The sequence below is a fragment of the Diabrotica undecimpunctata genome, chromosome 6, assembly GCF_040954645.1.
Source record: "Diabrotica undecimpunctata isolate CICGRU chromosome 6, icDiaUnde3, whole genome shotgun sequence".
Classification (NCBI taxonomy): Eukaryota; Metazoa; Arthropoda; class Insecta; order Coleoptera; family Chrysomelidae; genus Diabrotica; species Diabrotica undecimpunctata.
Window position 1 is genome coordinate 83,140,622 of NC_092808.1, and position 67,267 is coordinate 83,207,888.

The 67,267-nt window shown below is 33.7% G+C and overlaps 1 protein-coding gene and 1 long non-coding RNA gene across 2 annotated transcripts; one reads left to right on the forward strand and one right to left on the reverse strand.

Moving 5' to 3' along the window:
• Positions 1-2,542: 2,542 nt before the first annotated feature.
• On the forward strand, positions 2,543-41,339 carry LOC140442706 (facilitated trehalose transporter Tret1-like). Its single transcript, XM_072533689.1, has 2 exons — positions 2,543-2,679; positions 39,898-41,339. Exons 1-2 carry the CDS (start codon positions 2,613-2,615, stop codon positions 41,262-41,264), a joined length of 1,434 nt encoding a protein of 477 aa, XP_072389790.1. The 5' UTR covers positions 2,543-2,612; the 3' UTR covers positions 41,265-41,339.
• On the reverse strand, positions 29,478-33,426 carry LOC140442705 (uncharacterized). Its single transcript, XR_011951121.1, has 3 exons — positions 33,230-33,426; positions 32,723-32,982; positions 29,478-30,235 (listed from the first exon to the last, which is right to left on the reverse strand). It is a non-coding gene; the product is annotated as an uncharacterized lncRNA (long non-coding RNA).
• Positions 41,340-67,267: the final 25,928 nt, after the last annotated feature.

A 67,267-nucleotide genomic window follows, 5' to 3' on the forward strand; every position in this document is an offset into this window, starting at 1 on the left:
TCTCACTTGCACCATGTGCAAATTAATGGAAAAGATGATAAACAGACGTCTTTTATGGTTTATTGACAAACACCAAATTTTACCTAAAGAACAATCTGGTTTTCGCCGACATCGTTCCACAAGCGATAACCTCGTCTTCCTTCATACTCACATCGCCGAAGCTATTAATAACAGTCAAGAAGTGATTGCCTGCAGTTTTGATATTGAAGCTGCCTTCGATAAAATACCTAGACAGATTATTCTCGATAAACTATAATTATACGGTCTTAATGGTAATATTTTTAAATCCATCATGCACTTTCTTAGCTCTAGATCCTTCAGAGTCTCTGTAAATGGTTGCCTATCATCACCCCACATCCAACAAGACGGAGTCCCTCAGGGCTCTGTATTAAGCCCCACATTGTTTATTTTATCATTAACCATATATGCCACAGTCTTCCCTCCCCAGTCAAATTTACTACATATGCTGATGATCTTGTAATTTATTGCCATGGTGTTGCGACTACTACTACTTGCAAACTTCTCCAAATATCAGTGGACTTATTACAAAATAGATTGACTGCCATCGGCCTGTCCCTCTCATCTACAAAATCACAACTCAATAAATTCACCAGAAAAACACTCTCTACTGCCCCTAAAATCTTAGTGAATAACTACCCTCTCCCAGTCGTCGATCACCGCAAAATTCTAGGACTAATATTCGACTCCCGACTTTCTTGGAAACTACATATTCAGGAAACTAGAGCAGAGTACCTAAAACGTTTAAATATTATCAAAACACTTTCCCACTACCAATGGAGCGCTAGCGAATGTACACTATTAAAAGTATATAGGTCTCTTATTCGCTCTAAACTCGATTACGGCAACTTTATATATATGTCAGTATCCAAAACATCCTTACAAACCCTTAATTCAGTGCATAATACTGCTATCTGCCTCTGTTTAGGAGCTTTTCGTAGCAGTCCAGCTGAGTGCTTCTACCGCGAAGCCAACGAACCCCCTCTTTGGCTTAGGCGCCAATATCTCCTCCTTTCTGATGCTGCCTCTACTTCAGCTAACCTTTCTAATCCAGTACACACACTGCTGACATTACCCAACTATACTAGTACTCACCCTCCTGCTCCACGCATACACACTATCGCCCTCCTACTTCCAACTTTAATACCACATATAAATTTATCCCTAACTAACCCTCTCCCAATCCCGCAGAATTCTCCTTGGACCAAAACTTTACCGAAATTTAATGTATCACTTACAAAGTTTAGTAAGGCAGAAACCAACGAGGATTTGATTAGGAAATCCTTACTAGAAATTCTTAATTTTAAGAAATTCGATCGGGTACTCTACACTGACGCATCAAAGAGCGAAAAGGGGGTTGGTTGTGCGGTTACCACTACGGAAACAGTCGTTAGTTCGTGTCAAATACCTGCCACATGCTGCGTTCACACTGGTGAACTGTATGCTATTTACCAAGCCTTCAAACTCTGTACAGCACCCAATCAACATATTGCCATCTGTACAGACTCCCTTACCTCTATCCAGTCCATCAATAATCTATTTATTAATCACCCTCTTGTAGAAAAAATCCATGACATTTACCAAAATCTTATTATCCACGACATCCATATCACTATCATATGGATTCCCTCCCACATCGGGATTATGGGTAGAGATAGTGCAAACACTCCTGACCATGGAGCTGCGCGAAGGCGGGGTCAAAATTCACGTAAAGGCATAAAGGTTCTATTGTAAACCAAATTTCGTCTACTGCGCCGTGGTCAGGAGTGCTTGCACTATCTCTAACGACAACGCCGATCGCTTTGCCAAAGAAGCTGCTGTCTCCAATTGTACACCACTTAATATACAAATTACCCGTGACCTAAAAATTAGTATAAAGAAACTCATACGAAATTACTGGCAGAATCATTGGAAACAATCCACTACATTTTTACACCAAATAGATACACCAGACGATTGAGCGGTTCGTTATCCCTGGTATAACTAGAAATGAGATTTTTGTTGCTAGAAGATTGCGTATCGGTCACCTAATGAATTCTACACCTAAGCCAATCTGTCACTATTGCCAATCTCCACTAAGCGTTCTACACATCCTTGTGGACTGCCCTCATTACAATAAACGACGCCAAGAACTGGGCATAAAGGGCGACATCACAGATATATTATCGAACCAGAGCCAAGTCATCACAGCTATCCAGTTCCTGAAGCTAGAAAACTTACTAAATAATATATAACTATAGTATATTATAATATGTAATTGTACTTTATATATAATTGTATCCACGGTGCCTCGTGCTAATGGCCGAAGCTGTCACAAGCACGTTAAATTAAATAAAAAAAAATTACGAGTATTTCTCAGTAGCAGAGTAGTATTTCATGTTTTTTGTTTAACATAGGGTGTCCACATTTCTATACTTTTATTAGACATAATTTATTCTGTCCTGGGCTATAACTAAGGTATGGCTTTTAGCGTTTAAGAAAGATAATGTTAACAAAGATAAAATTATTAAGACAGTGACTACTAATCAATATTCTAATGTTATCTTAGTATAAGGGTATCAACTAATATTGTATACTAGAATATAAGAGCAATCATGGAAAGTAATGGACTTCTACATTTGATAAAAGATACTTATCCGCAAATAATAGCTGCAGTTTCAGGTAAGATGGTGTAACATGTCTTTAGGAATACTATTATTTAATTACTTATCGCTTTCAACATTTAAGTACAATGGTGGTTAAATAAATACTGCGCGATATTTTCTTAATTTAAGTAAATAAAAAAATATGTTTTATGTGTTTATTCCTTGTTGTAAATATAATATTAATAATTTTATAACTAGTGAAACCTATTGTTTTACTAAGCATTATATTTATTATAACACCAATGAAAATAAGAGCCGAAGCACATAATTAAGTAATACAGAAATCTGTTTACTTCAGGATGTATTATGATAAGTTTCTATTGTTATTTTTATTATTATCAAAGTTTCAATTTGTTAGTTTATCCAATGGTTTGTAGAATAAAAACTTCAGATACAAAGGGAGCCAACTTTATAACGTTCAGATATCATATTTGTTTTTAACAACAAACTTCTTTTTTTTTAAGTAAAATTAAGTTAATTTTTTTTTGCGAAAAAGAAGAATTCAGAAATCAACATATCTAAATAATTTGCGAGCAACCATCTATCCGTACATTTATAGGCAAAATTTTTACTATCTGTCCATAAAATTGTTTATATATTTTCTTTTTAGAACAAAGTTAGAAATCAGAGGAATTATTAATATTCTTTGATTTTTATTTATATCTTTCTAGAGCTACTCTATTTAACCTAGGACGACAATATATCTTTGTTTAGATTGAGCTTTAGTCATCAAAAATCAGTTAGATTAGGTTAAAAAAAAATAGCCTACTTAAAGCATAAAAAATCTAGAATATTGACAATCAAACACAATTTGAAAAGGTACCAACAAGGAAAAGATAAACATTGAACACTTCTTCCCTAGAAGCCCATTAAGATATTTATTTTTAACAAAAAAACTAGATTACTGTTAGGAAAGTAATATATTAGGCTAAATCAACAAATACGACAATAAGTTTTAATTAAAGACGCATCACTTTTAAACAATTTTAGTTTTTTTTACTCTCATAACAATTCAGATGCATAAAAAGAAACGTAAAAATTACTTCAAACGATTTTTGAAGATACTGTCCTGAATCTATTTTCTTATGGCATATTAATGCAATTACTACTTTCATTTGAAATAAACCGCAATATTGGTTTAAAATAAGTTTATTTTCGACGTTTCGATTTCCACTTCGGAAATCGTTCTCAAAATACAAACAATAATATATTAAACAAATTTTGTTTTTTGTTACTTCAACAAAAAATTCTTCCAATAATTTAATTTTATCTGACTTATTTATATTGACAATTCAGACATATATTAATCTTTTAAAGTAGACGACTTTAAAAAAATGATATTGCCAATATTGTTAAGTGGCGTTCCTGGGCCTTTATTGTAAGATAGTTCATTCGATTACATAAAATTAATTTTAGCTTGGGAATACTTGTCAGATAAAATCACAGCATGTTATTCGTCTTTAAAAAGACAACCATATACAATGGTAACTGTAAAATTCCCTCATTAGTGATTCCATAGTTAATTATGAGGAAAAAACCAGGAAAAAACCTCATAATACTATCCCGACATGGTAAATATTTGGTCTTATATTTAGTTTACTCTTGATAAACACCAAACCTTGATTTTTTTATGTACGTTATTTAAAAACATAACTGAGGTATTTTCTTTTTATTGAGTTTTTCTTAAAATGAGGGTAATCAGTTCCTACTGCACTCTGCCAAGGAATTTGTGACACAATTAGTCTCACTTAGCATAATAAGAGCCGCTTCTTTGATTTTTTCTCTATTTACCATTTTTTGTTTCTTTCGGGATTATAGTTGAATATTTCTATTGAACCCTACATGAGTGCTTACTTATTTAAGATTGATCAAATTCTATATTTTTAACATGATTAATTTTCACTTATTCTAACATTTAATGGCCTAAATGTTTCACATAAATAAAAATGATCGAATTCACAAGCTATTTTATAAATACAATTCTTGTTTATTGTTAGGTTTAGTTTTAGATAAAATCTATCTAAATGTCCTTGTTGTTTTGAATGTTGTTGAAATGTTGAATTTATTCCTATTGTTTTAAGTTTTTCCGATAATCTTTTTAATTCTGTTATTGATATTGTTATTGTTCTCGTAATATTCCTTGTTAGTGTTGTAGGATCCCGTTCTAAGTTATTTTATACCATTCGGTCTATTCTTAAAAATTCCTTAATTATAAACAGGGAATAATCAGTTTTTTAATAAAAATAAAGTTAACAAATGTTTCTCCTCTAAGAACGAATTTTCGTAATCACATAATTTTGGCTGCATCGTATAAGGATTTAATGATCCCCTTTTTAATATTGATGTTGGAGTTTGATTTGTATTTAAGATATCTGTTGGTGTGTGTTGATTTTGTTATATACCTTAGTCTCATATCCAGTATCATTCTTTATACCTTCTTTAGTGTGTTATTACATTCTTTTTCCATGGTAAATGTTATTGTCTCTTCGTTATCCTTTATATCATTTAGAAATGTGTTCAACAACTCCGATCCATGAGACCATATTAAGAATACATCATCTACATATCTCCTCCCTGCTGTGGGTTGTAAATTTTGTTTAGAAATAATATTTTTTTTTTTTTTTAAATCTTTCATAAGTATATTAGCTAATAATGGAGATAAACTAGAGCCCATTGTTAGACCAAAATTTTGTTTATAGAATTCATTATTTAGTTGAAAATAGGTATAATCAGTACATACTGTCAATAACTAGATTATAGCTGATACATTTTTAGTCGTTACAGTTGCCAATACATCATCACTCTCTAATTTTGTTTTAATTAGTGTTAAAGTCTTATCTAATGGCACATTTGTAAATAAACTATTTAGGCTAACTTACTAAATATTATTGGAGTTAAATTCAATATTCGATAATTTATTTAAAACATGTTGTGTATTTTTTATAAATGTGTCATTTTTATTTACAAATGGTTGTATAATGTAGTGTACGGTCGTGAAATTATTCGAATTATTTTTAGTTTACATGTATAGGAAAAATTATATTAGAAACAAAGAAAAATGCATTTAAAATAAATTTAATATTCATAAGTAATCCAGATATTCCAGAATAAAGTGCTGAGGAACATCGTAGATGCGCCTTGGTACGTTAGGAACAACGACCTTCACCGGGACCTCAAGATGGAAGACGTCAATCAGATAATCAAGAAATTTGCTGGGAGCCATGAACAACGACTCCGTCATCATGTAAACGTCTAGGCTATCCAGCTCCTCGACAACACGAACCTAGAAAGAAGGCTCAAAAGAACAAAGCCTTTTGAACTGGTATAATGAGTGAGTGAAAACCAGAGTAAAGTGTTGTGCGAGTATGCATGCTAAATTTAATGCTAGTTATTAGAAATAATAGGAAAGATACTAGTGAGTAGACACCTAATTTTAAGATTTCATTAGTAATTTAAGTTAGAAACAAATTGATAATTGGTCTTACTGACCAGATTTTAATGTAAGTACACTTCTGTGTACTTAAATTAAGTCTTTATTAAAAAAATATTCATTTAGAACAAAACAGTATACATACTTTAGATAACCTCAATAGAAATAATGACATATTAGCGACAGTTGTCAATCTATCAAATCTAGACATAGGTAATTAGCTCAGTGAAGAAAATAACTTAATATTTACCAACTCACGTAAAAGAAGAATATAGAGTATTATTCAAAATTGTATTGGAAAAGACCAATAAAATTACACAACATAAACAAAGAGGAACTAAAAGGCTGTAAGAACTTAAAAAATGACAACTCCTGAGTTCCAGCAGACAAGGGGAATGCTACTGTGATAATTGATAAAATTCAATATGAGAACCAAATTAAAGATCTAATAACAAATGGACCATATACAAAATTAACAAAGTATCCAACGAAGCCCTTGGAAAACAGATTCTATAGAACGTTATTTAAGTTTAAAGATTATTTAACAAATTATCAAAGAAGATTATTAATATCCTATTACAGCAAGAAACCTCATTTTTATGGAGTACAGCGAGTTCATAAAGCGAATACACCAATTAGCCCTATTTGTAATACCATGATTTTTTCTGAACTGTCAAAATTTTTATTAAATATGATTTAATCACTTGCAAATAAAAAGGACAGATTTAGAAAAAATACACAAAATTTTTAAAATAAATGATCGAATGTTGAATTTAATTCAAATAATATTTTAGTAAGTTTGAACATAGTTAGTTTATTTACAAACGTGCCATTAGATCAGACTTTAAAAATAATTAAAATAAAATTAGAGAATGATGATAAATTCTCAACTAGAACAAGACTAAATGTATTAGCTATAATGGAGTTATTGACAGTATGTACTGATACCTATTTTAAAATAAATAATAAATTATATAAGCAAAGTTTTTGTCTAGCAATGGAATCTAGTTTATCTCCATTATTAGCTAATATATTTTGGAAGGTTTTGAAATAAATATTATTTCTAAGCAAAAATTGAGAACCTACAGTATGGTGGAGCTATGTAGATGATGTATTCTTAATACGGCCCGATGGATCAGAGTTGATGGACACATTTCTGAATGTTATAAACGATAAAGAAGAGACAATAACATTTAGCACGAAAAACGAATACAATAGCATACTGCTTGTCCTGGATGTTTTAATCTCAAAGAAGGATATTGGATATTGAACTGAGTTGTATAGAAAACCAACACACAACAGATATTTAAATTACAAATTAAACTACAATATCAACATTAAAAAAAAATCATTAAATCCTTATATGATAAACCAAAATTACGTGTTCTAACGAAAATTCCTTATTAGAGGAGAAACATTTATTAACATTTCTTTTATTAAAAAATGATTCCCTTGTCATTAATAAATAAGAAAAGGATTTTTTAAAAATAGACAAAATGGAACAAAATAACTTAAAACGGAATTTCACAACATTCAAAAGGAATAATAAGGAGAAAATAACAATACCATACATAAAAGGATTATCGGAAAAACTTAAAACAAATAGATTCAACATTTGAATAACATTCAAAAACAACAAATACATTGAGATTTATTTTATCTAAAACTAAACCTAACAATGAAAAAGAAAGAACTGTATTTTCAAAATATCTTGTGAAAGCAATCGTTTTTATTTAGGTGAAACATCTTCTTCTTTATGTATCCTGTCCTTTCAGAACGTTGGTTACCATCATAGCTATCTGAATTTTATTCATTGCCACCCTAAATAGCATGCTTGTATCAACACCATACCAATCTCGCAAGTTCTTCAACCATGAGGTTCTTCTACGACCTGTACTGCGTTTGCCTGCTATTTTTCCTTGCATGATATTTTGTAGCCACCTATATTTGGTACCTCTCATTACATGTCCGAAATACTCCAGCTTTCTCTGCTTGATGCTTTTTATGATCTCAGTAGTCTTGCTAAGACGTTCTAGTATTGTGGAGTTTTGAATCTTCTCCACTAAAGAAACTTTTAAAATTCTTCTATAGCACCACATTTCGAAAGCCTCAAGGCGATTTAGATCGATTTTATTCACAGTTTAGGACTCGACAAAAGAAAGTAAGACCGAGAACACGTAGCAGCGAAGTAGGCGGATTCTCAGTGCCAATTTTAGGTCTCTGTTACATAACACCTTGGACATCCTTCTAAAAGCCGCTCTAGCCTGCTCTATCCTAGATCTAATTTCGCCGTGACTTTCTGCGTTACAATGTAATTGCTGTCCAAGGTGAAACATCAAGACCATTAAATGTTAGAATAAATGAACATCAATCATATCTAAAATAGAGAATTTGATAGATCGTATATATTTAAACATGGATGGAAAAATGAACACAGAGTTCAATGGAAAGATTTAATTATAGTCCTAAAAGAAACAGATGGCAAAAATAGGAAAAATTAAAGAAGCAGATAGAGAAAAGCAAAGAGAAAATTAATAAAAAGAAAATAGTACTATTAGTTAGTCAATAACATATTGAGGATACATTATTTATGTTTTTAAATAACATACATATAAAATCCGAGTTTGGTGTTTATTGAGAATAAACTAAACAGAAGATCAAACATTTACCCTGTCGGGATAGTATCATGAGGTTCTTTTCTGGTTTTCTCTCACGATTTTCTATGAAATCACTAACAGAGAAATTTTTCTATCATCATTGCATGTGGTTGTCTTTTTAAAGACAAATTATATGCTACGATTTTTTCTGACGGATATTCTTAAGTTAAAGTTTAGTTCATATAATCGACTAAACTATCTTACAATAAAGTCGTCCCTGGAACGCAACTGAATAATATTAGCAATATCATTTTAAAGTCGTCTACTTTAAATATATAATATATGTCTAAATTGTCAATATGAATAAGTCAGATAAATTATTAGAACGATTTCCAAAGTGGAAATCAAAACATCAAAAATAAAATTATTTGAAACCTATATTGTGGCTTCTTCCCAACGAATATAGTATTTGATTTTTGAAGAACATCAAACAAACGTCAAGTTTACTATTATTTCTATCAACTTTGGAGTAGCGAACAGGAAGTCCATGGGGCTATTATTATGAGATTTTGTGATACAATATTTAACAATGTAGTTGGCTGGCTTATGGGTAATACAAGACGTGTTAATGCTGAAATCCTCCTTGTTACTGTTACTTGCTGTTTTTGTTGGTGGTTAGTATTTGCAGCCTTAATAGGTATATTAATGGATCAGTAGACTTCTATTGCTTAAGATCCTTTGTATTTAAAGACAAGGTCATTTACTCCCTACGTGCATGACGGTGAGATATGGTTTAATATTTGGAGCCGTTAAGTGAAAATTAAAACTTTTTAGTTTGTCAATTTTTGTTACGTCGTGTTGTTTAAATATTGGTGTTCTATCTAATGTCACGCTTAAGTATTTTGGTGTTTTCTAATTTATGATGAGTTCCGTTTCAGATAATCTGTTATCAAAATGAAAGCAGCTAATCTCTGTATTGTTTTTGTAGGGTTTTAAGTTCTGTTTATATTACATTTTATAGTGATGGCCTAATCTTCGGCATATCCAAACTTTGTGTTTCCTCAAGATCTGAAATATACACGTTTAACAGTAATATGAAAATCACTGATATTTGTGGTAAGCCGTTCTTAAAATTCCTCAGAAGGCTGATATCAGTGCATATATTTGCCAAAAAGACACAATCACTGAACATGTCATCTATCAGGTGTACTAATAATTCTCCACATTGTAAGTCGCTGAGTGGTCAATAAATATCGGTGAGATTTCTAATTTTTATAAATATTGACCTCTTTGTAGGTAGTTAGTAACATCATCTGGTCAATACACTTTATTACTGGCTAAAAACTTACCTTTTCTTGAGATCACCCTTAATAATTTTGCGCTAAGCTACTGTTAGAGTTTGTAAGTTGCAGATAACAAGGCAATTTAAACGCCTTTCCTCGACAGAATTACTGGCCTTTAGAATGGCTATTACCTTAAAGCTTATTGGGCTTTATAATGACTATTACCTTAAAATTTCGAGTTTTTTACTAAGGAATCTGGTCTTAGCACAGTCTTTGGTCGTTATGTGACTAGATCGGTTCCTAATTTTTTTCAGTAATGACATGTGTAATTTTCATGCATGCCTTTTAGATGTTTGGAAATTTGGGTTGTCCACAGTTTTTGCCCACATTTGACTTCTAATAGAATACAAGCTGAAAAGTAGTTCATCTCCTATTTATGTAATTCCCGAATAAAAAAAAAGTTCTGATATAACTCTTCGCTAGTTTGAAAGCAGCAAGAAATTAATTTTTTGCAATACTTACTCTATATATGCCTTTTGGTCATACTTATTACTGCTTTAACAAATTAGTTTACCTCAATGTATATATATTTATATTATTAATCGTATGGCAATTACAACACGTTTAGAACAAAATTATATATATATATATATATATATATATATATATATATATATATATATACAGGGTGAGTCATGAGGAACTTTACATACTTCTACCATATGTAGAGGGTACCATATATATATCATGTGGCCACTAAAAAATGTCAACTCCTCTTCTTTATTAATTAACAGGGTGATTTATGTAATTGACCATTTATATCATTTTACTGTAGTGTTTATGCGGCTCATTTGATTTTTTTAATTTTTGCATGATACAGTACATTACTATCAAGCATTCGACTGGTATTAGCTAAACTAAAAAATTCCAGGACTGGCTTTGGAAAAATTAATTTAGGGATTCGTATTAAATATTACACCCTGTATAAATTTTTTTAAAATGCAATAAGTGATTCTCAAACTACATAAATAGCCAATGAAAACGACATATGCGACAATGTTTTCGCACTTTTATTAAATTTTTAGTGAACGATCAAATCTTACCAAAAATAGAACAACCATAATGAAGTATCAAATTATAAGGTATTAATTTAAACAAATGTTATAAATTTCAAACATTTTAATTAAAATGTGTTTCTACAACATAATCTAATACGTAGAAAATTAACATCTTTACTGTCACTTTGTATTATCTCTACGATAGAATCAATTGTTTTTCAATTTTAAATTTTTACTCATAGATCGTATTGGGGCATTAGTTTCGATAAATAATAAATTAAATTGATTAAAAAGTCAAACCTCTTGTATGTGTTAGTTTTTGTTGATTGTAAATGATTAAAATTTTATGTCAAATAATAATACATTGCATCAACTGTACTAAATAAAAATAAATCTAAAAAAGTTTAAAATGAAGGTTGGCGTTGACCGTTTGACGCTTCATGATATTTTATACCCATTGTCATTATTGTCATTATCAATTGTTATTTATGTGTACAAGAATACATATTTCTTCTGTCATATCTACGTTAAGTACATTGTGTTAGTTTTGGTAGAGCTTTTTTTACTTTCGTTCAAAATGCCACATCAGTTTTCGACCACAGAATATGCAGACATAATATTTGTTTATGGATTCTGTAATGGGAATGGTAGGGCTGCTAGTAGAGAATATATAAATGGCACTTTTCCTAGTGGAACAACAGAGCGACATGTAGATGAAGCGCAGGAAGATGACATTATGGACGCCGTTACTATGAACCCTACAATAAGCACTAGACAAGTAAGTCGAGAACTCAATGTTACTCAATCAAAAGTAAGTAGAGTCTTACAAAAAAATAATCTATACCCATATCACATTCAAATGGTTCAGCGACTACATGCTGGAGATGAGATCGATAGGTTGGAATTTTGTAGATGGATTAACAATAATCGACCAACGCTATACAGGACACTATTTACCGATGAAGCCCAATTTACCAGAGACGGGATAAATAATTCACGAAATTCACATGTGTGGGCAGAAGAAAATCCCCATGCTATTCGAGAACGTCGTTCTCAGTTAAGGTTTTCGGTTAACGTGTGGATTGGTGTCATAAATAACCAATTAGTATGTCCTCACTTTTTTGATGGTCCTTTAACAGGGCAGGTCTATTTGAACTTTCTACAAAATATTTTGCCGAATTTGCTTGCCAACGCGAACGTTGCTATCCGAGGGATGTATTTTCAGCATGATGGGGCATTCCCACACTTTTTACTGGCAGTGAGACAACATCTCAATAATGTTTATGGCAACAGGTGGATAGGACGTGCAGGTCCTATTTCGTGGCCTTCAAGATCCCCTGATTTCAATCCCGTTGATTACCATATTTGGGGACGATTGAAGCAACTAGTTTACGCAGTGAATATTAATAACCGATAACAATTAATTGATAGAATTATACATTGTTGTAATACTATTAGAAACGATCCCCAGAGTATCCGTAATTCAATACGTCAATTAACAATTCGGCAACAAAAATGTGTACAGGCTGCAGGGTTCCATTTCGAAAATCTATTTTGAATTATTCTTATTTTGTTACCATTATTGTATCTTTTCCAGTTCTAATTTATGGGTTTATCATAACTATGTACATATTTTTAGTTTTTTTTTTAAATTGTTCTTCGTTATTGTTAGTAGTTACTGTTTTTTGTTGTGCAGTGACTCAGTTTATCATTTCAATTAAAATGTTTGAAATTTATAACATTTGTTTAAATTAATTACCTTATAATTTGATACTTCATTATGGTTGTTCTATTTTTGGTAAGATTTGATCGTTCACTAAAAATTTAATAAAAGTGCGACAACATTGTCGCATATGTCGTTTTCATTGGCTATTTATGTAGTTTGAAAATCACTTATTGCATTTTAAAAAAAATATATACAGGGTGTAATATTTAATACGAATCCCTAAATTAATTTTTCCAAAGCCAGTCCTGGAATTTTTTAGTTTAGCTAATACCAGTCGAATGCTTGATAGTAGTGTACTGTATCATGCAAAAATTAAAAAAATCAAAAGAGCCGTATAAACACTACAGTAAAATGAAATAAATGGTCAATTACACAAATCACCCTGTTAATTAATAAAGAAGAGGAGTTGACATTTTTTAGTGGCCACATGATATGCTCCCTGAGGGACTCTACATATGGTAGAAGTATGTAAAGTTCCTCATGACTCACCCTGTATATATATATATATATATATATATATATATATATATATATATATATATATATATATATATATAGTATATATGGGAGTTTGATCGTGAGCTTCATCAGATGTTCATAGATTTCAAACAAGCATTTGATAGAGTATGCAGGGCCAGACTGTGGACAGCGATAGAGGAACTTGGCTTTCCAAAAATACTAGTCAGGTTGATACGGATGTGTATGGAACGGTTACGATGTAAGGTGAGAGTTGGACAACAATACTCGGAGACATTTGAAATAAACAATGGACTAAAACAAGGAGATGCACTTTCATCACAACTCTTCAACTTAGCTCTGGAACACATAATCAGAAGTGCAAAAATCGAAAAACCGAATGCAGTATTTCATCGAGAAGGACCAAACTTACTACTGACATTTGCAGACGATATCGATCTAATAGGAAACACACGATTAAGGATGAAGGAGACTTCTCGTGAGGTTCGAGAAGGAAGCAGAGAAGATGGGGCTCCAAATCAACGAAAACAAGACGAAATATATGTATATGAGCCGCAATAACCAAAGCAGAGACAGAATCGGTCAGAACATCACCATCGATAACTTTAACTTTGATCGCGTTAGAGAATTCAAGTATCTTGGAACAACAATAACTGAAGACAAAAACGATCACAAGAAATAAACAACAGGATCCTGGCCGGCAATAGATGTCTTTTTGCCCTCCAAAACCTTATAAAATCGAAACAACTAACAAGACGTAGAAGATACAGGTCTATAAAACAATCATACGACCCGTTGTGATATATGGAAGCGAAACGTGGACGATAACAAAGGCAAACGAAGAGAGACTATGTGTTTGGGAAAGAAAAATCTTAAGGAAGATCTTTGGCCCTGTGATGTATGAAGCATCAGGACAATATAGGATAAGAACGAACAAAGAGCTCGAAGAACTTTACCCAGACGCCAACGTCATAAAAGAAATAAAGTTCAGAAGACTGCAATGGGCAGGACACCTCAGAAGACATTCTGACGAACGAACAGTAAGACTGGTGTGGGAGGAAGTCCCAACTGGAAGGAGACCACGTATATCTTCGTTATATCTAAAGTTAGTAGGTATCGGCATAGCTCGCAACAAAGGTAAAAATATAATAAAATATGTGTATAAGATTGACGGCAACCGTATATACGTATTTATGACTATTGGTTGTTTTCAGTACGGTGCAGCCAAGTTAGAAAAGGAGCATGATAACTTGGGAAAGGATCACTACAGGAGCAATGCGAAGAAATTAATGGCAGAAATGTAAGAAGACTGAGGATTTCAGAGCAACAACTAATAGATCCACGAAGGAAGCTAAGCTATAAGAATTTTGTTTGTCATGCGCCTGAATAATTCAATTGAATTGCATTCAAATCATTTACGGAGATTGCGTGGCCACGAGATTTTACGTCTTCCTACGCTTCCTCTGCCTTTGATTTTGCCCCGCATTATATTCCTTAATAGTTTATATTTTTCGCCTCTTACGATGTGTCCTAAGTATTCTAACTTCCTGATTTTTATGGAATTTAATACTTGTTTTCCTAGGTGTTAGTGAACTTTTGGTGCGTTTGTTTTAAAATTCATCCATAATATTTTCCGAATACGCCGGTAGCACCACATTTCGAATGTTTCCAGGTTTTTCTCATTCTGGTAAAAGTTAACAATGCAATTTTAATGCGGCATCTTATTTCTTTTGTTTTATTGGTATCTTATGCGATCCATTCTCCAAGGTATTTGTATGAAGATATTTGTTCTTTTGTGATGTCTAATACTAGCTTAGCTTTGATGGTTTGTGCTTTTGTAAATACCATGAACTTGGTTTTCTTTAAATTTATTTTTAAGTCCATAATCGTTGCAACATATATTAAGTTGTTAAGCAAGGTGTTGAAGTTCTTCTAGTATTCCAGCCAGGAGGATGGTCAGCATATCTGTTATTAAGTGGCTCACCGTTTATAAGGCCCTCATTGACTTCGGTCCACGCTAATTCTGAGATGGCTTCACACTATAAATTAAACGACGATGGTGATAAAATACACCCTTAGCGCACACCACGGCGAATTTGGACATAGTCAGTTCATTTTCAACTTTCAACTCTAGCTGTTTGATTCCAATAGAGGTTACATATAATTCTAATGTTTTCAGTGTCTATGTTTTTATTTAACAAAATTTCTCTCAAAATCAATGAAACATGTATATTTTTTTGATTCATATCTAGGCATCTCTGCGAAAGAAGACTGACTACAATTAGTACATCACGTGTTCCCAGACCTTCTCTAAATCAAACTTATGCCTTTATCTAATTTCTTATATATTCTATTTTAAATTACTTTTAAATGCCAATATACCCCTTAAAACCGTGATGTCAGATTTTAAAACAAATACAGATTTATCCCAGGTGGGTAGCATGCGTCCAAAATCTCATACTGATTTATCAGTCTGTCCCAGGAGAGATTCACAGAAATGGAAACTGAAATGAATAAAATTAAATGGGATGTCATAGGTATCAGCGACGTTAGACAGAGAGGTGAAACTTTAAAAACACTGAAATCAGGGCATATATTCTATCAGACTGGCCCTGAAACTACATCAGTTGGAGGCATCGGTTTCTTTGTCCATAAAAAACCACGCGAACAAGATAATAAACATCCAAAGTATATCATCTAGAGTAGCATATCTTATTCTAAAGTTGAACAGTAGATATCAACTTAAAATTATCCAAGTATACGCTCCAACAACAGACCATACAGACGAAGAAATCGAAATGTTTTATGACGATATATCTACTGCGCTTAATGATTCTCGTACTCAATTTACAATTTTATGTGGCGATTTCAACGCAAAAATGGGTGTAAAAGAAGCAGATATAGAAACAGCCTTGGGAAAATTCGGTTCCCCAGGAAGAAATGACAGAGGAGAAACGTTACTAGGATTCCTACTCCAGAATAATTTATTCAACATGAACAGTTTCTTTTACAAAAAAAATGCACAAAAGATGGACCTAGAAAAGTCCAAACGGTAGAACAAGGAACGAAATCGACTACATCATAAGTGACAATAAACAAATAATTAAAGATGTAACAGTACTCAACAAGTTCACCATAAGCAGTGACCACAGAATGATACGACCGAAAGTCCAAATCAACACAAAAAGAGAAAGAAATATAATAAAAATAAATCTCATGGTATCTGGACACCCCCATTAGATATCATCCAATATCAGGCACATAGTAATAATAAGCTACTACTGCATGAAACCTCCGAGAACGATCTTAACGACTTAAATAATTGCAGCATAAACGCCTTACAAGAAAGGCACCGAGTGCACTGTCCTAAAAGAAAATCAGATAGTAAAATAAGTCCATATAGTGAAATGCTGCTAGATCAAAGAAGACAAATGAGAACCGGTGAAAATGCAGACAGCCACACTATAAGAGAAATGAATAAAAAAAACTGTTTCGAAGTCAATCACGAGAGATTTAAGAAAATTTAAAACCGATAATATTAAACTTACTATACAGGAAAATGACAGCTTAAAAGTTCCACATAGAAAGCTAACGAATGAAAAATGCGAAATTCATAAATAAAGAAACAAGCAGAATGAAATAATATCACGTAGAGACGAGTTAATACAGGTCGTCGAAGAGTTCTACGAGGAATTATATGGAAGTAGACGAGAAGATCAAACAGGAATACAAACAGCCATTTCAAAGATCATGAATCAAGGTTCCGAACTAATGCCAGAAATAAATGTAGATGAGATTCGACAAGCGTTAAGAAAAATGAAAAATAACAAAGTCCCAGGAGAGGATAGAATTGTAATAGAAGCTATCGTAAATTGAGGAGATATGCTATTAAATCAATTAAGGAAACTGTGTAATCTATGTTTGCAGCAAAAAGAGGTGCCCAAAGAATGGAACAATGCTATAACCATCCTTTTACATAAAAAAGTAGATAGAACGGACCTGAAGAATTATAGACCTATTAGCCTGTTGAACCACATTTACAAGCTCTTCACTAGGTTAGTGACATCAAGATTGGATAGAAAATTAGATTTCTACCAACCGAGAGAGCAGGCAGGATTTCGATTAAATTATGAGGTATCAATGATCACCTCCATACAGTAAAGACGCTCATTGAAAAATCTATAGAATACAACAAAACTCTTGTCCCCACTTTCATATATTTTCATAAAGCGTTCGATATGATCGAAATAGACAGCATTATAGAAGCAATGAATGACAGCAGGATAGGTATAGTGAACTTATTTACAATATTTACAAAAATGCTACTATGACTGTTAATATACACGATAAAACCCGACCAATAAAAATAAAACGTGGGATAAGGCAAGGAGATATATTGTCACCGAAATTACTCATAACGGCATCAGAGTATGCCTTTAAGATGGTCAATTGGGACCACAGAGGAGTAACAAGAGACGGCGAAAAACATAAGCATCTCCGTTTCGCAGATGACATTGTCCTTATCACAGATGATTTAGGAGAAGCCATAGATATGTTAAATGAATTGGACTTTGCATGTTCGAAGGTAGGCCTCAGAATGAACTTGTCCAAAACTAAGTTTATGACAAATATGGTCCCTTTACTATTCAATACAAAGTGGTAGTACTGGTCGAGAAATATACGTATTTGGGTAATGAAATAAGAATCAGCAGGGATAACCAAACATGCGAAATTCAAAGACGAATTACTTTATCGTGGGCAGCCTTTGGAAAACTGCGAGACACAAAGACAACAAAGACAAGACAAAGACACAAAGAAAAGTATTTGACCAATGCATATTACCGGTCATGACCTATGGGGCGTAAACTATGACTCTAACCAAGAATAAGGCTTCGAAATTGAGAGTGGCACAGGGACGAATGGAACGATCTATGCTGGGAGTGACGTTGCGGGACCGAATAAGAAACGAAGATCTGCGAAGAAGGACGAGTATTGTTGATGTTGTGGAACGCATAGCGGAACTTAAATGGAATTGGGCAGGCCATATAGCGAGAATGCATGACTCACTCACGATGAACGAGTAAAATTACACATTGGAGGCCAAGATCAGACAAACGTAGTAGAGGAATACCACCTACACGCTTGGCTGACGACATCAGGTGTATCACGAAAAATTGGCAACAAAGAGCACAAAATCGCAAAGAATGGAGGAGTTTAAGGGAGGCCTATGTCCAGCAGTGGAAGTGATAAATGAAGGTCGGATGATGTTGATGATGAATTACTTTTAAAAACAGTTTCAAGACATGACTCATTAGGGCTTTTGTGTGATGTTCATTGCACTCCTTCACATTGGCTTTTTTGGGAAGCAGTATAGATGTCGATTAGAGCCGTTGTTTAGTTAATATACCTGTTCTATATATAAAGTATGAAATAAATCCAAAAGAAGTCAATAGATTCAGTATCTACAATTTTGAGTGGATTTTTGAATGGAAACTTCATCAGACCCAGGAGATTTACCACTTTTAGCTTGCTTCATTGCATATTCGATTTCTTCTCGTATGTCAGGCCCAGTATCATCTTTAAATTCTTTTGGTGCTTCTGTTTCCAACATAACAATGTCCTAACCTATTAATATTATTTTAGCATACACTTTAAATTTCACGTGTGCTAAACATATCATCGCTGTATAGTTCTCTGATTTAGTCCTATTCCCATAAGATTATTTTCCCAACCTTTTGCTATTTTATTTTCCAGACTTTTACCCTTACGTGTGATTAATGTTGTTTTTTTTTTATTTTCATCTTGTATGTCGTATATTTCTATTTCTTTTTATTTTCTCAAGTTCTGCAATTTTTGAAGAACACATATAATTATTGAAGACAGTAATACGAAAGTAACATAGAATCCAAGCCAAACTAATAATTATACAGTTAAATCTACTATTTTCAACACATCAATTTTTTATGATTCGATATACTTACATCATATAAATAAAACTTAAGTTATATTTAGATAGTTAAACATGTTTCTGTTAGATCAATCACATTAAGAAACAATGATATATCTCCTAAAACATTTTCTTTATCACAAAAGTTATGACATATACGGATAAGAGACAAAAATACATGTTCGAAACCATTTATTTAAATTGACCTTGCCCCTGACATTACCAGCCTGTTATTAAACTTTACAAACCATAATTCCCACTGTATCAAACAAAATCAATCCATGAAACTATGTAACAATGGCGTCTAAAATTAAAAGTAAATTACAAATTAGTTACAGTCTTACCTTGAACACTTTTTCCTTTTATGATATAAAAAACGGGAATATTTTGACTGATTGTATTTTTGATTTAACTTTTATTATCTTTTAAAAAGCAATTATATTTATAGAAAATGTAAAAATGTAAAAATTTAGTAACTAGAAATTTAGCCTGAATGCAATTATTAAAATCATAGGTAACAACAAACTAAACCACTTGTTATGTTGTATTAATCAAATTGAAACAAAACCAGCCGTTTAAAAAACTTATTTATTTACATTACAAGAGGTAGTATAGTAGTATTAATAAGTTATGACATATAAAAATATTTTAAAGTTTATAATACAATAATATTTTTCTAAAAAATTGAAGAACTGTCTAACTGGCTGTGATCGCTGAGAATGTCGCCTAGCTGTGGTTTGAATTTTTATTTTTTTTTATTTAGAATTTTCGCATCAACCATTAAAGGTTATTAGCGGGTTTTACAGATTTTACAGTTGTTGTTTACAAATTGCGTATTAAATTACAAATAATAAATTCCCAATATACAAAATGATACATATAATATAACTTAAATTTTGTGTAGTAAATGTATGTCCTTAAGGAATTTGATTGTATTTGATATATTACAGTTAAAAATATCTTTAAGTTTCTTTGCTTCTTCTGGTACGTTGTTGCTGGCTCTTTCGTAAGACTAAAGAGGACATTCAATCAATATATGTTGAACAGTTATTGGACATTCACAATAGCAACATTCAGGTGGTAGTTCTTTTGTTATGAGATGCTGGTGAGTTAAAGCTGTATGTCCAATTCTTAGTCGGTTTATAATCACCTGTTGCCTTCTGTTTTCTGGAAATTGTAGTTTAGTGCCAATCCTAGTTTTAACGTTTTTAAGGTTAGCCTTATTAGAATTCCACATTTGTTGCCAATTTTTTACACAGTGCTGTTTAATAATAAGCTGGATATCACTGAATGGAATTGTAGTCATTATTTCAGTTTGCTCGTCATTAGCAGATTTCTTTGCTAATTCGTCTACTTTTGCATTTTCTGCGATACTTCTATGTGATGGTACCCAGAAAAATTTACCGTTCACGTGTCTGTTTTGTAGGTGATAAAGTGCTAATTGTATTTGTTGCAGGATAGCATGTACTGGATATATTTGCCTTAAGCTCTGAAGAACAGATAAAGAATCAGTAATGACAAGAAAGTTTGAGCTTGCATGACTCTTACACATGTCTAATGCTTTTAAAATGGCGATTGCTTCTCCCGTGAAAATGCTGCAGAATTGAGGGATGCGAACTGCATATTCAGACTTTCCTAGAATAAAGGCCGCTGCATGTCCGTTTTCAGTTCTTGACGCATCAGTAAAAATCTTGTTATAACCAATTTATTCTGATATCCGTTCTTGATATAATTTGTTAATGATTATGGGATTTGTGGTACTCTTTGGATAGGCCGTGAGGGATATGTCAATAGTGGGAAAATTAATAGTCCAGGGAGGTATAGTTCGTTGTGTAGGATAAGAATGTGTAAGCTGCTCCATGTCAAAACCATATCTCGTTAAACGTTCTTTAAGGGGTGGATATTTAATTTGTTGATGGCAATAAGTAGATGGATATATTTTGTAAAGAAGTGGATAGTTTGTGTTATTAGGGTTTGAAGACAGTCTCGCGGCATAATGTAAAGAAATGTGTTGTCTTCGTATTGATAGGGGGGAATCATCTAGGATAACCTGAAAACTTGAAACAGTACTAGTTCGGTAAGCACCCAGAATAAGTCTTAAACAAGTGTTTTATATAATGTCTAGTTTTGTAAGAATATAATTACTCGCAATTGAATAGCATATTGCACCATAATCCAGTTTACTTCGGATTAATGATTGGTATATATGCAGCAGTTTAAGGTCTCAACTCCCCAAGATCGGTTTGATAGCATTTTAAGGAGATTTGTTTTAGATTGGCAGGATACGACTAGCTTTTTAATATGTTCTGCCCATGTTAGCTGACAGTCCAGTCTCAGGCCAAGAAAGCCAATGCTTTCTACTTGTATTAGGTTGATACCATTTAGAGTAAGTGTTGTTTTGCAATCAGTTTTTCTTTTATTGAATACGATGAAACAAGATTTATCACTTGAGAACGTAAAACCAGTTTTTTGGGACCAGTCTTCTAGTTTATGCAGAAATGATTGCAAAACTTTTGAGGCTAGTGTAATATTGCAGCTACTAGTATATACTACTAAGTCATCTGCATACATATCTGCTTTCAAAGGTAGCTTTATCTCTTGAGCCATATTATTAATTGCTATTAAAAATAGAGTGGGGCTTAAGGTTGAGCCCTGCGGAATACCCTTTTTAAGACATTCTGTTTTTGAAGTAATTCCATTCACACCTACTTGGAATACTCTATTATTCATGAAATGTTTTACAAAAGCAAGAAAATTTCCCTTGATACCCCAGTTAGACATGGTTTGTAAAATGTTGTATCTCCGTGCAGTATCAAATGCTTTATTTATATAAAAAAATATGGCAATTACTTTCTGGTTATTTCTAAAAGACTCACATATAATATTGTCAATAGCTACTAAGGCATCATGAGTTGATCTGCCTTTTCTGAAACCGCTTTGGATATGGCTTAATAATACGTTTTTTTCAAGAAACCATATTAATCTGTTATTTAAAATTTTTTCTAGTAGTTTGCATGTATTATTTGTAAGCGAAATTGGACATAAATCAGAACAGTACAGGAATTATGGTAAAAGACGAGGAAAGTATTAACAAAAGATCACGGTCAATTAAACAGGTAGACACAGATAATTCACACAAATCAATTAATAATCAAACAGGAGTAAGTACAATTATTTTTCTCAAAAGGCCGATCATTTTTTACTCTTTATCGGATGCTGGTCCATACTACGTCTTCGTACAGAATACTATAGAACTTCATAGAATTGGAAGCGCAAGGTTGATATTAAATGTTGTCCCAGAAATTAAAAATAAAAATAATATAAATATGGATGTTGTAGGTATAAATAAAATCAAAATTGAATAAAATTCTTACAGTAGCGCTAATTTACTAATAAAATCAGAAAAATTATAACAAAGGGATACGAAGTATACGTACCCACATTTTTTTCCCAAGAAAGGAGTTATTAAACAAGTTGATATTGACTTATCGGAATTGGAATTAAGCCAGATAATTAAACCTAAAGTGGGGTATAATTTCGAAATTATAAATAATAAAAAACTAAAAAGAAAAAATGGGAAAGAGGGAATTCCTACATCGACAGTTATTGTTACATTTAAAGAACACATTACCTCTTTTCAAGTAATAATAGAAAAATTTATTTATGATGTAGAAATATATATTCCACGGATCGTCCAATGTAATAAATGTTTGAGATATGGTTAACTAAGCGACCAATGTAGAGGAAAAATCAGAAGCCCATATTGTGGAGGGGAACACGTCAAGTGTTCGACAACAAGTCAATAATTTTCAACAAAGAGAGGAACCAATATGTATCTTATGCGGCGGAAACCACATAGCAAATTATAGAAAAAATTGCAATTAACTTTTAAAGAAAATCTGTTGAGAAAATGATGATAACTGAAAACATTCCATATACAGAAGCTAAAGAAAAACATGAAAACAGCTACGCATCCGTATCCAAAAATAAACGAGATAGTCCATACTACACAGCAGTCATAAATTAAAAACAGGGTATTGAAAATAATAACAATAGATTAGGATACTTAGAAAAACATAAAAAAATGTTAAAATTCCAAGGTCATCAAATGCAGTGGAATTTGGACAATTCAAAAAAATACCAACATATAGATGCCAGACTGACGGAAAACAAAATGTAAATTACGAAATGATGGATTTTATGTTACACATGATTAAAAATATTTTATAAAAATATTTTCAATTCTCACCAGATCAAAATTTGTTAGAATCACTTAAAATAGATGCAAACAAAAGTCTCATATCGCAATTTTCGTAATTTACTGTATAATACTAGATCTGTAATTCATAATAAGGAAAGCATAGAAAAATTTCTGTGACAGAAATATTTCTTAAGCTATTTTATGCGAAACTTGTTGAAAAACTAATATAATTTTTAATCAGTAATTTTAATATTTTTGGACAAGATAGAGATAATGGATTTGCATGCGCCGCCATAATACTTAAAATCATATGCCTTTAGCAAAACTAAACCTTTTTTTAAGATAAATGACTTAATGTGAGTGTCTATAAAAGTAATATTAGACAAAAATACTCGAATTAATGTATATTTTATATATGCTAAACCAAATTTGAAAATAGATGCAAGGAAATGGACTAAATTTTTAGTCTAAAGTCTGGAAAAACCTTTTATTGTGGCAGGTATATATATTCGTATGAACTTTACACATTGCAGTTTTACGTTAAAAAAAAAATGATAATAACAATAATAAATAAGAAAACACAAACGTAGAACCTATAAAATAAAAAAATTATTAAAGTCAAAGGTTACAGCCTCGAAGCCAATCTTTTGCTTTGGGAGTGAGTTGGTGGATTTCTTGAAGACTGCCAACGAACTTGGTGGCTGGGCATTCAAAGACGATGTGGTTAATTGTTTGTTTAACAGCGCTGGATTTGTCACATCCCTGACTGGCATTTATACCCCACTGGTTCAGAGACTTGTTACAAACTCCATGACCAACTCGTATTCTATTAAGGTTGCACCATTTACAACGAGGAAGAGAAAAGCCGTCTGGTTTATTTGCAATTTTGTAACAGTTCTAGTGGGTGGATGTCTGGATTTCAGTCTTAACTCCTAACAGTGTGTGAAATTGAGATTTTCTAAAGTTTCCCTCCACCTTGTGGTTCTCGCGGAATTCAGGGTTTCTAAGAGTTGTTCACCAACTTCAGGATCTCTAGATTTCTCATACTGATCAAGTAGTTCTTTACATTTGTCGTTCCAGCATGTGGGATGTAGGATTTGGTAACTTCACGTGGGATGTGATTTTTTGCACAGCTAATCATTAGTGATGCAAATCTTTTATAATTTTGGACCTCTGGTTTGATATGTCTAATATCACTTCCAAGTTGGAATTTAAACTCTTCCCACCTTGCCTTCCAGAAATTCCATCTTGGCAAAGGCATTGAATTTATAATAGGGATGGTGGTGCCCAATGTTGTAATTATTGGTCTATGTTGGGATCTAGGAAAGTTATCGAGAACTTCCCTTGTGGCGTTCTTTAAGTCGTTTTTTGAGGTTTTCGCTGGAAGATATAAACATGAGATTGGGATTGTAGTCCTTTTGCCATCTTGCAGAATGGAAGGTAGGTTTCTGTTTTGCATCGTATAAAAGTCTGAGATAGTGAAACTCAGCCCATTCGGCGATTTGTTCTCCCTGTTAGAAATGTAGAAAGTACGTTTTGTAGCCATTTATCATTCGGTGGTTTATATATATTGACTATCGTTATTTCGTCTACTTTCACAGCAAGTATAAAAATCTCTTGTGTCGAGTGAGAGTGACATGTGCTGTAATATTTGATGTCTGCTCTACAATAAGTCGCGATACCATACTGAGCGTGGTTGATTGAAGCTATTAGTGTGTATCCAGGGATTTGGCCACGGTTTTTTAATTGTAGGTCGTCTGCAGTATGTATTTCTTGAACAGTAACCACGTCAATTTTGTTTTTTGTCAGTAGCTTGCTAAGATATTCGCTCTTGCTTCGGCTGATGCCTTCAATATTTATTTGGCATACTCGAATTGTTGGTACGATTGTGAACTGGCTCTGAAAAGAGCCATCATTTGTTTGTTGTGTGCTGTTGTTCATTGCAATGTGTTCGCCAGGAGATCTACGAGAGACAGGTCTGGCGGTTCTATTGTTGCTAGTTCATATAGCATTACCCAGGGTGCACGTGTAGTATTCTTTAACTACAACTTTACACCCCATTGTGGCAGGTGATTTTAATTGTCATCATAGTGTGTGGGCATGCGGAAAAAAAATGTTGCTTGTAATAATTTACTCGAGGCAAAAGAAAATACCAATTTAGTAATTCTTAATACCGGAGAGGTATTACGGTAGGAATGTAGGGTAGGATGTGGGGTAGGAATCAGAGGGAAACTCTGATTTCTGCCCCACATCAAATTTATAAATCAGAAGTAGATTTGACACTTTGCTCTAATGAAATTGCTACATATTATAATTGAAGAGTTGAGGAAGTATCTTAAGGGAAAGTATCTATACCATTTACCTATTATAACCTAACTCGATTATTCTAACTGATATATTTAATAACTTATATGTAATTAAAAATTTACTAAATATACAAAAATACAACTTCAAAAAAGCAGATTGGTTGTTGTTTTCTGATACACTATAATTAAATGCAATAAAAACTGATAACATTTCTTATGATCATAACCAACTTAAAATTTAATAAACCTTGGTGGAATCAAGAGTGTACAAAAGGGTTTCGTTTAAAGATTTCTGGATTAAAAAACTCCGTTAACTGTAATATGGAATTATCTTAAAAGTTTAAAAAATACCTACAAAGAACCTGTTACAAAGAACCTGTTACCAAGATAATTGAAGATAATTAGACTGGATAATTCCTAGATAGAATAGCGCCAGAATGGGCTAAGGAAGATTTAGAACGTGTATAAGCCTTAACAACGAGAGCCAAAAAAATCACCATTAAGACACTTTGTTAAAAAAATTCACCTTAAATGAATTGGAGTTTAACCTAAGTTCCGATAAAAATTCTTCTCCAGGATTAGACAATATTTACTATATAATGTACAACCAAAAACTGTAAACGCGTTGTGCTAAATATTCTTAACTGATTGGACTGTGTCTCATCACACCTCCGTATAGCAGACCCTCTTCACAACGACGGACAAAATTTGCCTTCAGTTTTTCCAGTTATTCAGACTGAATAATTCCTAGATAAAATAGCGCCAGCACGGACTGAGGAAGATTTAGAACGTGTGTGGAGTCTAAACAGCGAGAGCCAAAAAAATCACCATGAAGACACTTTTGAAAAATGTTTCTCGTGGATTGGCCAATATTTACTATACGTATAATATTGTACTACCTGCCAAAAAACTGAAAACAATTTTGCTGAATATCCTTAACTCAATATGGGAAACTCAAGGTTAGCCAAGCAGTTGGAAGAGTCATGCAGTTTTTTCAATCCAGAAACCAAATAAACAACATTATTTACCAAATTCATACAGACGAATATCTGCAGAGTCATGCGCTTTAAAAACTTTCAATTATTAATTGATAAAAAGAAGATTAGAATCCTGGCTAAAAATGAAATATAAGATCCCACAGTATCAACTCGGCTTTAAAAGGAAACACTCCACAATGGAAAATTTGGACATTTAATAACAGATATTAACACTTCTTTTTTGCGTTTTTAATCAGTAGTTGCTCTCTTTGTAGATATAGAAAGCGCTTACGACAATGTAAATCTTTGTATTATAAAATTGTACAATAACAGAACAATCTCATTAATAATAGGGAATAAGATAATAGGTGAAAAAATATTAATGTCGGTATTCCAGAAGGCAGTATTCTAAGCCCCATTCTATATGATATACGCAGCCAAAATAGAAAATATCGTCATCTTCATTCTGGCTTTACAACCCTGTGTGGATCCTAGTGTGCTCAAGAATATCTCTCCAGTCGTCTCTATCCATCGCCGTACGTATTCCACATATTTCTCATGTCTTCATCGATGTTATCAAGGAACCTTGTTTTAGGTCTTCCTCTTCATCTCTGGCCAATGAGTCTATCAAGTAGCGTTTTTTTAGCTGGGTTATTTTGTTCCATGCTCAGTACACGTCCTATCCACCTCAGACGTCCTATCTTAATATTTTTTACGATATCAGGTTCCTGGTATATTTTATAAAGTTCGAAGTTGGATCGTCTCCTCCACACTCCATTGTCATTAATTGCTCCATAGATTCGCCTTAGTACTTTTCTTTCGAAACATCCTAACATATTTTCATTATTTTTTTGAGTCCAGGTCTCTGAACCATATGTTAGAACTGGGTGTATTATTATTTTGTAGAGTTTTATTTTTGTATTTCTCGATATAATTGCGGATTTAAGGAGGAGATTGAGCCCAAAATAGCATCTGTTTGCCGTGCAAATTCTGCGGTTTATCTCTGCAGTAGTATTATTTTCAGTGTTAAGGAGCGCTTCCAGGTATACAAATTCGATCACTGCTTCATTGAATGCTTCATTCAATGATCAATGCCATTTTCCAGTGTTTTTTCCAAAATTTGATGAATTGTAAATTTACCAACTCTGAAATCAGCGTGGTATTTTCCTACTATTCGTTTTGCATATGGTGCCATACGCTGACATAGTACTGTGAAAAATATTTTATACAATGGATTTAGAAGCGTAATTTCTCTGTGGTTAGAGCATAGAGCAAGATATCTCCTTTTTTGTGTATGGTGCAACGTATTCCAATCATTGGGGCGGGATTTCTGTATCCATATTTCTTTAATAAGATGCTGTAATGCCATAATGGTATTATGACCACCTTCTTTAAATAGAAATAAAAATAGAAATAGAAAATAGAGTTCAAAATTCTGACAAGATATTAGAATATGCCGACGATTTCATAATTTACAAAGACTGATGCGAAATTCCCTTTGGTTGCAATATAATAGAGAAGGCGTATAGTAAAATAAAAAACTGCTGGAAATTTATAGGTTTAAATATTTCAAATCATAAAAAAAATTAATTATATTCTCCAGAAAAAATACCTAAAATTCAGTAACAATTGAAGATATCACTTTTCCAGTACTACCATCAATTAAACATCTAGGAATTATTCTAGATCGGAACTTGTTATGAAAGGAAGATATAGAACACATAGTAACAAAAGCAGAAAAAGGCTTAAATGTATTAAGATCAGTAGATCTTAATAATCCCCAGTAGTAACTGGGGAGCAGACTCCAATATTGCTCTCCTCTTATATAAATCATACATTAAATCTATATTAGACTACGGTTCTATATTCTACTCACAAGCTGCGAAACACCATATTCGCAAATTAGACGGTATAGTAACTAAAATAAAAAAAATGCTTTGGAGCCATAATGAGTACACCAAACTCCAATTTAATGGTTTATTTCTGTGAACCACCTCTGACATAAAGAAGAAAATACTTATGTAAAAATTTCTATGAAAAATTGTTTCTAAAAACAGTAAGTTAATAAACAAAATTTATGAACTCTTTATTGAATCTTACTAGCATATACTGGAAAAGTAAAAAATCTCTATTAATAGTAGAAGCCATATGAGTCTTAAAGAACTAGTACATACTAACGATATGTTGCCATATTTTGAACTAAATTTAGTACCGAATTTAATTACATTGAACCAATTTTTCTTAGGGATTATTCTTAATTTCCTCAACTTACTCGGAATCAATTATTTTTATCAGATATTAGTGATCTAGTACTTAACAGTTCTCAGTTATATACTGATGCCGTTAAAAAACATAATAAAGTTGCTTGCGTAGTTTGGGATCCAAATATTAAACTATTTTGGAGGCATTAGTATACATAGAAAATAACGGTTTTCAAGAAAAGTTCATTATTTTTCAGATAGCAAAAGCGCACTAGAAAAATTAAAAAAAAATCAAACCAAAATTAAAATAAATTATATTCAACTAAATATTGCAAAGAAAATTATGGAATTAAAGAACAGTGGTAAACTTCTAAAGCTAGCATGGATTAAAGTGCACTGCGGCGTAAAACATAATGAAATAGTCGACAATTTAGCAAAAAAGGCTTTAAATGTAAATTACATTAGTAATTGTAAATGTACACCTTCAGATTTAAATATATTTTGACTTAATTATATTTTTAGTCTATTTTATGCCACTGAACATTTCATACTGTAGTATTTTTATTAATCTAATTTATTGTCTTTATAACACATGCATACTACCAGTTTGTACTTACGGCTTGGAGACAGTAGCCCTTACCAAAAAATCTGCTAAAAAATTAGAAACAACGCAAAGAGCAATGGAACGAATCATGCTTGAAATATTACTAAGAGACAAGATTAGAAACACCGAGATAAGACGTAGAACGAAGATTAGGGATATTGTGGAAGAAATTGCAAAAATGAAATGGCGCTGGGCAGGTCACGTAGCCCGATATAATGACAACAGGTGGACACGGAGAATTCTAGAATGGAGACCAAGGACGACAACAAGAAGCATGGGAAGACCTCAAAAAAGATGGGTAGATGACATAAGAACAGTGGCAGGCAAACAGTGGATTAGATTGGCGCAAGATAGAGAAAGATGGAAGCGATTGGGAGAGACCTACATTCAGGAGTGGATGGAAAATGGTTGACGAAGAAGAAAGAAGATTGTCTTTATTTATTATCAAAGGTTCTATTAATAACACTTACAAATTTAATAAAGTCTTTATTACTAATTTATTTCACAATATTTATTTATATTTATTTCCGCGTACAATTATATTTTCGGACTCAAACTAACTCGATATTTAAAAACCAACTGCAACTTAAATGAAAGGTCTCTATATTTATACTAAACAACCGTTAGACTAGAATTCCGGCGATTCCCTTCGAACAGACGAGAAGGTCACCCGGACCGGTTTCTTGTTCGACCTGCTTCTGGAAACTTCGAATCGTAGGAGACCCGTCGGGTATTATCTGGGGTTTCTGCCGGCTGGTGTATGATCTAGAAAAGACTTGAATGAGAAAGGATGTTTACAGTTTAGATATTATGCGTCATTATTTATCGTAACAATACGTAGGTAGGAAGACACCTCCGAACAACGGAACCTTTTCACAACGATCCGGACAAAATTTGCTTTCAGTTTTTCTAAGAAATTATTGTAATTTTACCTGCCAACAGCGGACAGTCAGGTAAAGGCTATTAAAAGATTAAAATTGGGGCTCCGGAAATACAAATATGTAGGGGAGAGTAGGGTAAAGTGGAATAGCTAAACTTTGAAATTAAATAAATTTTACATTTTTCGAAATAAGATTTTGTAAAAAACATATCTTATAACCACAACGTTTATTATCATTATCTCGAGATATAAATTAAATTAAGTCAGTAAATTTTTTGTTATGCTAGGGTTTGTCAGGCATTGTCTTTTTTTCACTTTGCCCCACACGGTTGGGTAAAGTGAAATAGTTGGTGGGGTAATGTGAGATATAACTAGCATATATAAAAAGTCTTTAAAATGAAAATTGTATTAAGAAAAATAACACAAAAGTACCTATTCTAATATTTGTTGCAAATGATAATTTAAAAATAATAAACACATTTATGAAAATTTAATTATTCTATGGCGAAGTGCAGAAAAATTGCTGAGCACGCCGACAATTTCACTTTTTAAAATAACACTGTCGTCAGGTATATCTGGAAACACAAATGAGTCCTGGTGGTTTCTGTAGTTTCTCAGGTAAGTTATGTCATATGTTTCTTCCTCGTAAATGTTTTCTAAACACTGCCCTTTAATTTTTCCAACAAATTTTATGGCTGTTCCCTTTTTTATCTCTGTTAAAATTACCACGACATAATCATCTTTTTCAATATTCTTCTGTATTAAAGTAAATTCCTTATCTTTTCAACGAAGTAACTCTGTTGTTTCGAGTTCATCATCTAGTGAAATAAGTTCTTCTGAATCAGAATCCTGGCATATATTCCTGGAATCTTCGGAAGAGCTTTCAGATTCCATCGATGTTTTTCGGGACTTCATTTTTTTAGCTTTACTTTTAATATTTTCTTGGCTCAAATTTCGTTTAACATTTTTTACAGCTTTTGTATGTGGTTTTTCGAAACTCTGCTTTAGCTCTAACAAATACGAGGAAGATGTTATAATAGCAGTTTTACCATGCCTACGTTTTCCACCCTTTTTTGTCAGTTGTGATGTTGCTTTTGGTAATGGAAGAATATCACTTGGAGATCGTAATTCTTTTAAAGGAGATGTGTGTGAGCTGTCGGAAGTGTTCTTTACATTATAAAATAAACGACAAGAAATTGATAAATCACTCTTGCTCGGAGGTGCCTGGTCGTTTTCATTATTGTTACCTGCTGATTTTTCAATATTAGGTTCAACTGTTTCTTTAGTTACCTGATTGTTTGAATCACGAGAAGCCGAAGGTTCACAACTAATTGGCTCAGGTTGAATAGAAGCTATTGCTAGAAAATAATCTGGGGTTTTTTTAAAAATATTTTCTCGTTCTGTTATTTGTGACAGTGCAAAATCTATGTCTGAAAATTGGGTATTATCGTATGAGACAATACCTGCTGACTTAAAACCATTTTCTGCGTTTGAGAGTGTGGTTGCCCTTGCATACGCTTTACCAAATATTTGACCTACATCTTGTAATTCAGTAAGTTTATTCGATTTGTTTCTCTGCCAGTTTCTAACCTCTTGAGTATAATAATTGTTTAAAGGATACATGAAACTTACGTCAGGTGGCTGGAGCTTGTGTGACGTATGTGGAGGAATTACTAAAATATGAATATGGTGTTGTCTTGCTGTTTCAATTAAAGCCAAATTTTTAACGTGTGTTGAATGTCCATCTAATATTAGGATTACAGGATCATTTTCAGTTGGATGTGTGTGTTTCAGAAAATGAGGGAACCAGATATTGCTTATTATTTCTGTCTGCATCCATCCAGATTTATGGAAAGTCACAATACTTCCTAGAGGCAAGTTTATCTCGTAAATAGGATTTCTTCTCTGACGAGGAATAATAAGAAGAGGTGGAACGTAATGACCTGCAGCACTAACACAAATTTCGGCTGTAACTAGAGTGCCTCTTTCACCAGATGTCAAGTTTCCCACCTGCTTTTTACCCTTTACGGATATAATTTTTGTTGGCTTATTTGGGACAGTAGTTATACCAGTTTCATCACAATTGTAGGTTCTGCTGGCAGAAAAAGCATATTTATCTTGAAGTTCAGCCAATAGAGCAAAAAATGTGTCGACAGAAACTTTATTAAAGCCAGAAGCTCTAGCTGCTGATGTGTTTTCTGGTGTTCTCAATGTCAGTTGGGGATGCCTTTTTAAAAATAGGTACAACCAGTCTTTACCAGCTAAACAGTTTTGTTTATGAAAGTTGTTTGGAATTTTATTAATTTCTGCATACTGGAAAGTTAAACTTCTTAGTTCTAAATAAGAAAAACCAAAAAATAAGTTATACATACCAATAAGGTGGTCAACTAATGCTTTTTCCTGTTCCGGACTGAATACGGTTTGAAATCGGCCAAGCTTCTTTCTTGACGCTTCTTCCTCATTTTTACCGGATTTGATTCTCCGATTTAACGTACCAACAGGAATTCCGTATTGCCTAGCAGCTTGATTTTGGTTAAAGATGCCAGTTCGCACAGACCTGATTGCAGATTTCATTGACTCCACAGACCATTGTAGTTGGGTCGTTTTTCGTTTATAATTTCGCATTTTACACCTGGAAAGACACATATTCTTTATTTAATGGTGGTAATCAAGTATAATTTCAGTTTGCCCCGTCTATTAACATTTCACATTGCACCAAATGGATTTAAAAGCAATACTGGTGCAGTAAAAATTATTAACCCTAACCTAACAATCTATTTTGTATAATAGATGGTTAACTATAATAAAATTGTTTTTGTGTGTTAGTTTCAAAAATATGTTTAGTTAAACAATATAGAAGATTTAGCAATTACACTCACTTGCAGATATTACAAATTGTCGCCCAAAAATGTATAAACAGTGATATTTTCAATAACACCGACAGACGACTGCCACAAAATGGTCGATAAGCACGTACTACTTCTAAACATTAACTGGATTGTAAACAGTGGCGGCTCCGTTCGCGGAAGAATTTGAAAACGTGCTATTTCACTTTACCCCACCATTTCACTTTACCCTTCCCTCCCCTACATAATTTTGTAGCCATAAAACTAGTTATAAGTAGGTACTTATGGTCATAAAACTAGGTTTTGTATACAACATTTAAAAAAAAACACAATACTGTTTTATACAGTTTAAAAAAAAATATCCAAGAAAACAAAGTTCCAATGTAGCACTGATATTACTAAATAATTGACATTATTATGGTTTATATTTAACTTTGGGTAACACCATTTAAACGGCTTGTTGTAAGCAATAAGTGACAAAGTAAAATTACTGGCAAAGCACCATGCGAATATTTTGGGTTTATACTTCTGTACATTCGAAAGTACATAAAATTCTGTTGGATAATATCCTTGTAATAGCCTTTATTAAAATTGAAAATTTTACATGTTGCATAGACCTTTTAGACTAAAATAAACAAAACTGTTATAAAAAATAATTTTGTTATTTCATATCAGTAAAAAATAATGTTGAAATAATTGTTGCTTACCTACTTTGTCATTATCAACACCTACATGAAAAATAAGTATTGTATTGTAGCAAATTTTGGAATAAATCGAAAACACTTCTAATTTCTAAAACAGTTAAAGATAGGTATACAATATTGTACATGAAATATATCTATAATATTCTGAGGCATCCAAAAATTGAAAAAAATACAGGATATTATATTTGAAATAATAAATTTGTTATTGACCACTGTTATATGACACACTTTGTATAAAAAGTTAGTCTTTATTGTAAATTTGCGAACCTGAAAATACCAATCGACGTGTCTTACCGTTTTTTGAACCCAACTCTATTAATTTTCCAATTCATTCCATTTGGCTGTTGCACTCTATATATCCGGTTCGCGCAATGAAAAAGTTTACACACAAAAAACTAGCACAAATCACAAGGGTACCATCAAATGTTATAACGATGTATCAAAACATATGTTAGATAAGGTATAGGGGTAAAAGGTCTTACTAATATCAGACTATAACCAGCCCTTGAAAAACTGTTATGTAAGAGGTTCCAGATTTATTATATTTACATCAGTTTGTTAGAGCTTGGAACTGTAATCAGCCTCTTTGATATCTGATGAAGCAACACAATGCATCTTTGTTATGGATGCCAATGCATAAAGAAATTTTTGGTAACGTGATTACAGATAGAACTGCTGAACGTGGTACTTTGTGCAGCATATTGCAAAAATATTCCAGGCCAAAAGCAAGCAAAAAGGATATTTCAACTTTTTAGTACTATTTCTAAAGCCCTTTCTAAAATTGGCAAAGTGATTATAATTAACATATATATTTTGTGAAAATTCAGAGGAAACGTCCACCCTACATATTCCTATATGGTAATTATTTGCCAACATCATAAATGCCTGGGACTTTTAAAACCTGATCAAGTAACAAACGTATTTCAGAAATAGATAATAGGCTTTGTTAGAAGCCTAGATTTAATAGATACAGGTCCCTAGATGGCAATGGCAATGAAGCCAAAATATGACTTTAACATCTACAAGACTGGGAAAGTTATTTCACTTTATTGTTAATACGACTGATAAATTATTAGAATTAAAAAGTTCTAAAAATTAAAATTCCAAACTTTATCCATCATTCTTCATTCAAAATTCTTACAAAACAATTAACCTTTTCCACATATCTCGTAATACAATTTAAAAAAACGGAAAGTGTGCTTCTAATCTAAGAGAAAAATAGACCAAATTTGTAATTGTAAGAATGTTGAAGAAGAAAATAGGAATATAAAAACAAACATCTAACAGGTTAAAAAATTGTCGTCTCTAATAAAAAACAAGAGAATCGTAAAGAAAAAATAAAATATAAAGAATACAATATTTCTAAGAAAAACGTATTGATAATTGCAAAATTGATTTTACTGAAATATTTTCGATAACATAGTTAAAAAAAGCCCAAAGTTTAGCCAGAGATTAATAAAAATACTTTAATTTACTTTATTAGGAAATTAACGTAGTTCTAATGTGTAGAATACACAGAATAGGGTATTGAATATTATAAGGTTTTAAATATAGGCAAATATCAGTGCGTAATACTGGCTGCCTATACCTATAACACAACAAAAATGTACCTATGTTATTCTAGCTTTTAAAAATCAATCAATAACTAACAAATAATTCGTAAACAAATAAACAATTGAGTGAGGAAAATAATACCACAGAATACACCATCCCAACAAGAAGCGAAAGCTTTGTCGGAACCTTTGATGTTCGGAGGACAGAAATTTCGGAGTGACTTCTAGTTCCATGACCGTTATCGATCGTTGTATATCACGTTGGATACCATATTCGCTATCGTGACTTTATTGACAGCAGCTCTAAATAACGATGTAGTTGATTTTCCATACCCACGATTCGTAGACTTACTACGGTTGACTCTTCCGACCGGGGTGGGGATGCTTGAGTTACGTCACCAGAGTATACAAGAATACAAAACCCATTTATTATCACAGTTTGTTCGTGGTAATTATCTTTCAGTTTATTATTTGCTTTATTATTTATCGTTTCTTAAATATCTCAGTTTACTTTATATTTTTGTATTTGAAATTTTGTTGTTGTTTTCTATAAAAACTTATTTTGAATTATCGAAGAAACGTTATTTATTGTAGTTGTACATCGTACCTATTGTCTTCGTACCTCTTTATAAGGTAGGTTAAAACTTTAAAATTTCATTATGTATTAACGTAATAATAATGTTGATGAAATTTTAGAATGCCAGGCACAGATTGTAGTGTGAAAGAAAAATATTAAAAAAAATGGAAAAAATAGTTATGTAATTCGGTAATTCATTCAATAGTTAATCCAGTATTGATGGAAATTCAGTATACGCGACAAATTTTCAGTGTAAAATGGAGATTGAAGTCCTAGATTTACGTAAATCCTGCATTAACATTAGATAAAAATTAACAACCAGTTCTGATTAGTTTTAAGTACCAAACTACCTACATATCAACAGTTTTCCATAATTAGGTATTATAATCCACTAGACATCTTTATTTCATAACTATCTTTACTATTTTCTACACATCAAAGACATAAAAACGACGATTAACAATGTTACGATTCAAATTACTGTACTCTCGTGACGTAATTTCGGGCTTAATGTTCATTGGTTAGTCGGAAGATACAACCGTAGTAAGTCTACGAACCGTGTTCCATACCATTGCCTTAGAGTGACAGTGACAGATAAACTAATTAGTACACTAAGAAAAGTAATGAGGAAGTCGTTCAAGTCAAATTATAGTTACACTGAGAAACGAAGTAATCATTTTTTAAAGTATAATCTGTTTTGTATGAATTCTTTTTTTTCTGTAAAATTTAATATAACTTATATATCAATTATGTACTGACAATTAATTAAAAAGATCCTTAGTTAAAAATATCGATTGTTTTTTTTTAACAAACAAATTAAAGCACTAAAAGTATTTTAGTAGGTAAGTTAGTTAACGAACGAATAAAAAGTGATTGAATTTGAGAGTTAATTTCAAAATAGAGATGAAAAGCAGTCGATTTCTATTACTTTTTATCGTTTTTTTAAGGTTAATAAAAAACTTCATCACTCGAAAGCTATATTTTTGACTCAAGACTTTTTTACTTATCAATACAGAATTATACTTTTGAAATTTCTATTAACTATGTCTTAAGTTGCTGACTTTTTTTGTTCCCTTTTGAGGAATTTCTTTGAATGTGAATATCTATTAAATTTTAACACCACGATATTTTCGATGCGCGTAGAAACTCTGCAGGTGCGACTAGAATGACTGTATACCCCTTCGATTTCTTTCTGTGTATCTGGAGTCTCTGAAACTTCTGGTTGTACTGTACTAAATTCAATTCGCCAGGACATATCAAATTTATGGTAGGAAAGGGCAAAAAGTTGAAATAAAAGAGAATAGTAATAGAAATTTATTGTAATTAATATACACGTATACCCCTTCGATTTCTCTTTCTGTGCATCTGGGGTCTCTGAAACTTCTGGTTCTACAGTACTACATTCAATTCGCCTGGATATATCCCTTTTGTGGTAGGGAAGGGTAAAAAGTTGTAATAAAACACAATAATAATAGACATTTATTGTAATTAATACTAATAATATTGTTTATTTAGGAAGCTTACATTATACTATAGATTTACAAGAAAAAAGCATACTGAATACTAAATAAACATGAAAAATCACTGAAGTAGAGCTACCATAAAAGTAGCACTCCTTATGCGTGAGACTTAAAAAATATATATACAAACAAACAAATATTTAACAAATGTATAAATAAAGAGTTACATATGCGCACTTACAAAAATACATTCATTTTAATATAGCATATGACATAAATATGTCAATAAATTCAAGAAATGTTGTAGTTGGTTAACAAAGTCTATTTAGATATTTTTTATTTATTACTATTATCAATTAATCAGTTCTTTACAGAATTGTGTTGTTTTGTTTCCAATCCATTGTTTAGTTTCATGCTTATATCTATGTTTTTTATACTCTTAATTTGTTTTAAATTCTCCGGTAGACAATTGTATCATTTGGGTCCTATGTAGCCAACATATTTCTGGAGTATGGATTTATTACATTTAGGTAAAATTGCATTATTCCTTTTATAACTAGTTTAATGCGCATGATTGCTAATGTTTAATATTATCCTTTTTTGTTTCATGTATGTGTATAAGGGCTTTGTAACAGAACAATTTACGTACAGTTAAAAATTTATTCTCGTTGTATAACAGATCGCTGTAATATCTTAAATTTTTTTCATAAATAATTCTAATTAATCACTTCTGAAAGTTTATAAAATGCAAGTAAATATTCCTTGTTCCACCCCATTCTAAAAGACCATCATAGGCATGGATAAACATAACCTGGATGGAAATAGAATAGAAATATGCTTTATTGTCATTGAAAATTTTACAATTTTATGTACAAAGCTTACAAAGACTCAGAGAAAAAAGACAAAAACAAATTGCATAATCAACCGTAGGAACTAATAAGTTTAAGCTACTTTGGGTAATGATGACGCACGGGTAAAGAACCATGGAACTGTACATAAAGATATTGTAATATCTCAGTTATTAATTAAGAAACTCTTCTACTGAATAATATGGTCTTTCAGATATATATATGTCGTAAAGGGAGATAGTTGTATAGTTTTTTTTGCAGAATATAATATAGATTTGTTTACTAACTCAGTGAACTGGATCGGTAAATAAACATCAAAGGTTGAATTTTTGGTGGAGCAGTTATGATTAGGTCTCGATGGAAAGACATGTAGTTGTTTACGAACTAAGCAAACAGTTTCTAAAATATACAAAGAAAGAAATGTTAAAATCTCGTGATCTTTGAAGTAGACTGCAATGTGTTGTTCTTCTGAGGCCAAACAGATACCTTATTACTTTTTTTTATTTAAGAAATTACAACGGATTGGGCAGCTGTACCAGAACCCCTAAAAGGAATAACATATCGAAGATGAGATTCAAACAAAGAAAAATATGAAATTTTTGAAATATTCTAAATTGATTGCCTTCGAAACAGATCTTATTGAATAGCAGGCTGAATACTTATCTGGCTGTTAAGAGTTGAAGAGCTCCTTGATAGGATAATGCTACTGTTTTATACACGTTAAAATAAAGTAAATTTTCGTACCAGGTTTAAGCTGAAATATTAAATAAGGTTTTTAAAATGGAAACTTTTAGATACAAAAACATATAAAATACAAAACGACTCAAAACAAGAATTAGAACAGTTTAAAAAATTATGTGACAAATTTCCTAATAAATTATGAAACAACGTCATTAATTTGGCTTTTTGTATTTTAACCATGTTTTAACACATGTAAGCTAATTAAATGCAAGACTTTGTAAACATATTGACTCCTCTGGCATATAGATAGCTCAATTAGTTAGAGCGTAGGCACGGATCGCTTAGATCGTGGATTCAAATTTCACCCGGTGTCAGGTGTTTAGACATTTATTAATTTAGTTAATATTTATTATGGCTATGTTAATTCAAGCTTAAAATGTACCTACTCTGTTACGTTATTTTAAGATCTAAAGTAACGTTTAGTAAATAGCAATAGGTTAATGGGTAACTGCGAAACTTGCAAGACTCTTGCTGCAAGACCAAGACCAAGACCGGGAGCGCAATACCAAGACCAGGTGTATTGGTGCAAGACCAAGACCAAGACTGTCTAAGTCTCGTCTTGTTCTTGTTAGTTACGTTTTTGACATTCTTTTTTCTAGAAAATCATCAGTATGCTAAAGACTTCTTTGTGTTTTATACAATTCAGGAACATATTAATTTCTTGACAATGCATTATCAATAATTGCCATAAAAATGTATTGATAATTGTTTCAGAACGTATATTTTTTAAGAATTTATGTAATTTTTTTGTGAATAAGAACCCTTTTAATAATTTTGTTTACAGCAATTTGATTCTTAATTTACACTTGTGTTTCTAGGTACACTCTTTGCAATATCAGATGGTATGACTTATGGCTGGAGTGCACCATACATTCCATATCTTATTAGCGATATAAGTCACATCCAGACAACTAAACGCGAAGCTGAGTTTTTAGAAACGGCATTTCTACTTGGATCGTTTTGTGGCTTACCCTTCACGGTATATCTCGTTGACAAAATTGGAAGAAAAAAATCACTCCTTCTAGCGTCGTTCGTTGTATTAGTAGCATGGCTAGCAATAGGATTAGGCAACCAGATGGTGTATATTTTTGTGGCCAGATTCTTTTGTGGAATGTCGGGAAATATGGCATTCGTAGCAGCACCGTGTTTTATTGCTGAAATAGCAGATTCTAAAATAAGAGGATTTCTGTCAAGTATTATTTATGTTATGATGTTATTGGGGTGTTTAATAGTGTATTCTGTAGGACCTTACTTACCTTTTTACGTCCCATGTATAATAGGCGGCACTGTCGCTATTATTGAAATTTTAGTATTTTCTAGAGTACCAGAAAGTGCGCTTTATCTTCTTTCTAAAGACAGACCTGAAGATGCCTTACATTCGATCAAATTTTACAAACCTTATGTTGATCCTATAAAAGAATTAGAACAAATTTCAAAATCATTAGAGGAGCAAAGACACGAGAAAGGAAGATTTTTGGATTTATTTCTAGTACCAAGCAATAGAAAGGGAATACTAATTATGACAGTTTTAAATGCTGGCCAACATTTTTGCGCTTATTCAGTTATTTTAATGAACTTACATCTAATTCTGGAAAATGCTGGTACTAATTATATGAATAGTGCTCATGCTGCCATATTATTTGCTGCTTTAATGCTGATATCAGTTATATTTGCTTCATTTCAAATTGATAAGTATGGTCGAAAAGTTTTACTTCTTTTTTCTAGCATACTAACCGCCGTTTGTCTTTTGAGTATTGCCGTCTATTTTAATCTAAAGATAATTGGATATAATGTTATAAGTTTTAGCTGGATACCAATTGTTTCTATAATGATTTACGCTGTAGTTTTTAAACTTGGAGTAGGAATTGTACCCATCGTTATAACTGCAGAAATATTTCCCAATAACCTTAAAGCCATTGGCATGACATTGTCAGATGCAATGTTTATAACTGGAGGATTGGTCGCCGTCAACTTGTATCAGTTTATGACTGAATACATAGGAATTCATGTGCCATTTTACATTTTTGGCGGATTTGCAGTATTTATTACATTTTACACAATATTTTTTGTGCCCGAAACAAAAGGAAAAACTTTAGAAGAGATTCAATCTATTTTAAAAGGTAGAAATCCAAACGATATGGATATAGTGGGAAACGGAATTATAGAAACTAATAATGCTGGTTAGCCTCTATTAGGAAATGAATCGGAAGGGTGACAAAAATAGATTCTAAATGTGAGGAATAGTAACTTGATTAGCGAACTTGATTAGTGAAAAATTATCTATGTATTTAATTCATAATAGACAAAACAACAGTATTTATAAAAATCTTAAACTGCATGCTATCATTTACTTTATATATATATATATATATATATATATATATATATATATATATATATGTATATATGTATACCTACGTAGATTATAGTAGTAATAATTATAAAAATAGAAAAATACTTATAAGAATATTTTCTAAGCTTGTAAGAATGGAAATAAAAAATATAAATAAATTTATTTATTTTAGTATTTTTTTATTACAGATAATATTGTATATCTTATTTATTTATTTACCTATTAACATTCCTTAATTTAGTTATCTAAAACTAATAGAAGAAGAAAACATTAAGATCTTGGTCCATTTATACAATGCAATACAGGGTATATGAATTATTCCAAAAGGTTGGCTAATTATCTACTTTTATAGCGTTGTCGAAGAAACCAAATGCAAGGAATGTCAAGATCATCGAACAATCAGTTTAAGCCACATACTGAAAATATTCCTGAAGTTCATGCATCGAAGAATATATAAAACACTTCAGGAAGATACTAGCTAAATCCAATATAGATGTAGAAATGCAATGGGAACGAGAGAATCGCTATTTGCCATAAACATACTCATACAAAGATGTCAATAAACGAGTATATTCTGTACCCTGGGATCAAAAATGGTCAACTCCATTTTTACAACGATGGAGATAAACACGTATATGTGACAAACACAATAGACTATTATTTCGTGACACTTTGTTATTTTCTTATTAATATATCATTTATTAAAGAAAAACATCGATTTTATCGTTTGAATACTTTAATGCACAGAAAATGTTGCTAATAAATTGGATTTGACCAGTTTTAAAAATTTGGTACTGGATGTCAGAGGATTTGACCCCTTTTGAAAATTACAATAATGGATTTGCCTAAATCTGAAAAAACTAACAAAATGCCACTGTAAACAGGTACGGATTCTGCCATTTTTTATACTATGGTATCATGCCGTGATACTTTAAGATTTATTAATAGGATTATTAAATAAATGCAAACTAGTCCTACAAAAATTTATTGAATTAAAAAAAAATCATTATTTCATAAATATAAAACTTGTACACTTTCGTCGTTTTGATCATGATTGCAGCAAGGTTCATCTTCTTCAAGGACCTCTGCCAAGGTAGTGTTATTAATAATTAATAATGTTTAAATAAAATTGCTTATTTTGTGTTTTCGACTCCTCTATCAATCCAGTTCACTCCATTGTGTTTCTCTAACAGCTTTTTAACATCTGCAATTTTGGCAGCATTAACTGAAACTCCAGTTGCTAGTCTTTTTGGTGTAAATGAAGATATTGTTACACCTTTTTTTAAAAGACTTCGAGCGTTGCTAATATCGGATTTATAAAACTCTTCGCAGGAGACCAATACAGATTTGCGAGAAGATGTAATAATAAATCTTCTACATTTTGTTATTTGGAAATGAAAGTTTTGGGTGTTTTTCAGAGCAGCCTTCGCCATATCTTTAAAATCTAATATAGAATATATTTGAAACATCATACGTTGTTGCAGTTTCTTTAAAAACTTTCACATATTCGTCTGGAGATATAATGGTCTTCATATTTTTAAATTTTTTTTTTCTATAACCTCAAACACCCTGTCAGCGGAAGATACGAATGCCCTGTTACTGGAAATATGAACTCTATCTTGTCAGGAGCTTCTGTAGTCAACCAGTTCATGCACATTGTTAAAATATTTGAGTTTTTATTTTGCCCCCCGCAACCGTCAGAGGCAAGACGCAAAACTTTTATACCCTGCAAATTAACATTTTTTAAAAAGTGATAAACACAGCTTGCTATCTCATTAGAACTTTTTATTGTGTTGGTTTTCTGTCCAGTAGAAAACATGAGTATTTTCTTTACTAAAGTGATCTTTACTACTACCTTCCACAATGGTAAAATTATAAATATATAATTGGCGTGAGTAATAGGCAGACTGGTCAGGAACTTTGGGGAGAACTTGGTTTATCTAGCAGTCAAACGTTATTGTTTTCAAATCCGGCTTCTTCTCTATTAACAATTGATAAAAAGCTTTTTTCCTTAGTTTATGGACTTGTTTTTCCACAGTTAAATTAGTCTTTTCATGCGCATGTTGCTCAGAATTAATTTTTCCGTCCAGCTTCAAACGCTTGGAATACACGTCTGTTCTGGGACTTTCAAATCCCAAATTAAACTTTTTATTGAATACATGACGAAAATATGAGAGCTTACAAAGAGTATTTAGATATGAATCTTTGTACATTCTGTACATTTTAGAGATATTGAGTTCAGAAGGTAAATTCTTTCTAATCAGTTTTGCTCTATTGTAATGAGATTCAACACATTTAAAAGTCTTAATAAATTGTATTATATTACCTTTCACACTTTAAAACTTCGTTGTTTTTCTATCACCACCTTTAGTTTCAGTATACATTTCTCTGGTACGATGATAACGATGAAGGACTCCCCTTATTCGGCCTTTCTTTATCAAAAGTATTTTTAAAAACGTACTTCTGCATACGGGTATAATTTGTGCTTCACAAGTTCTAACAAAATATGTAAATGATAATCGTTCATTACCGTGCCCATTCACAATACGTTTTCGTTGAATTGAAATTGCCTTGCAATATTTAACAATGAAACTGTCTTAATAACTTTTCGTTTTTTGTGCATAAAGTGCATCCTGGAATTGTTTTATATCTCGCATCTTAAGCTTCTGACAAGAGTATACCTTAGAATTATATTTACAAGTTATCTGTTCTGGCAATGACGAGGCACAGTATTTGTAAGAAAAAATTTATAATAATATTTGAAACCGGATAGATACCATTATTAAATCATAATTTTTGTTGTAACCCGTCAGATTACCGTTCTTGAATGGTTACGAGTATGAGCAGTAACACATTTTTCGTTACTGAGCATACTCGTAACTATTCAAGAACGGTATTTGTGAAGGGTTGGAACAAACTATTGTAGACATTATTTTAAACGGGATTTTTTTTGTTGTATATTTTATAACTCATCAAACAAAACATAACAACAAATATCTGTTTACAATTGATTTAGTCATGATTTAGTACATCCCTAAATTGGTCTAATGTTTTAAAGCAAGAAGTTTCGAGTATAAAATAATTTTGAGTACAACCCTGCTTTTAGTATAGAGTTGTAAGATGGAAAGTTTCTTACCTTTGTCTTTAAAGTTTTACACGTTTAGTATCTTCCTGTCGCTTTGTTCTTTTTCTAGTTTTGTTTGGCGTTCTTTCTTCTATCGAATTATCCATATTTCAGTAATATTACCTTAATTTTACCACAGAAAATTAGAAAAAATCCTGCGCGTGGTCGTTAATCGACAACAAGTACCAGATAACTGATTCAGAATGGTATAGTCACGTGAGCAAGTCCTGAGTTACTATTGGTCAAAATGGACTTGCCCAATATTGAAACTGAAATTGTCAGGATTTGACTAAATTTCAACATCACACTGATTTTTATAGACAATTTGTAAGCGTTAACATGGATTTGGCCCGGTATTAAACATTACTATTCTGAAGACTCGTTTTCAAGGTTTTTACCCACCATAAAAGTAAATTTTCTTAATTTTTGGATTTGACCAATTTTGACTCCAGGGTACAGATATAAAATTCATGTGATCTTATAAATGTGCATATTATTTAATAATGCAAATGTTCTCTTCGTCTTTTTTGCCTAGTTTCGCATTGCAATCAGGGACGGACTAAAGTTTAGGCAACCTAGCCTAGGCCTTAGTCCACCCGGGCCCGTAATTTTTGGGATACGAAAATTAGGTTTTTACTTTTTAAATTTTTATAATTAATTTTAATTTGTTTTTTTAACAAAAAACGTAATATTCCTAATTATTGTTCAAACGTATCGAAATTATGCCTAACCGTTGATTGATAAAGTCAAGAAGTATGGACGAGTGATGCCATGCGCATCTAAACATTCCGTATATGTATTTACCTAGGACTTTTCTATTGGTCCAAAACCAATAAACGGTGAGGTACCAAACACGTATATCGTCGGTTTACTGCCAAAAGCAGATAAGTTACATTTTGTTCTTCTTCTTAACGTACCCTATCAAGTCCCCTTGACGTTGGCGATTAACATGGCAAAACTGTCTCTGTCTTGAGCTATTCTAAAGAGTTGCTCAGCTTTCCTCATTCCTGTCCACTCCCTGATATTTTTCAACCAAGAGGCCTGCTTTCTACCAATTCCTCTGCGTCCTTCGGTTTTACCCATCATAATAAGTTGAAGAATATTATATCGGTCTCCCCTTACTACGTGTCCAAAATAGGCCATCTTTCTACATTTGATGTTATCAAGCAGCTCGCGAGCAGCATTTGCTCTCTCAAGGACTGCCACATTTGTCAGCATAGCCGTCCATGGAATTTTTAGTATACGTCTGTGCAGCCACATTTCAAAGGCCTCCAGACGATTAATGGTGGATATTTTTAATGTCCATGCTTCGACACCGTATAAGAGGACTGACCAAATGTAGCATTTAACCATGCGCTTTGAAGTTGAAGTTGCAAGTTATCATTACAGAAGAATGACTTCATTTTTAAAAATGTCGTGCGGGTTATCTCAATTTTACGTTTTATCTCTTGATCTGGATATAGTTGTTCAGTAATATGGCAACCAAGATAATTAAAACTGGACACTCTTTAAATTATATGACCATCAACATATAATCGTGCATCTTGCTGTGCTAAACGGCTAAACACCATGTGCTTTGTTTTTGAACAGTTTATGTTTAGGCCAAACTCTCTTCCCACTGTATCAATGGCGTTTAAAAGGCATTGTAATCCATTCATGTCATCACTTAAAATAACTGTATCGTCTGCATATCTGTTTGTATTTTAGAATTCCATTAACTTTCACGCCCCATTTCAAATTATGTAGCGCTGCTTTAAATATTCTATCTGAATATAAATTAAATAACAGTGGGGATAGTATACAACCCTGTCTGATACCTCTTTGTATTTTACATATTTCTGTTGATTTTCCGTTTATGCGAGCTGTCGCTGTTTGACGCCAGTATAACTTTTTTATGAATCGTATGTCTTGACTATCAACTCCTTTATCTTTTAATATTGTAATTAATTTGTGATGCTGTACTCGATCAAAGGCCTTTTCATAGTCAATAAATACAGCAAAGACGTCTTTCCTTTGATCTCGACATTTCTGCAGTAATACATTTAGTGGAAAGAGGGCGTCCCGAGTTCCCAGTCCATTTCTGAAGCCAAATTGTGTTTCATCCTGGTCTTCTTCACATTTGTCTCTGATTCTTCTGTGGATGATGCGTAGAAATATTTTCAAAGTGTGGCTCATAAGGCTTATAATTCTATAATCGCTACAGTTTTTCGGACGTTGTTTTTTTGGTAGTGTTATGAATTCGGACTTTAACCAATCTTCAAGGATATCACCAGTCGAATAAACATCATTGAAAAGCTTGACCAGTATTCCAATGTTTTCCTCATTTATGAGCTTTAACATCTCTGTCGGTATGTTATCAGGGCCAACGGCTTTCTTGTTCTTTGCTAACTTTATAGCATGCAGTATTTCTGATTTTAGTATTTCTGGTCCTTCACCTTCAACTAAAGTCTCCAGTTCTTCGGTTCTATCATCATTATACAGTTCACTTATATAATTACACCAGGTTGTTCGAATTTTATGTTCATCTATTATCATTTTTCCCGACGAATCGGTTATAGTATGTGGAGTTTTCTTATGATAAAGACCAGCTACTTCTCTAACTTTTTTAAACATATTAAACGTATCATGTTTTTCATTCAACTTTTCTACATCCTTGCATTTATCCTCCATCCATTTTTATTTAGCCACTTTTATTTTTTATTTAATTAGTTTCTGTTTTTCCTTATATTCTGTCTTGTTACCTTTCAGATTCCTTCTTTGCTCCATTGATTCCAGAATTTCATCAGTCATCCATTGTTTTTTTTTGTGTCTGTGTAACGTCTTTGAATATTTTTCTATTACTTTCAAGGTAAGATCTTTAAATGTGTTCCATATTTCTGCGTTGTTTTCATTAATTGGTTTCTTTAGCTCATTGTTTAAGTCATTTTCTATTAACGTTTTGTTGGATATTGAGATATTTAATTTTGGTGTTTTGGGGTTTTCTTGGACTTTTTTGAGCTTCACTTTAATGTCAGTTATTACAGGGTTATGGTCTGAACCGATATCTGCACCAGGATATGTCGTTACTCTGGTGATGCCATTCTTAAATCTCTTGTTTACCAGAATATAGTCTATCTGATTTCTAATCATATGTAGTGAATTATCTCCTGGTCCCCTCTATGTGTATAACCTTCTTTTGTGTAATTTGAACCATGTATTTGCGATTATCATGTCATGTTCTTGACAGAACTGGCATAATCTATCGCCTCTTTCATTGCTCTCCCCTAGTCCATATTCACCTACCAGGTCAGATCTTCGGCCTTGGCCAATTTTTGCGTTAAAATCTCCAATGATATATGTGACTTCGTTACTTTTTAGATTTTTAAATGTCTGTTTTAATTGGCCATAGAATGATTCGACATCATTGTCGTATTTTTTTTCTGCAGTAGGGGCATATATCTGGATAACATTGACATTAAATGGTTTGCTATTTAAATGGAGTATTGCTAGTCTGTCGTTCACTGGTATAAAATTTTTCACATATTTCTTAAATTTAGACGTTATAAATATGCCAACTCCATGCCTATGATGTGTGTCATCTTCTACACTTCCAGAATAGTACAGTGTGCCTTCATCACATATTCCCGTTCCAGGCCACCGGAGCTCATTGATGCCCATTATATCAATTTTTAAACGTTTAACCTCTTGAACTAAGTTACTGAGCTTACCTGCTGTATAAAGGCTTTTAACGTTCCAGGTACCTAATCTGATTGTACTGCTAGACATTTTTAAAGTTGTCGTACTTCTAAAATTGTAGGGATTTCGTGTGATGACGACCGGGGAGGCCCTACAGTCTGATGCGAGCCCTTCCCTGCCGGATCTTGGTTTCCGTGATCCATGATCAGTAATACTTCCGTTACGATTATATTGAGCCATGTTAATTTTACTAGGAACCATAATGGGGTGGTTTCCCGTTGCCTTCCCCATCGCAGTATCACAGCCGCTTAACTCATAATGTGAGTGACGCCTGTGAGTATCTGGAATTAAGCCTACAGGATTTTTACTTCCCACAGCCTTAATCCAGTAATGACATTATTGCTGCCTAATGTCATATCCTCATTTGATCCGCGGGTACTTATTTGGCAATGCCTTATTCGTACCTGTCCTGCATATCTGCAGGAACTTTCCCTATCAGCCATATGGGACGTGCCGTGTCGAGGTTGAGGACATCCCCCGCCCAATCTGTCTTCCGTGAAGTACAGAAAAGCCCCTACTTATTTCAGAGCTCCTCCTCCACGAAAGCTGAGACCGGAGACGGAATATTTTGCTAGTTTTGTGAAAATCAAGTTTAAAAGTTTAAGCCTACAGTAAAATAACTACATTAAAGGAAACATTTAATAACCGATAAAATACCATAGATTGTGGTACTGTGAAGATAATTAATGCCAAAAATCCGAAAAAAAATTAGGAAATGTTAAAAAATTTAAAAAATGCAAAAAAAATCTGTACTTAACCTATTGTGCCTGAACTAATTGACGTAATTTGAAACTTGTCTTAAAGTATCTTTAACTTAAATGTCAACTTCAGATCTTCAAGTGCTGGTTTAGGAATATTGTCTTGAACATCGTCGGAGGATGGTAAATTATAATAATATAAGTGAAATTTATCTGGAATCACAACCGATTTGCACAACTTCAATAAATGGAACTTATATGTCACATATTCGTATACGCGTCAAAAAATACCTAATTTCTTTCAAATTAGGTATTTTTGACTTCTCCCAAAAACGTTTATCTTTTTGTATTCTGAGGTATGATCATACCTATACTTAAGGATTCTTGGTTTAGCCTTTTGGTATCGAACACACATAACTTTTAACCAGTTTACCTTTTCGTTTTTCATGTCTCTCGTTTTATTTTTAATAAGCTTAGAAAGGCCTTGTAAGTAAAGAAAATCTTTATATTTGAGTTCCTGCACAACAAACAGTTTTTTTTATGATGTTGTTCTGGCCATGCGAAATATTGTTAGAGAATCATGCATTGTATACACAGGAACATACTTCTGGGCTCGTTCAATGGCACTGTGCATACTGTCTACTTCCAGGTAGCTGTGTCCACTTTCCAGAAACTTTTGCTCTATAATCATCAAGTTGGTATTTTTTGAACCAAATAGATTAACAAAGCGCTAATATTTTGGTTCTTGTTTTGTCCACTGCAAGTGTCGGAAAACACTGATAATGCATTTACACTAGTAGGAAGCTAATTAATATAAGTAAAGAGGCAGGTGCCAATTTCTAAGCTACCCCTTTTTCCATGAAGCTCTGTCCAGCTATAACAAAACGCATTATTTGGCAGTGCTAGCTCATACACTGTCAAATTATAAGTGCCAATTTTTCGATGTAGTAGATTGGACTCACGTCGATATAAGTATATAAAAATGCGTCTATAAGTGATTGAAGAGACGGGTGAGGTAACATCATGTTCACATAATTGTTTATACATTGAGTACATTTTATTTATACTTAATTTACAATCTAGATATTTTCGTTTGGTAGAACTTCTTGTCTCGTGGGACTCCAGTACAGGAAAACTTTCAATATGTTGCCTTACCCTTTCGATATCATCAATGTTTGTTTTGTTTTTCGGCGGTCCTCTACCTCTTTTATCGAATCCTGTAAATATTTTACCTTCACCCTTATTCAAAAACACATGCTTAACTACTTATTTGCTAGTTAAAGAGTTTTTGTAAAAAAAGATTTGCAGACTCGTAATTTTGTAATATTTAAATTGAAATAGAGTTCTTTTGAATCAATACACGGCCTTTTCTTACCAGACGGGTTACTTTTGATTCTTATTTTCCTATGACTACCTACATTATTCAGAATGAGGTCCTTTCGGAAGTTAAAATCTAACGCCCAGAAATTTTGGCATAACACCACTCTTCTTTCTTCTGAAATTGTAGCACTGCAATTGAATCTACATTTTGTACAGTCCATAAACTTTGGTGCTTTACTCTCAAATCGTCTTTTTTTGGCGACATTCTTTTTCCAGTTTTCAGGCCGGGACTTCTTCCAGCGTCACCAGTCATTGCCAAAACATTTTCGTTATCGGAAGAATCTAAACTAAAAAATTAGCATTTTGTTTCTGCCTTAATTTTTTTTAAAGAAGGCGTTTACCGTTATTCGCAACATTTTCTATTGTATTTAGAAATTCACTGCTTTCGACAGTTAAACTTCCCTCTATAATAAAAAATAATAATTTAGGATACTAAAAACATGCAGATTAAATAAAATAGTAAATTGTATCGGACGTACACGTGTGCAAAATTGCAAAATTTTAGCCAGATACGATAAATAGTTAAAAAACGACTTCTTACATTAAATTTTATTACACACATACGTACATACATACCAACATTCAAGTGAAACTAATAAAAAAAAGAAGATTTACGATCGTTTTTGCTTTACTTTAATGTTATTTTTCGACTTAAAAAGCACTTTCTTCAAGTATAACACAATTTTTTTCAGGCACCGATATGCAAGCATACAAAGTACACTAATATTTAAGTTTATTTATGTTTTCAATGTTTACAGAGCCCTCTGCGATGAAATAACATTGCAGCAACAAAAAAATAAGTGTCGTTTTAATTTAGTTTGGCTGTGCAAGTTTTCGTCAGATAATTCACGTAAAAAAGTTAAATGACACTTATCCAGTTTTGCACACTTGGGTATGCTAAAGTAACGATAAAATATACTGCAAAAACAAGATAATTGCACTTATCTGTTTTATACGCATAGGCATTCTATAAATCTACTATACTTCAACAGCAAAAATAAGTTAACTGGCATCTAACCGGTTTTTCTAGAAGAATTAATTTTCTTTTTGCATATAAAATTTGTACTTCTCGTTAAATGTGCACTTAACTTGTTTCAGTTGTACAGTTTTGACCAAAATGAATAATTGCCAAAACAAGCCTACATAATTCACCTCTTTTCCATTGTCCGACACTTATCTGTTTTACGCAGTACATTTATATACGGATTTTGATTACGAAAATGCCCTTAACTCAAACATGGAAAAAAATGCACTTAGCTGGTTTTGGCAGTAAACCAACGATATGAAATGTTATTTGGTGCGAAATTCATATACAAAATGTTAAATATTCTTAAACCAAAAAAAAACTTTTCAATAAAATCAGAAAAGGGGAGTTATTTTAAAATATTTGTTAATGTATTATTATAAACTTCCGACTTTATTCCACTGATTAAAGTTGGTTGCACTCGTATATTGGTCTTGTGTTCAAATCGCCTGGCCGAGGAACTTCCTGCAAGATTTATAAAACTTTCCCAAGCCGTTTTGGTTTTAATATGGGATAATCTTTTGTGCAATAATTTTAACCCTGATAAATCAGTTAAAAATGTAACATTTTTATCTTGTAGGGCAATAATAAAATATACAAAAGAAAATTCTTGTTGTTCAGCTGTTTTAATTTTGTTTGAAATTATATCTTCTCCAACATTATTTTTATCACTGTTATCAATGTTGGTATTAATATAATGTTCTGTAATACATTAACTAAATCCTGAAAGTCCTCTATAAAACGAAAACGTTGAACTTTTTTGCCAAAAGCTAATTTATCTACTTTGTATCAATCTTCAGGAGTAGTAGGTGGAACGTTGCAAAGCGATATAGTATATTAAAAAAAAGTGTTCAGTCGCATTTTAATGCTTGCAAAATACACCCAATCTTCTAATTTCGCAGCTGCAAAATCCTGTTGCTATATCGACTTCGTGAAGCATACTATTATTTTACTTTGTACAAATTTTTAGATAATATTATATCTTGCTGTTGTAAATACTTTATTTTCTCCTATTGCCTTTTAAAGAGTAATCTTGCATCTAAGGCACTACAGCTAGTGTCATTAAAAATGCCGCGAAAGCAAAACCTTGATAGTAAGAGAAAGAAATATAGCCTCGCTAATGTATAACATTCCATATATGTATTTCGAACCAAAGTAACATTCCATATACGTGTTTGGCACCTCGTCGTCTATTGGTGGAAACATGACCGTGCGTCGCAAAGGACCAATAGTAAAGTCCTAGTGTCCTAAAGTGTGTATGTAAATACGACAGAGCCTCGCGATTATTAAGCCTTTACTATGTACGTGTGTTTAAAAAGTTAAACGTAGTTATATATTTAAAATCAATGTCTCCTGAACGTAACGTATTGCATCTTATGTGAGTTTTGTTTAAAAATAGTGCAATTAAGAAGTACCTAGACTTGATTGTAAATAGATTGTTTTGGATTCGTAGTTAATATTTTCTGAAATTACTAAAATATATTTAAGTTATTAAGATATTGAGTAAAAATAAATTTAATTGAAGATCATTTTGTTCTTTTTTTTTAACAGTTTTTAAAATAAGTTTCCATAAATATATAAGTGGAAACGAAAAAAGAAAACAATAAGCAGATCGAGATAAAGTGGCCAAACAAATGAAACGATCATTGGACAAATTTTTAATCGGAAACAGATAACAATTACAACAATCGTCATCATTTTCATAAATTTCATCTGCTCAAACTCCAGCATAATTTGTGTCCGGAACTACTCTGCAAAAACACTAGCCGGAAAAACCAAACAATTCCAATTGTGAAGATAGAACAAAAAGGGCAAAATATAAATTAAAAATTATTTAAAATTTTTTTTTTCATAAACCTAAAATATTGTGCATGTCTACCGGAACGAGTGGACAACAAGTCAAATTTTTGCTTGTGTACCCAATTAGCTGTATAACAATAATTTAGTAATTGACAACCTCTAGGAACATGTGTATACCATACTAAGCATGGGATCCACATGTCCGAAGATCAAACCGGTCACACTTCGCTAGTCGAAGTGGTACCTATCTGACCCCCAGGTTTTTCCACCACCCCTCCTCATCGTGTGACATACGTGAGGAGGCTTATGATCTTGAAAGTTACTAGAGTTGCCTTGGGTAATGAGACAACTCCCGTTTTTAATTATTGTGGTTATGCCACCTAACTGTAGGGGTAGCCACATCTAGGCTTTTCTCCCTAATTACTTTACTGACTCTATAGATTTTACTCTAACTGCACTTCGGGACTTGAGTCCCTAAAACAAAAAGAAAAAGTAGCGTGTGTTCCGTCCATGGAGTCGACAGCCTGAGCTGTCGACTTCGTGTTCGGAAAGAGTGTGTGCTCGATCACTCAGCCGCCGATTTGGCAAAAATAAATTTTGTTCTCCTCGCCGGCTGGGTGTCCGATGTGTGTCCGGCCACTGAGCCCATGCTTGCCGCACATGACCTCAGTGCTCGGGTGTCGCGAGAGGATCAGTATCACTCGAATCGCCTTAAGGGCCTAATCCGCATCAGCGGTATATAGAAGGCCTGAGGGGTCTTCTATATGGAGAAATAAATGTGAATTTACGTTAAAACGTTTAGTGACAAAAATTGACTTTAAAATAACAGAATTTAAAAGAAAACAACCGTTTTTTTTTATGGGGGTCTTCCTTGGCGATGGGACTATGATATGCCGGCACAATTCTTACCCTTTTATCTTACACTAAAATCTTACACTAATGTGTGGGTGGGTTGGGGTGTGCATTGCAGGGTGTATACGGCCTCCACACACCCCGGTGTATAGTGCCCTTATCTAAGTGCCTTGGCACCTGTATACTCTCGCCAGAGAGAGTCCTAAAAGAGAAGGATTTTTTTGGTTGGTTGTTTTTCTGATGACTGCATTCGTTTATTTAGACGTCCTTGCGACCATCTCATTCTTCATTTATTCGTTTGGGACCCTATATCCGGCTATTTGCTGTTTAGGTCTTCTGTGTACCGTCCTGGTGTTTGCGTTGTAGTTAGTCAGCTCTCTTAACATGCTACTTGGGTGGGTGTTTAGTCCGTTGAAAAGTTCGTATGCCTTTTTGTCCATTGTGTGAAGAATCCTTGTTTGTCCTGAGTCTCTGTATAAATCTCTCAGAGGTACATATCTTGGTAGATTCAGGGCGTCTCTTATTAATTGGTTTTGCGCTGTTTGTATTTTCTTCCTGTTAGTTTTACAGGTGTGTCCCCACGCGGCGGAGGCATACGAGAGGACTGGTAGGATAATGCTATTCGCCATCCTGATTTTGGTTTTGAACCTTAACTTGCTTCTTCTACCAATAAGCGATGAGAGCTGACTTTTCAGCGCTTTGGCTCTATACGTTGGCTGATTAATATGCTGCGTAAAAGTGAGTTTTTTGTCTAATAACACTCCTAGGTATTTGGCCTCGTTTGTCCATTGTACTGGGGTGTTTCCAATCGTTAATTCTTGGTTCGGTACACTTTTTCTGTGACTAAACATTACAGCCTGTGTTTTGTCTGGGTTTATGGCTATTTTCCATTTGGTGCACCATCTTTCGAATCTGTTAAGTGCTCTCTGCAGATGATTAGCTGCATGATTTGGATTTCTCCAGGTAACAGCTATTGCCGTGTCGTCAGCGTAAAGACTCAACAGGGATCCTGGTTCTTTTGGCGTGTCGGCCGTATAGATGGTGTACAGGTAAGGCGACAAAACAGCTCCCTGAGGCACACCCGCCTCCAGGGTCCCGACCTCGGACAGGGTTGCCCCTGTCCGAACTCTGAACCTTTTGTTGGCTAAGTATGATCCAAGGAGGCATGTCATCGCCTCGCTGTATCCCATGGTGTTCATTTTATATATGAGTCCATCATGCCAGACCCTGTCAAATGCTTTACTGACGTCCAGAAATGCTGTTGCCGTGTACATTTTTTCGTTATATCCTTTAGTTGCGAATTCGGTGAAACGTAGAACTTGTAGTTCGCATAAATGTTCGCTTCTGAATCCAAATTGCGCTTCTGGTATGGTGCCTAGTGCTTCCGATTCTTCGTTTAGTCTTTTCAATATAACTCTTTCCGCTATCTTGCTTATTGATGATAATAAGCTGATAGGTCTATAATTTTGCGGAAAAGTGCCATCTTTCCCTGGTTTTTTGATCATGATTATTTGTGCCTCCTTCCATCTGTCTGGAAAATATCTTAGTTTGAGCATGTTGTTTACTATGTTCGTTATGTAGACAATAGCTTTGTTGGGTAGGTTTTTTAGTGCCCTGTTTGTGATGTTGTCAGGTCCTGGGGCTTTTTTGGCGTTTGATAGTTTTATTAGCTCTTTAATTTCATCAGGAGATGTATGAGTTATTCCTATTCTACCCTTTCTTCTCTTTAATCTTCTAGCTGTTCTTTCTACCTCTTCTTCGAAGTCTATGTCTTCATTGGGATTTTCGTTGTTTCTGCATGCCCTTTCTAGTTCGTCCTTTAGGACTTCAGCTTTATCTCTCTCCGTATGAACAATCCCGTTTTCTCCGTGTAAGGGAGGTATGGGTTTTTTGTCCTGTCGGAGTATTTTCGATAATTTCCAGAAGGCGGATTTGTTTGGGTCTAATTCTTGGATATAGTTGTCCCAGTTTTCGCTTCTATGTTCTCGTAGTTGTCTTTTAACTTCCCTATCTAGCTCATTTGCAATCCTTTTATCTTCTAGAGTTCTAGTGCGATAGGCTCTTCTTCTTTTCCTGTTTTTTTCTTTTATTAAGTTTTGTAGTTCGTGACTTATATCTCCGAATCTTCCTTTTTGTCTAGTAATTGTTTCGGTTTTTGAGCTGGCATCGATAGCATTATTTACAGTTGTTTCTAGTTTGGTTACACTGTCTTCTAGTTCCGTTATGTTGTTTATTGTTGGGATGTTACCGATGTTCTCGCTAAAAATCCTTCTGAAGTTTGGCCAGCTTGTTTTCTTCTTTTGGTGGGGCTGCAAATAGTTTAATTCTATTGCACCCAGGGTCAGGACGATTAAGTTGTGCGTCGAATCGCCTTCATTTAGAGAGTGTATCTCGTGTTGTTGACCCACGTTGTGTAGGATTGCAATGTCTAGATGTGTAGGGAGTTGTCCGTGAAAACAGGTCGGTCCTGTTGGTCCGGTCACGTAGGTATTTGGTCTATTTTCGAGATGGCCGCAAAGTCGTCTCCCGTTGTTATTGGTTGCTCTGTCGAACCATAAGGGAGATCTCGCATTAAGGTCTCCTATAATTACTGTGGGCTCTTCTGTGTCGAGGATTAGGCTCAAATCTTCATCGAATATCAAATCGTTAGGTCTGACATAAGCTGACACTATTTTTAGTGTTTCGTTGTTGGCCTTTAATCTGACTAGCGTGGCTTCCATTGTCACCAGTCCATCTGGTGCTGGTATATGTTCGTGTTCTAAGCCTTTTTTAACTAGTACGGCTGTTCCTCCTGATCTTACTCTGTGGTCAGTTCTGTAGATATCGTAGCCTGGAAATTTGGTTTTCTTCCTTTCCACTAATTTGGTTTCTTGAAGGGCTACGATATCGAGCTCTAATCTGTTGATCATCTCATCCAAAAGGTTGAGTTTTTTGAAAATTCCACCGGAATTCCAGGACCCTATGCGTAGATCCTCCGTACAGTTCGCTAGCATTGTCGATTTATTTCTCCGAATGCAGTCATCATTTTAGTTGCCCTGTCCATCATGGACATCATCTCCATCATCTTCTTATTGTACTCAGTGTGAAATGAGGCAATAAGGGTGGCAGCGTCTTGCATTGTAGGAGCTGCTTCTTCTGAGGTTGTTTTGGTGGCTTCTGCATAGCTGAAGCCCGTGGATGTTGAAGCTGGTTAGATCGGTTTGCTCGCCGGTTTTACGGGGGCAGGGGTCTTCTTCTTGGGAGCTTTTGAGCATCTTCTGTAGTTGGCCGTATGCGCTTGGTCGCAGTTGGCACATTTAGGGGCTGTTTCCTTACTCTTTTCGCAGTCGTTGCTTAAATGGTTTTCGCCACACTTCACACATCTGGAGACGCAGTGGCAAGCCTTAGAACTGTAGTAATATCCCTGGCAGTTAAAGCACTGTAGGGCGTCCTTCGTTATTTTGAATTCGTCTTCGAAACGAACTCTCATGTAGCACAAATTTGTAATCTTCCTTATTTTTTGTACGTCATCCTCTTTGAGAGTGATCATGAAGAAAGGCAGTATTTGTTTACCTTCTTTTTTTGAAAACATATTGCTGACTCTTGTTACGTCAACATCTTTTTGTCTTAATTCATTAAGAATTAATGCTGTATTTGTGCTTGCGGATAGCCCTTTTAATATTACCCTCTTTAATTTTTCACTGTCTATTGGGTAGGCAATATACTCTACCTTCGGTGTGTGCTCTTCTAGGATTTTGACTACTCCTAGGTAGTCTTCTCTGGATTTCGTATTAATTACGATTGATCTGCCAGATCTGGCAAACTTGTTGTCGGAGAATATACCTGATTTCGCCGCTTTTTGCAGGATAGCTTAATGTTCTGCGACCGTCTTTAAGATGATCGCAGGAGGTTTAGGTCTTCTGACGTTAACCTCTGCAGGTATTTGAGGGGCTACGTCGGTTTCTTTATCAACTTGGGATTCTTTCTGTGTCTCCAAGTTTTTTTGGGCTTTCTTTTGCTCACTTCTTTTTTGTGTTTCTTTTGCGGCTTTAGTGAGCGCTTCGTCGTTCCTTTCTAGAATCTTTTGAGTTTGTCTTTCAACAACACTCAAAGATTTTTTAGGTTTCTCGCTACTGTTTGCTGATTTCTCAGTAGCGGTGCCTTTTTGTATTTTTTCTTTCTTTTGGAATTTTGTCCATCCTGCTTCGTTTTTCTCCGTTGGTTCTTTTGGCTTTACTGCGCCTCCAGACGCAGAGGGCGTGGTTTTCCATTCGATGCCGGTGGTGTGCCAGTCTTCTTCTGCTTCAATTTCTATACCGTCATCACTAGGTATGATGGGTATGACTTCTTTGTTTGTTGCTTTTTTAGAATTCGATTTTTTCGTCGAATTCGACTTGACGGGTTTTTCTTTTGGTGGTGGTGGTTCCTGGATGATATCTGCATTCTCTCTTTGGAGTTTTGCCTCGTTTCTTTGCTGAGTTAATGCATCCATTAACTCTAGGATCTTATCGGTTAGTCTTTTGACTTCCCGATCTTTTTCTTGGTTTTTACTTCTTAACTCATTTAATTGAGTAAGAAGTTTTTCTTCTCTGGCTCTCATTTCCTTCTTCATTTCTTTCATTTGTTCGGTCAGTGCATTGACTGACCTACTTAATTCGTTAGCCCTTTCTATGGCTTCCATTTCCTTGGCCTTTTTTCGTTCTTCTTCGTCTTCGTCGAATTCAGGGGCACGCTGTCTTTTTAGTTGTTTCGATGGAGCTTCCATCTCAACGTTGTTTTCATCCTGTGGGGGCGGGGCTTCGGCGTTTAATGCTACGTCCGACTGGGCGTTCAGAAGTTCGTCCGACTGGGCGTTCAGAGGTTCGTCCGACTCGGCGTTCAGTGCTTCGTCGGTGTTGGCATCTGCGGATAACGATATTGTGTCATCTGTATCGTCTTCACTGATTTTTTCATCCTCGGACTCGGGTGAATAGGAGTCGTCGTCGGATGATGATGGGAGATTATCCATTGGGTTGTTTAGATTCGCGGTAAAATTATTATAAATTTCTATGGCTGTAGCTACTGAGGAGGTGGATGACTGGGGCCTGTCATCTTCTTCTACTTCGCGTGTAGTCACCTGCGTGACAAAACTATTTTGGGGGGGGGGTAAATCACTTATTTTGCTGTAAGGCGGTGCACATAAGTTCAAGAGACTAAATGGAGTTTGCTACTCAGAAGACTCTGTTTTTGTCTTCCCGCCAAGCCGCTGCCTGACGGTTTTCCTGGGTGTCGTCCCAGCAACCTCTCGGTAGTTCTCTCCCTGATTTCTCAGGGAGGGATCCTCTTGATGTTTCTCTCACCTCAGAGGCAGGGGCCGTTTCTGTCCGACTTAGATTCAAAAAACTAAGCCTTACAGTGTCATACCTGTCGACCCACTGAGGTGAACCCGTATATTCGCAGACGCGAAGCTATTGAAAGCCTCCTACGAGGAGTCTATAAAGGCAACCCCTCGAGGTTTAACTTAATAACAACCTCGCATCCGCTTTTCGCTAATATGTAAAACAAATGCCTATGCCACACTCGGTGTCTTACCCACCGGGAGCTAAAAAGCTCCATTGACAATAGGTCAGTTGTCCCCACCTAAGCACACTTCGCTGACTCGCGTCCGTCTTGTTCGACTGCTAGAGCCGAACTCCTGAAGACTAACAAGCCATGTCAAGAGTCAAGAAGTGAGTTTGTAGCCAGTGATTCTGACCAATACTATTCATAAAAAAGTGACGAAAACGTTAAAAAATAAATTACAATACCCATAGTGACACTGATCTATCTGAAACTGAGGGTGTTATTGGTAATGCGAGCAATGAACAGTGGAGTGAACTTACATAGTCCAACCAAAAAAAAATTATTTAATAAAAATAATAATAATAATAAAAATGATCAATAGTTTTTACAAAATAATAATGTAATAAGAAGTAGTAGTTACAAAGAAAATAATAACGGAAAAAAACGAAAGTTTTGGGACTAGTACATATGGTCTCGGTTCAAACGTATTTGTCAAATAATAGAATATATAAAAATGAAATGTGTTTCTTTTTGACTAGAAATTGATTCCAGATTTTGTTAAGGTTTGTCATTTTGGGGAAAATATTGAAGGGGACAGATTATGCAAGATTCAGCCACTACTTTTTTTTAATACAAGAGAATTTTCAACATACCAGAACACCTGAAGAAAACTTCTTCTTCTTCTTCTTAGCCTTCTGTCGTCCATGTTTGGACATATGTCTCTCCCAACTTCTTCCATCGGTCTCTATCCTGAGCAACATATTTCCAATTTGTTCCGGCTATTCTTTTAATATCTCAACCCATCTCATCTGTGGTCTTCCTCTTGGTCGTTTACTTTCGTAAGGTCTCCAATGTTGTATTGTAGTATTCCAACGTTGGTCTTTTTGTCTAGCAGTGTGGCCCGCGAAGCTCCCTTTAAGTTTGGCAATTTTTGTTGCTATGTCCTTGACTTTTGTTTTGGATCTTACCCAGTCGTTCCTCTTTTTATCTGACAGTCGTATACCTAACACTGCTCTTTCCATTGTTCTTTCTGTTGTGGCTAGTTTATTCATGTTTGCCCTGGTTAGGGTCCAGGTTTGATATCCATATGTCATGATATGAAGGATGCATTGGTTGAACACTTTGCGGTTCTTAAGTATCCAACTAGTCTTGCTCTTCTAGTAATTTCCGCAGTTTGGTTCTCTTTGTCAAGTCTCAGGATTTGGCCTAGGTAAATATATTCCTGGATTTGTTCTGTCTCACTGCCATTTATAGTTATACGTCTGGGGTCATCTGTGTTTGTCATTATTTTTGTTTTTTTTATATTTATTTTTTATGAAGAAAACTTGGTAATTGTTAAGTCAATGGCAGACTAAATTTTAAATAATATATCCCAGAAAAATCACATTACTATTATATTACACTTTTTAAACTTTGTAATCAAAGTTATACAGATAAAATTAAAAGAAGTGTGAATACTGCTACGAAAAAATTTCAGTTGTTTCTGGTAGAACAGTAGTCAAAAGTAAATCCAAGAAAGTCAGCACTTTTTGTAACACATGTCCAAAATAACCATTTTTATATTTTAAGTATTTTGAAAATGTTCATAATTCGAATAAATAAATATTATTTTAAAATAAACTATAGTTTTTTGTCCACCCACATGGATAGATATTGATTTTGTATTTCACTGAGAAAATATGATGTTCACTCACTAGGGTGGACAAGTTTTAAAGTAGTAATATTTTACTTGCCCCACGAGAAACCGAATGGTGCTTGTAAGATTGTTATTGAAACATATGGCTATGGCTCTCCTAAAAATTTCACAAAATTTTGTCTTGGCACTAGCAAGGGGTACTTTTGTCCACCCAATTGGGTTTACGTGGCATTTAATCCGTTACATTTTGGAATAAATTTCTTCTTATTGTCTTCTTTAGCATATTCTATAGTAAGAATATCGTGAAGTTAAATAATTGTGTTTATGTCTAATATAGCAGATTTTCTGAATTACTGACATTAAATATCATCACTGCTATTTTAAGTTTTTTTGCAATAAAAAAGCCACATCTATATTCATGTTTGTTCTTACTACCCGACCAAAAAACTACAATATTTTACATTTCAATACTTTCTTTCCTGTCCACCTCATTTCTTGTATTACAGTTATCTTCGCCTTCACGTGCCGCATCAGAGTCATCCGACGTTGGCGAAGGCTTCTCGATCTTCTGTTACATGAAGTAATTGTCCTGCATTTGATGTCTGAGTTAATTCACGAATGTTTTTTACCAAAAAAATCTGTTTTCTTTCTCTACCAATGCGGCCTTCTATTTTGACTTTAAGGATCAGTTGTAATATTCTCTATCAATTTTCCTTTAGTATATGTCCCAGAGATGACATTTTCAGGTGTTTAACAGTCTTTAGCAATTTTCTATCTTTGTCGACTCTCCTTCAACCGTCGACTCCTTCCGGAGTCTCTCGACTCCGTTTAAGGTATCTTCAGCATCCGTCTATGAATCTACATTTCCAATGATTTATTTCTGTTTATTCTTAATACTTTTAGGATCCACACTTCTGCTCCATACAAAAGTATATACCAAATATAGCACTTAACCATTCGTTGTCTTAGTTCTAAACTAAGATGATTATTGCAAATAAATGTTTTCTATTTTTAAAACACTAGTTTTAGTATTTGCTATTCTCCGTTTTATTTCTTTATCTGGATCTATTTGGTCCATTATAACAGTTCCCAAATATATAATTTTGTGAACTTTTTCAACTTGAACTCTATTTAATTGAAGGTCTGCATCTGGATGTGAGTTGCAACTAAATACCAAACATTTGGTTTTGTTTGAGTTTATTTTAATGCCCATTTCTTCTCCTACTTACTACGATTAAGCAGAATTTGCAGACCTTCAATATTACCTGTCAGAATTACTGTATCATCCGCGCATCCAATTACATTAAGTGGTTACACATTGATTTTGATTCCACATGGCTGTCTCTCAAGTGCTTTTTAAATAAATAGTCCGAGTGTACATTAAAAATCTTGGGGACAAAATGAAACCTTGCCTTACTCATCATAGTATGGAGATTTCGTCGGTGTAATTGTCTCCAATTTTTACGATAGCAGTTTGATTCTAGTACAGATTTTTAATGACACGAATATCTTTGTCATCTATTCCTATACTTTTTAGCATCTGCATTAATTTTACATGCTGTACTTTATTGAATGCCTTTTTGACAACAAAGCATGACAATCCACCTTTTCTTTGATCACAGCATTTTTGTAATAGAATATTTAGCGCAAAATGCCTCCTTAGTTTCCATAGCATTTCTAAGACCCAATTTTGGTATCTAAGAGATCTTCTTTGCATTTGAGTCTAGTTCTGTTGTAGAGTATTCTTAGGAAAATCTTAATGTGGATAATTAGGCTATCTAATTGATATTCTGATCATTTTCTAGCATTGTATTTTTAGGTATTGTAACAAAGATGGACTTAAGGTCACTGGTATGAGTATTATATCGTATATTGGATTAAAAAGTTTTACTGGTGTCTTTATGTTATCTTTATCTATTAGCTTCAGCAACTTAGTTGACGTATCATCTGGACCACGAGCTTTTCTAATTTTAATATTTTTTAAAAAGTGATCTACCTCTAAATTTATAATTTCTGGGCCATCAGTACAATTTTGGTAGGATTCGGTAATATTACTTCTGTCATTTTCAAATAAATCTGATATATACAGTTGCCATTCTCTCCTTATTTCATTCTTATTTACAATAATTTTGTTGTTACTGTCAACTATGGTTTGTTTTTTAACCAGGAGGGTAATTTAAATTTACCGCGCCGTAATGCTTGTTTGTCATTGGTCCAACCGCAGGCAAGTTTACTCCACTAAATTATGACATTTTGACAGTAATGACATTTATGAAATTTTAAAATTCAAAATTGGATTAAAAGTTGATTTTTTTTGCAAATTCGGAGATATGAATGTAATTTTTCGATTTCCTCAATAAAATTTTGAATCTAAGTAATCCAACCGATGGAGATTGAGTGTTTTCATTTTCAATCAAGTAATTGAAATTAAAATAAAGCTATTTAGTTCTTGAACAATATAGTTAAGTTAATAGTGAGTAAGAAAATCTTGGACTGGACGGAACAGGTGCAAGGACTACAGACTGATTAACTTGATAAGTGATTTACTTAAAATATTTCTTCGCATACTCCACACAAGAATGTTCAGAAAACTAGAAGAGCTGAGCGGCGAGACACAATTTGGTTTCAAGAAGGGACTCGGGACGCGCGAAGCATCATTCTGCTTGAATACCCTGGTACAAAACTGTATGGACCAACGAAAAGATATAGTCATCACATTCCTCGACTACGAAAAAGCTTTTGACACCGTAAAACACGATGAAATAATAAAAATGCTACACAATGCTGATATTGATGAGAAAGATATAAGAGTTATCCAGAATCTCTATTGGAATCAAAAGGCACGTGTGAGGCTGAACAAATCAACAAACACAGAGGAATTCGAAATTTTACGAGGGGTGCGACAGGGGTATATTTTGTCTCCTATGCTGTTCAACCTCTATGTGGATAATGTTTTTGCAGAGGCACTTGAAGGCACTGATTGTGGTATAAAGGTCAACGGGTACCCGATAAATAACATTCGTTACGCTGACGACACCGCAATAATCACAGATAACGAACATGATATGCAGTTGATACTAAATAAAATAAACACCACAGGAAAAACATATGGCCTGAAGATAAATGCTGGAAAAACAAAATGCATGACAATAAGAAAGGGCGCATTTTTCAGAGTACAACTGCACGTAGATAATGCTCCAATCGAGCAAGTGAAAACATTCAAATACTCGGGAATGATGGTGAATGACCAATTGGATCCTTAACAAGAAATAAAATGCCGTACCGAACAAGCAAGACAAGCTTTTCTTAAATTTAAACCGCTACTTTGTAACCGCAATCTTTCCTTCAATCTCCGTTACAGAATGGTTAAGTGCTATGTATGGTCCATATTGTTATACGGCATGGAGACATGGACGTTGAAAATATCTTCCATTAACAAGTTGGAAGCCTTCGAAATGTGGACCTTGCGAAGAATGTTCCGCATACCATGGACAGATAGGGTGAGAAACGAGGAAGTCCTAAGAAGAGCAAATACTGAGAGAGAATTGCTCAGCTTGATCAAGGCACGAAAGATTGGATACCTGGGCCATATCCTGAGAGGGGAAAAATACGCAATCCCTCAACTAATTATCCAAGGAAAGATTAAGGGCAAGAGAGGAGTAGGTCGCAAACAAATGTCGTGGCTGCGAAATATAAAGAACTGGACAGGCGTAACTAACACTGGCGAACTTTTGCATGCCGCAAAAGACAGACGTCTGACCTTAAGATAATTCGCCAACGCACTATAGGTGCACGGCACCATAAGAAGAAGAAGAAGAAAATCTTACGGACTTTAGTGTAAGTTTTTTTTTTACATTAAATTACATAAGTAGCAGTAGATCGTAAGGCATGGATGTTAATACTCCCGGTCCCCCTGACAAAGGGGGCGGGAATTTTGCTTTGCTTTCATTGAATTCTCAAAACTGTTTAAGATCTTCTCACATGTTAGCTCCTAGACATAAACAAAATATTAGTCAAATTAAAAAGGCAATTTTTGAATTGAAAAATAGATTTCAACACGATCAGATTATGTTAACAGAAGTGAATAATCTATCCTCTAGGATTGAAAATATCAGTAGGAGAAAAGTTAAATATAAGACACTGACTTCGGTCCCTTTCTCGTTATGATAGAGAGTGACAAAGGAAAAGCTGGTAATATCCATCCTATGGATATTGTTAAAATTTTTCATATAATGGGTAAAATTGGTATCAGAGACATCAGTACAAAAGGAATAAATAGAATCAGAGTTCAGTTTATTACCTCCAAACAAGCAAATACAATCCTAAATGATACAGAATTACGTAAAAAAGGATTTTTAGCGTATTGTCCACAAAAAATGTTAACGAATAACGTCAAGAGACATTATTCGAGGTGTCAGTTTGAATTTTTCTATGGAAAATATAATCGAATACTTTATATATAAAAACGGGAAAATTATTTCTGCCAGAAGACTAAATAGATATGTTATAAGTACAGATGAGTCTGCAATATATATATTCCAACAGGTACTGTACACAAACTTTTTGATGGAAGAATTCCTCCAAAAGAAATGATCATTTATTAGAACTTGGTAACAGTTGAACCCTACATTCCCCCTATCCAAAAATGTTTTAAATGCTTAAAATTTGGCCATTCTCAAAGACAATGCAGGGGAAAAGAAAGATGTCTTAAATGTGCTGAGGAACATACACTACAAAATTGCACGGTGTCTGTACCAAAATGCCTATATTGCAATCTTGAACACCTCTCAACTAATAAGATATGTAAGGAATTTGAAAGACAGAAAAACATCACTAAGGTAATGGTTTTTCAAGATCTTACATTTTTTGAAGCCGCTAAGATGTTCCCCCACTACAAGAAAACCAGAGAATACTAGAATGTTTCAAAGTAGAAGCAGGGATTTTCCTTCTCTGTCAGCAAATTCTTCTAGAGCATTTATCTAAGCTGTTTCAAAACCTCCTTCCTCTGCTTCCCATTATTCCCATTATGTTCTAAATAAAAAAAAAATAAGATTATTCTGAAAGACACCAGTTATGATAGTGAGGCTCATAAAGCCTTATTAAATGAGGACCTAAGTAGAAAATTACCTAAATTGCCAATACTAAATAAATTAAACGATTCACAAAAGCATATGGGATTTCAGGGTCCAAATTATACTCTTTCATTACCAAGTTATCCAGTATACTCTCAGAATAGCTTGTCTTCAAAAAATACTGTTTTAACCTCTGATAATGAAAATATGGAGTTTCCCGGTTTTGAGAAGTCACAAGGTAAATTTAAGTTAAATAAAAGTAGTTTTGGTTAAGTAATATTTCATTTCATATATATAACACTAATATCTTTATATATATATTAATATATATATATAATAAAAAAAAAATAATATTAATAATAAATATAAATTTGACATATAAATGACATTTAACTAAGTGTGTGTGTGTGTGTGTGTGTGTGTGTGTGTGTGTGTGTGTGTGTGTGTGTGTGTGTGTGTGTGTGTGTGTGTGTGTGTGTGTGTCTGTGTGTGTGTGTGTGTGTGTGTGTGTGTGTCGTGTGTGTGTGTGTCGTGTGTGTGTGTGTGTGTGTGTGTGTGTGTGTGTGTGTGTGTGTGTGTGTGTGTGTGTGTGTGTGTGTGTGTGTGTGTGTGTGTGTGTGTGTGTGTGTGTGTGTGTGTGTGTGTGTGTGTGTGTGTGTGTGTGTGTGTGTGTGTGTGTGTGTGTGTGTGTGTGTGTGTGTGTGTGTGTGTGTGTGTGTGTGTGTGTGTGTGTGTGTGTGTGTGTGTGTGTGTGTGTGTGTGTGTGTGTGTGTGTGTGTGTGTGTGTGTGTGTGTGTGTGTGTGTGTGTGTGTGTGTGTGTGTGTGTGTGTGTGTGTGTGTGTGTGTGTGTGTGTGTGTGTGTGTGTGTGTGTGTGTGTGTGTGTGTGTGTGTGTGTGTGTGTGTGTGTGTGTGTGTGTGTGTGTGTGTGTGTGTGTGTGTGTGTGTGTGTGTGTGTGTGTGTGTGTGTGTGTGTGTGTGTGTGTGTGTGTGTG

What these genes read in the sequence shown, in the direction of transcription:
- LOC140442706 (XM_072533689.1), top strand. Translation starts at nt 2,613, where the DNA reads ATGGAAAGTAATGGACTTCTACATTTGATAAAAGATACTTATCCGCAA. An exon ending in AATAATAGCTGCAGTTTCAG is followed by an intron (nt 2,680 to 39,897) that starts GTAAGATGGTGT and finishes TTGTGTTTCTAG; the next exon opens with GTACACTCTTTGCAATATCA.